Genomic DNA, 72,089 nt, shown 5'->3' with positions numbered 1-72,089 from the left:
TTCAAGTCCTAAGAAGCATGACTTATGAGGAAAGACTGAAAGAGATAGGGCTATTTAATCCAGAGAAGACTTAAGCGGGGTTTGATAACAGTCTTCAAATACCTGATTATATAGAGGATGGAGATGAGCTTTACTTTGTACCTGTAGGGCTGAAGACTAGGAGCAGCGGTCTCATCCTGCAGCAGGGGAAATTCAGGCTGGAGACCAGGAGGAACTTATTGACTATGAGGGTGATCAAGCATTGGAACAGGTTACCTGGAGCAGTTTTTTTTAACTCTACTACATTACTTCAGGCCAAATTTCTCTCTTGTTTATTCTGTTTATGGGGCCAAGAGCACAATGAGGCCAACTGGTTTAAAATAAAACCCATGGAAATAAATAAATAACTATTTTCACAATGTGCATTGCACCCAATATGCATGTTTTTTTAAAAAGGCTTGAAGTATTGATCACAGTAGTTAGGCATAATCAAAAAAGCCTCCAACAGGGTCATAAGCACAGCTCTGCCTGTACAGTTTTTTGTTCTCAGCATTAGGTACATCTCCTGTGAGTTTTGCCGAAGCTGTATTAATTGGATGATTAAAGAAAAAGCCAGATCAATCGGAATTTGAAGAGATGGTGAGTGTTATAATAAAACAAAAAATAAAAATGTTGTATCTACCCGGTTAAAAAAAAAAATCAATAAGGTTTAGAGGAATAGTATAAAAAAAGAAAATAGGAAAAAGCTAATTGCTCCTTCTTTTTGCAGAGTTATTTCCTGAGTCACTGTCCAATCTTTATTCTTTTTCAGCCTGATCAGAATGACCCTCTTCACACACTCAGCTACACGCACCACTCTGCTATTTGCTCCTTCTCTTCCTTCCAGGCTTCTGTGCAAAATTGTCTTCTGTGGCTTAATTACCATCTGTATCTTTGGTTAATGCACTGGACTGAGACCCAGCAACCAACTTACCTCTGCCAGTAACTACTTATATGACCTTGCAGAGTCCAAACTTGGCCACCTTTTGGAAGCACTGTAAGACCTTCTTATTTGAGCAGGCATTTAGCAAACAAAGCTAGGTTGGGTTACTATTTAGTGGGTTTCTGGTTTATGTTTTCTCCTGCTCTATAATCATTTTTCCTGTTTCATAAGGTATTCTGTTCTTCTATTGGAAACCGCCCTGAATCACTGCTGGGAAGGTGGCATATAAATGAATCAAGTACATAGCCAGAATTTACAACTAGGAGAGCCTAAAACTAAATTCTTAAATCCACAGTCCCTAATCTAAGCAGCTGCTCAGATTTGTTCACAAGCCCTGAACATCCACCTCTTCCCACTGGTTTCATTCTGCAAGCCATGTCCCTTTTTTCAGATGTCTACATCTAGACTCTTAGGAGCCAAACTTTAGGCATGCATTTTAAAAGAACTGGCACACTTTTTTCTCAAGGTATGGCATTAGGAGTGCTGAGAGAAGTGTAGCTCCCAGCTTTAACTCAGAATGATTTCTGCAAAGTGTTTTGAGTTGCAACGTTACCCCAGACCAAACAGAAGTTCGCTGTTGGTTTCAGGTGTGATGGTAATCTAGCTGAGGTCTGGAAACCTGCACCCAGGTTCCCATAGCAAGGCTTTCTGCCACTGCTCCCTGTTTTCAGAATGGCAGGGAGGAAAGGCAGAGGAGGGAGCTCATTCTTGGGGCTCCCCAACTGGTGCTGAAAGGTGGGGTGGGTGAATTGGATCCCCCTCCATCTCGGGGCTGAAGGGGGGCTTCAATACACCTATTCCCCACTCCAGGCTGGGCTGAAAAAACCCCAGACTGAACTGCCTCCACTTTCTTTCACCCCTACCTTCGTAAAAACAGCAACAAGCTGGGAGCTCCACAGACACAAGTTATAAAAGATGCTTCATTCTGAAACCTCTTTATCTAATACCTCATGCAACAAGCGCTCAGATTTTCACCTGATCAGCCATTTTTTAAGCTGTTTGCAGCCATGCACTTCTGTTTGGTCATGTCTATAAGCTACTTTTTGTAGCCAGATCAGGCGAAGATTGTCACTTCTGTCTGCTGAACTTCCAGAACTGCAAAACTAACATAAGCTGAAAGTGCTTCCCTTAGAATAATAGTTTTCATCCACCCAACAGAAATGATCTCTATATTATATAGAGATCAGTTGTCATAGAATCACAGAAAGTGAGGGTGGGAAGGGACCTCGGGAGGTCACATCTAATCCAACCCCCTGCTGGAAGCAGGACCAGCCCCAACTACATCACCCCAGACAAGGCTTTGTCTACCCGGAGCTTAAAAACCTCCAAGGAAGGAGCTTCCACCACCTCTCTGGGTAACCTATTCCAGTGTTTTACTCCTTCCCAGGGAGGAAATAATTTGTAATATCTAACCTATACTTCTCTTACTGCAACTTGAGACTGTTGCTCCTTGTTCTCTCATGGTTGTGGAGGGGAGCAAAGTAAAAACAGCCTAGGATGGTCTAGGCAACGGTATCATTGGAAAGGGCAAGCAAAGAGGATTGAAGGGAATACAGAACATTTCTCAATGTGATAGGCATGTGTGAGACTCAATAGAAATAAATAATAGGCTGTTTCTAAATTGTTTGCCAAGAACACATGTATGCTGATGTATGCTCTTTTTAAAAATAAGGCATTCCTGGCAGTCTTGGACCCTTGGATCTTTGTATAAAGTGTTTTCATAACCATTGATTCATTTTAGCACTCCACTGCCTTTAGGCCCCTTAATTCAGTACTTGAGCACTGGCAGCTGGATTATATTATTCTCCCTCAGTTTTCTTCATCCCTATGACTTAGCTTATCCATGGCCCCTTCCAAAAAAGGCTTGAAGAAGTACCACAGGAGAGAAAGCTATACATGTCCCCATTAGGTCTACATTGGACATTTACCACTCTTATTGGTGACTGTGAAGATTCGAGTGACAGCTCCCTCAATAGACTGCTTCAAAGAGTCTCTTCAGCACCCAAAAACATCCCTCTTCAGAAGGACTTAATTGCCCCAAGGAGGAGCTGTAGGAAGCCACGCTGATTCATATACTAGGCCTGAAGCAGCATGAATCAGAGTCATTCTATTGATTTCAAGTCAATGGAGCTACACTGATTTACACCAGCAGAGGAAACGAGAGATCTCAGACAGGAGGCGAAATCTTTGCTCCACTGAAGCCAACGGGAGTTTTGCCGTTGATGTAAGGGCCCAATATTTCAAAGAAGATTGTTTTGGGGTTATTTTTTATGGCAGGACAAAACCATTCTGGAAGGATTTTTCAAAGCCTAATCAATCAAAGCCCTCCAAGGCTGCTACTTCAAAAAGCATGTATTGTTATTAATTATTATTGTAATACGGCAGGCCTAAAAGGTATGAGGAATTACCCAGACAGAATTCCAGACCAGCATGTTACCCAGAACGGCTGACAGTCCCAACAACCCAGACGCAGATAAGGGGGAGGGGGAACAAGAAATATCTCTAAGTATAGCTCTTAAGTAAAATACATTTTGAATAGATAGAGTTGGGTCTGCAAGGAACAGACTTAATTTTGCAGAGAGGGGGAGAAGTCTTGTATGTTTTTTCCTAATAGCCTTGCATTTGAAGGGGAAAAAAAAGACTTATGTTTTCTGGATTTAGAAAAGTTTTTTTTAACAAGGGACTTTAAAGAGGCTCAAATGGAAAAGTAAGTCTTCAGCCAAATGGCCATTTAGTTGGGTTCTGTTGCAGACATCCTATGGGGAATCAGTTAGCAAAGGCTTTGGGTATAAGACATGGTTGTATTAATCAGTTTTGTACCCCATCATAAAGGAAACAGGGAATAGAGAGAGGACAGGCATGGAGCTCTCCCGAGGCAGCTCCATATTGCCTCTATGCGGAGGGGGAACAGGTGGGAACCTGCTTGCCTTGAGCAAACAGCTACCCTAGGGTAAGATGGGAACAACACGTGTTGCTGAAAACAGTGTAGTCTTACCCCTGATTTGTTCTGGGGAAAGTCTACAGTGTGTTGAAATATGTTATCCCCCTCTCAAGTGCGTCATCTCTTTGATCCTTTTCTGGCGGTGTAAATGTTTCATCTATCCCATCCAGGAGCACTACCTGCAGCCAGACACAAAGGGGCAAAACCTTCTCTGGCCAGTGGTTTCCTTCTCTACTCCAGCATAGATGAAGCAGGCAGAGGCAGGGAGACGTTCCCTTCACCACTCTACCTGCAATCTGAGAAACTGAAGAATGAAACATGATTTAGTGCATCTCCCTCCGCCCTTTTTTATGATCTGTCTCTGGGTGCTAAGGTAATTCAGTATCCAGGCCACTCTTCCAATGCACTTGCAGAAGATTTTTTTTTTCCCTCAAGCAGATAAAATTAATTGTGTTTAATGGCTTTCTGATGAGCCTCCCGTCCCACTAAGGGGATGGCCCAGACAGCCTATTTCACTTAAGTTCTTAGGCTGAGGATGAACAATGCTCTGGGAGATGGAAGCTTTTATTAATTAAGCCACCTTTTCCACCTGTCCCCCCCTCTGCATCTATTTCAAGACCAACCTTTTCTTCCCCCGCATCTGACTTATGGCATGCTGTTATTTTGCACTTTGCAGTTCCTCAGCTGGTACTTGAGCCTGTGACCTTAATTATATCCAAGTAGCCACTGCAAGGTTGTAGAAATACCAGTAGGGAGAAAAAATATATATATAGTCATTTAGCTCACAGTACACAAATTTAATATCCCTGCTACTTCCAATTCTTGTGAAAGGCTGCAGGTATCCTTTACAAAGGCTAGTTTGGGCAAGTGATCAAATGACCTCCTATTCCCCCTAAAAGATGGGACTTTTACATGATGGTTGGATCATGGATCTCTGTCTGGCTTATGAGATTTCTAAGGCTTTACTAGCAGCAGTGGGGAAAATACCACATCCCTCTTATTTATGAGCATCTTTGAGCTTACCAAAGAGCTCATTTGTATACATCTGGATAATCTATCTATATAGTTAAAACCACTCCAAAAGCTAGTCTGGAAAATCTAAACTTGGGAGGGGGGTAGGAAAGAATAATATAAAACAGCTGTATAGAAAAACCTTGTAAATATTAGTTGAACACAATGAGACATTTGCTAGGGGCTGGGGAACCAGAAGATTGCAAGCATTTAAGAGAAATGCTTCTTACTTTAAATTCACTTGCACATACCATACTAATATGCCTCACTACGGCAGACTGCTAGGCAGAGGGAAAAAAGCCTCATAAGTTCAATAGCTACCCACTGATTGTAAACGTGAGAAGGAACTCTGTGAACACAGTGCTGAAATATAGGGTAATTTTCTCTTTATTAGAGTCCATGAACTCTGCTACGTTAATGCTTAGGCTCTGTATACAGTGCATATAACAGAATTATACAGTTATTTTCTGCAGTGCTTTCCTTGCCTTTTCAAGTTCCTTGGGAAAAAAAAAAAAAGACAGAAAGAAAGAAAATATTCTCACGTTTTCTTTTCTTTCACCCATCCTACTTTCTTCATCTTCCTTTATTATACAGTTATAAAACCTCCAATGTCTGCTATTTTCTTGTACCATAAAATGCTGTTAAGGGTAGTTTGCCTGATACCAAATAGTGGAAATCACATGTCTCGGTATGGCTCAAATAACAACAAAAAGTATTTTAAAATATAAAGAGAGGATACTTCTAAACACAAAGGAATCTGCTGATTAGTGGTTTGGATGTGTATCTGACAACGAGGACATTAAATGGCCAAATTCAGGCCTGCTATTGCATCACTGAATGGCATTGAAGACGTTACTTTTAAAAACTAACATTCAGATAACTTTATGGGGAGTTGGGGCATTGTCTATGCTGCCACGTTGGCACAAACCTCACTCCTGCTCGGTGTCCAGAGCCATAAGGCTGTGGTCAGAGTCTCACATCCAGTCAGAAGAAAGCAAGCAAGATGCTGAGACACGTGTTACAGTGGATTCCTCTGAAAGACTTGCCCACTCAGCCCTATTTTGGTTATGAGCAAGGGTACAAGAAGGCCCATCCTGCACCGTGTCCCTTTCCCTGGGTGCAATAATGATGCCTAGCCTTTATGTTGCCCAGCTCTTCACAAAGTAATGCTTCCATTTACAGAAGAGGGAACAGAGGGACAAATGGGATAAGGGGCCACACGGGTCACATAGCAAGTCAGTGTCAGAGCCAGGAATAGAAAACAGGCCAGCTAATTCCTAGTACAATGCCCTCTTCACCAGACTGTGGTACCTTCCATAGAAGTCGCAAGCACGCAACAAATACTTTCTACTTAGTATCACAATTAGAGTTATAAATGTGGGGGGTGTGCCTCAAGTAAAGAATCTGAACAAACCTAATCTTTCAATGATCTCTAAACTTAAAAAAAAAGGGTGGGGGGGGGGGTTCAACACTGAAAACTGTTAATTTCCCAGTGGTATTTTCAGTGTTTCCCCCCCCCCCCTACAACTTGTGTCAAAATGGGTTGGGGGGGGGAGGGAGAAGAGGAAAGGAGGTTGTTGGTGGCGGGAAGCCAACCCCCACCCCAAAAAGAAAAGTCTGATTGAAAATGGGGTCTCTTTTGTTTCCTTTTTGTTTGTTTTATATGGAGGCTAAGTTTAGAAAGGCAGGGTGAGAGCACAGTCATGACTAGCTCTCCCTACTCTAATGGTTCTCTATCGCAGCAGCAACATTCGAGGAACAGACTCCTTTCCATCTGCCTTGTCAGAAAGAAAGAAAGGGTGGTCAGAGCCATCCAAGATATACTTCTTGAAAACATACAAGGGTGTTATTAGACAACAGTCTTTCCTAGAAGACATCCTGTTTGGATATATGATCTTTTAGATCCTTCCACTTTGACGTGTTCCAACTCCCATGAGCAAATTGCCTTTGTCCATTTGGAAAAAAAGAGGGGGGGGGGAAAGTAAAACCTGGAATTTATTTGCAAATCTCAAACCATGACTCCCTAGGAAGGGTGGACTTTTGAAAAAACCCATTAGCCTTCTTGTATAGTTGACTCCAGAAACTTCAAAATGAAGACTGCAGAAGACAAAGGGGGTCATCACTGACCACAAGATGAACATGAGCCTGCAATGCGGTGCTGCGGCTAGTAAAGTGACCAAAATGCTGGCTTGCATCCATAGATGCTTCTCAAGCAAATCCCAGGACATCATTCTCTCCTTGTACTCGGCCTTGGTGAGATTGCAGCTGAAGTACTACATCCAGTTTTGGGCTCCACAGTTCAAAAAGGATGTGGAAAAGCTTGAGAGAGTCCAGAGAAGAGCTATGTGCATGATCAGAGGTCAGGGAAACAGACCTTACAACGACAGGCTGAGAGCTATGGGGCTTCTTAGCCTGGAAACGCGCAGGTTCAGGGTAATCTGGTGGCCACCTATAAGTTTATGGGGATGACCACCAGGATCTGGGGAAACATTTGTTCACCAGAGCGCCCCAAGGGATGACGAGGTCCAACAGTTATAAACTGCTGCAAGACCATTTCAGGCTGGACATAAGGAAGGATTTCTTTACTGTCTGAGCCCCTGAGGTCTGGAATAGCCTACCATCAGAGATGATTCAAGCACCTACAATGAACACCTTCAAGAAAAAAAATTGGATGCTTATCTTGCTGGGATCTTATGATCCCAACTGACTTCCTGCCTTCAGGCGGGGGCGGGCGGGGGGGGGGGGGCGGGCCTGGACTCAATGATCTTCCGAGGTCCCTTCCAGCCTTAATGTCTATGAAATCTATGAAAGGACCTAAACATGCTCTCAATCTATGGCAGGACAGGACCGAACCAAGGGGCCCTCTACATTGCATCAGCTGTATAGTTAGACTGATAATTTTTCTTCATATAGATACAACTTATACTGATTTCCTAAATGAAAGCAGCTGTACTAGCAATAGTGCTTTATAGCTGGTATATCTGTATCTACTTTAGGGTGATTGCTAGTATAGAACTGTCATAGAAAATCAAACTCCTCACTGAAAATACTACGTTGGCTCAAGTTTCTATCAGAGATCTGGCCTAAAGCCGTAGAAGACAACGGGGTTATGTTGATTGATGCAAGGGAAGAATCAAGTGTGATGTCTTTTCAAATGCTCCTTGTAGAGATGTAGGGTATTTGCTTTTTTTTTTTAAAGGAAAAAAAAAAGCCTCTTAAAGAATGACTCTCAGGTTGTCATATTTCAATGTAGGAGGGAAAAGACAGAGAAAAATCAGCTAAAGCTGGTCTGTTTGTGGGAAAAAGAAATTGATGGCATGTACGCTGTAATGTGACTGAGCAGTGACTGTGAAGGAAATTAACTGCAAGACTAGAATACACCAGTAGTAAGTCCAGTGGTTACCGTTAGACAAAAGTAATAAGGCCAAGCAAACCCGAAAATACCAGCCCCCTTGAATGCAGGACTGCCCCAAAGATGATGTGTGGTGTCGTGCCCTGTGGTATTGGCTGTCCCATTTGCTACACTTCGAGGCTTAGATAAAGGTTCTTTGGGAGTGGGTCTTATGTTATCAGGGCTTCCTTGCGCATTGCTACTCCTTTCTATTTGCCAAATGTGTCTGCAAAACAGAAACTAGATTCCAAGTCACTGCATCTGGTGTCAATTGAAATAAAGCAAAGACATGCTCATTTTAGCCACATAATTTAAGAAAGAAGACAGTCTGATAACATTTAGAACAAGCCTCATATACACCAGCCAGCCATTATCCTTCAGAAGCAGGTGGCAGATGGCATGAAATCATCTTCGTCAGACCTCCGTAGCTTCGCTACTGCATTTGGGAGGATGGTTCTCATAATGACTACTTGCATATTCATACTGTGTGATGGGCACTTCTCAGCTTTTGTGCACCTCATTTTGGGAGAAAGCGAATATGGCTACATGTGTACTTTATCGTATCGTTCACATTTGGCATCATTAAGGGGAAGACGATTTTTTTTCCCCTCTCTCTCCTGATGTTGGAACGTCACAAAATTGTGGTGCAGTATCTTGAGCCTAGATGCTTGTGTGAATGCTACAATTAATATGTTATATTATAAGGAACTGATGAGTCCACATAATTACTACTGTCCTCTACTATGTGTAATAGACTCACTCATCTCTGTGTCATAGACCCATTACTGTTAAGAATGAGTCTTACTTAGGTTTACTGTTAAGGGCCTGGCTTTTGAGAAGCTAGAGGATGCTCCAGGTCTCTCTCTGTCCTCATCTGAGTGCATCCCAGACAACTATAATGTTCTGAAGAGTCCTGACTTGTGCCATTCATCTGTGCTTTTCATCCAGAAATTTCCAAGGCTAGGGACAGAAATTAAACTAAACCGGTATAAGTGATTGGAATCCAGTTCAAATCTGTAACACAACAGAAGTTCAGCGCACATAAAACACTTTCAAAATGCCTGAAACAGGTTTCAGATAAACCTGGATAGGTGTAGTATCAGATTTAACTGATTCAAGTTAAATCAGTTTATTGGACTTCTGTCCCAATGCCTCCCCCTTCCCCCCCAATTCAAGTTAACTCACAATCTCCCCAGCATCCCAGGATGCTTTGCACTTCCCCTGCAGGATGGGCAGATCAGCCTTGGCCCAAGCAGTTTGCTCCAGATGAGCAAGGAGGCATGCTTTAGTGCCTCCCAGCCTGGGCCACTGCAGGCATATGGCTGCATTTCTGGAATCAAAAGCGAATGCCTGTTCAGTTACTTATTGGTTCACTTGCTTATTGACTTAGACCCAACTGCAAAGATTGAATCAATTCAGCCTCAGACTTTCTGATTATCTGTACTTAGCCCAAGTGCACAGGCAGACAGCAGTACCCCAGATTACACACCAGTACACTAAGGCACGGACAGGTTGCTGCTATGCCAGATCTACCCAGAGAGTTATCGACAGCTCAAGTCCAAATTGTAATCTCTTAAAATATTATTTTAAAAGCCTAGGAATAGTGCTGCCACTTTCATTGCTCTTCCTCTCCTCTGAGTGACAGGGTAGTTGGGGTTTTTTTGTTTTTCTTTTTTTTAATTTTGCTGCATTGAGGTGATGCATATTCATATGACAGCTACCGCTTTCCTCTGGAACAATACATTGCATTCTAAGAGTATTTTGCCCAGCCAGAAGATATTATTAAATACCATAAACAAATACAGATACATGCTGTGACATCTGGATCAAAACAGCCCCACAGTCACATTTTGCAAAGGCACCCTGACTCTGAGGCAGAGCTCAGACATGTAAAATGGTCATTAATGGCATCTTAATTTGCCTCCATTGCCTCTAGGGGGTTCAAATATGTTGCTCTATAGTAAGTTCAACTGGAAGTTTCTCAGCAGATGGGGAGTTCTAGTAACTGAAGATGTGATATCAGACATGTTAATGCTCCAACTAATGCAGGATGATGATTTTTTTTTTTCTGGAATGGTTTATAATTCATTATATGTGTTTAATCTAATCATTATTCATTTACATGCATGGAAGACTGGTATTTTTTGAAACATTCTTCTTTTTTTTTTTTTCTTTTTTGGCCAACGGTGGTTCATATGCATAGAACATTACATTAATTTGGAAGAGGGAGAATAAAGTCATTATTTTTAAAAGGTTTTATGTTGATTGGATTCAGGGGAACGTTATACTTAACCCAGAGCTATAATAAGAAAAGAATGGCAAACTAAAAATCCATTTGGACTAAATATACACAGATGTATATAGGAAGGTATTAGGGATAGACTGTTTGCCCATTGCTTTATGCAGTGATTATGGAATCAGAGACCTTCAAGGGGGATTTGAGTTGAGACAGCAGATGAACTTAGAAGATGTTTTTAACCATACCAGTGGGCACAATTTTTATAGAAAGTATCCTTGCCATCAACACTTCTCATGCAGTTGTTACGGTATGTGGTGGTGATATTGCATACAGACCTGAACATTTTTGGTGTGTGAGCAAGTTTTCACCCTTTGGATGATGTGTTGTGTGTGTGGATCATGCAATATTTTGGAGTAGAAACTGCTTAATGGGGATGGAGCTCTAGGAGCAGCAGGACAGTTTATTCTTGGACTGGTCACTGAATGAGGGTTTCATAGTTTCATAGTAGCTAGGGTCAGGAGGGACGTGAACAGGTCATCTAGCCTGACCCCCTGCCACAGGCAGGAATGAATGCTGGGTTCACAAGACCCCAGACAGGTGATCATCCAACCTCCTCTTGAATTTGCCCAAGGTAGGGGCGAGGACCACCTCCCTGGGAAGTTGGTTCCAGATTTTGGCCACGCTAACTGTAAAATATTGCCTTCTGATCTCCAACCTAAAACTATTCTCCATCAGCTTATGACCATTGTTCCTTGTCACCCCAGGTGGTGCTGGGGAGAAAAGGGCTCTGCCTATTTGCTGTTGATCTCCCCTGATGAGATTGTAGGCAGCCACCAGGTCCCCCTTCAGCCTCCTCTTGCTGAGGCTGAACAGGTTCAGGTCCTTCATTCTCTTAGGGCCTGTCCTGCTGCCCTCTCACCAAGCGGGTGGCCCTCCTCTGCACCCTCTCCAGGCTGGCCACATCCCTTTTGAAGTGCGGTGCCCAGTACTGGACGCAGTACTCCAACTGCGGCCTGACCAAAGTTGCATAGAAGGGGAATATCACTTTTCTGGACTGGCTTGAGATGCACCTTTGGATGCATGACAAGGTCTGGCTGGCCTTGCTGGCTGCGGTCTGGCATTGGTGGCTCATGTTCATCTTGGAGTCAATAGTGACTCCAAGATCTCTTTCCGCCTCTGTGCTTTCAAGAGGGAAACTCCCCAGCCTGTACGTGTGCTGTGGATTCCTTCTGCCAAGGTGCAGCACCCTGCAGTTGTCTACGTTGAACCCCGTACTATTCTCATCTGCCCACTTCTGTAGTCTGTCTAAATCTAGTTGCAGCCTCTCTTTCCCTTCAAGTGTGTCCACCTCGCCCCACATCTTAGTGTCATCAGCAAACTTGGACAGTGTGCTTTCCACCCCTCGTTCAAGTTGCTGATGAAGATGTTAAACGGTGCAGGCCTGAAGACCGAGCCCTGGGGTACCCCACTGCTCACATCTCGCCAGGTTGAGTACAACCCATCCCCCGCTACTCTCTGGGTGCGCCCCATCTGCCGATTTTTTACCCATCCAACTATGCAGGCATCAATGCTGCAGTCACTTAATTTATTGATAAGGATGGGGTAAAGGGAAGTTCACTTTAGGGTGAGGTTGGGGGATTGAAGGATGGGGTAAAGCGAGGTTCTTGGGTTACAGTTACTCCTTGGACACAAGGCACTGATGTCGGGCTGATAGTTCAGGAAGATGACACTGTCTCTCATGCTGTTTGACCATCTCGGTGTGCTGATGCAAACAAAGCAGTTTATCTTCAACACATACCCAGTGTCCACCTCACTGATTTTGTGTCCATCAGGAAGCAAATCTTCACAATCCCTGAAACAGTTATGGCCTAGCAGAGGGGTGACTCTTGTCTCATACCGATGCACTGGTCTCAGAAGAAGATGTAGCAATATTAATTGAACTTCACCACACCTGTAGAATAGGGCAAGTGATGGTACCCTGTGCTGAAGTGCAGGCATGCCTGAGGTACCACTGAACAGGGCATAGGGATACCAACCACGCAACAGTAATGACAACCACGCATTTTGGACAGAACTTGAAAAGACTGCTGCATGAGTCAGAGCTGCAAGAATTTAGGCAGGTAAGATATAATTTACCTGATTTCACACTTCACCAAGAGAAGTGTGCTAATAATATTAGTCCCAGGGAAAATGGGATGGTATTTTTAGTTACCAAAAGTGTTTGAGAGCTTGCTCTTTACCTCTTATTCTTTTAACAGATGTTAGGCAATATTAATTATTGCTTCTCCCAGAATCAGGCAATCAGGCATACACACACACACACACACACACTTTCTCAAACTTGTAGTAGGTAAAATATTATATTTAATATATTATATATTTAATATATATGCATGTCTATATATATGTGCGTGTATATATACACATAACTTTATACACACATACATATACATATATACACATACATATATATACATAGACACATGCATATACATATACACACACACATATATACATACATGTATATACATACATAGACATAGATATGCATATGTATTATACATATATTATATTAAATACAATAGTATTTTAGGTACTACATTTGAGAAAGTATTTTACATTGTATTCTTAGAGAAATTAGAACTATATATTTATATTAGATATTTAGTAATATGTTTCTATTAGAAATTAGAAATACATATATATCTTTCTAATTTTCTATTTCTAATAGATATTATATCTAATACATATTATATTTCTAATATATATAATATGTTTCTAATTCTTAGATAAATTAGAAATACATGACATAATACATTTCTAATTTCTCTAAGAATACAATGTAAAAATACTTTCTCAAATGCTTGCGATAGCTAAAATACTATTATATTTTATAAAGAAATTGATGTGTTCGCTATCTTTCTGTTGGTGGTATATTATGCTCCACTTAATTAAATTATAATGTCAAATCATCTTGATGCTTGGTTCTGTTTTAAGACTTTGGGCAAGTCACTTCCTTACACAAAGGTTCTCTTTCCCCATTTCCATCCTTTAACTGCTTTGTGCATTTATAGTGAGGGTTATTCTAAACCAAGACAGTTACTACATGCTTGTGCTAAGCCTAGACTCCCAGGGCCTGAATCACAGAGATGGACTCTAAGTGTTACTGTTAAACAAATAATAATTAGAAAAATATGCACACGATGGTGGTGATCAGATCCCTTTGGTCAAGTGGTGAAGACCCAAGAATTTTAAGCATTTTGGATAAGCTAATTAATTTCTGGGGGTTCTTCCCAAGTGATCCATTACATCTTTCAAAGGACTGCACCACCACTAGCAACTGCCAGCTTGATTTGTACAAGGGACCTGTTGCCTGGCTGCAATTTTTGCACTCTGCAGAGCTGAAATGGCACAAGGGTTAAAACACTGAATGTAAAGCAATAAAGGTTATGTGATGTGAATTAACAAAAGAATTGGCGAGATGAACTTGAAGTTACGGGAATTAGTTTCACAGGAAGGTTGTTATTGTCCCGTTAGCAGCTCAAATTCACATGCAGACACATCTTAAGTAATGTGTTGAGCTGTCCAAAAGGTAATTTGAATGCTGTCAAGACAAACAAGAATATGCTCACAAATTCAAGAGCACTATATGTGCAATTTGCACAACATCAATTTCTTTGGTTGTTTTTTGGATGGAGCCATCACCATCAATTAAGTTAGTGACTCCTTGATTCAAATTACTTTTTGACACATAGTGAACGGAATGGCTCACGCGAGCATTATTTTCTACAGTGTTCCCCAGGCAGCTATATTGTAAATGTAAACAGGTGGAACTGTGGAACATCACTGCTGCTGAATCACATAACTAACCATGGAGGAAGAATCAGCATAATAAATATAAATATCACTCGGAGATGGGAGACAATGAAAATGGATATTTACACCCTCGCTGTTGTTTGGCATTTGACATAACACACAAAAGTGGCAAAAGGGGTCTCATAAAAATTCCAGGCCAGATCCTCAGCTGGTACAAACTGACATTGCTCTGGTGATTTCAATGGAGCGGTGGTGATTTACACCCCCTGAAGAGTTGTGCAGGATGGTAGTCTGGAGAACAAAGAGCCTAGATACATGATGATACAGAGGATACTAATGATAACATCAACAATATAGTGTATGGATAAAATTCGCCCTTGTGCACAGATTTTCATCAACTCAAAGTCCTGCTTAAGTCCCAAGTAAGATTAAAAGGTCATATTGGCATGAGAATGGATGGATAAAAACTAGCCATAAATCATTGGAATGGAAATGAGAAGGAGACATCTAACCATCATAGGAAAAAGGTGCTGGAATAGACAATAGGCATAACTGGGATAAAAGAACCGAACTGACCCCAGCTGACTTCCTGCCCTTTGGGCAGGGGGCTGGACTCGATGATCTTCCGAGGTCCTTTCCAGCCCTAATGTCTATGAAATCTATGAATGTCTATGAACTGCAATGGACTGATGGGTGGTTGCAAAGAGGATGGAGCTGGGCTGTTCTCAGTGGGGGCAGATAACAGGACAAGGAGCAATGGGCTCAAGTTGCAGCAAGGGAAGTTTAGGTTGGATATTAGGAACAATCTCACTAGAAGGGTGGTAAAGCACTGGAATGGGTTACCTAGAGAGAGGTGGTGGATTCTCCATCCTTGGAGTTTTTTTAAGGCTCAGGTCGACAAAGTCCTGGCTGGAATGATCTAGTTGGGAATTGTCCTGCTTTGATCAAGGGGCTGGACTAGATGACCTCCTGAGATCCTCTCCAACCCCTATTTTCTATGATTCTATGAATTAAATTGGAGGTTGATAAACAAGAGCAGGCATCTTTGCTTGTTACAGCAGGGAATTGAACCCATTTTAGAGGAGGTCCCTTCTGACCCCATGTTCTAAAACAAACTTTGGGTTGTTTACCAAGATGGACCAGGGTGACTTTCTATAATATCTATTTCCTCTTTGTCTGTTGTGGACTCCTCTGGGCAGGAACTATGTTTTTATATTTGCCCAGCCTCAAGCACATAGTCAGTGCTCAAAAAATCATTGGTAAAAGGCATATAATCATAGAATGAGGGCTGGAAGGGACCTCAGGAGGTCACATCTAGTCCAACTCCCTGCTCAAAGCAGGACCATCCTCAACTACATCATCTCAGCCAAGGCTTTGTCTACCCTGGTCTTCAAAACCTCCAAGGATGGAGACTGCACCACCTCTCTGGGTAACCTGTTCCAGTGTTTTACGACCCTCTGAGTGAGAAAATTCTTTCTAATATCTAACCTAAACTTCCCTTGCTGCAACTTGAAACTGTTGCTCCTTGTTCTGCCATCAGCCACCACTATGAACAGTTCATCTCCATCCTCTTTTGAACCCGACTTCAGGTTGTTAAAGGCTGCTATTAAATCCCCTCAGTCTTTTCTTCTCCAAACTAAATAAGTCCAGTTCCCTCAGCCTCTCCTCATAATTCATGTGTCCCAGTCTCCTCACCAGCGTACCCCACTTAGGCAACAGGCAGGGGGGGCAGGTGAGAGCACTGGTGCCCTGCCTGAGAGTACTGGCTGGGGAGCGGGGGCACCAGGAAAAGCAATCCCTGCAGTCCCTCTACAGCCAGTCACACAACCAGCACTTCTGGGTTGGTGTGATTGGCCAACCTCCCCCCCCACCCCGCCCCGGTTGCTGACTGGCCACTGGGGCAGGGGGGGCAACTCCCCCCCCCCCCGAATCAGGATGCACTAGTCACCCATGTTCCTCACCATTTTTCTGGTCCTCCACTGAACTCTCTATAATATATTCACATCCTTTCTGTAGTGGAGGGTCCACAACTGAACACAGGAGTCTAGATGTGTCCTCACCAGTGCTGAAAAAAGGAGAATAATCACTTCCCTTGATCTGCTGACAGTGCTCCTACCAATGCAGCCGAGGATGCTGTTAACCTTCTTGGCAAGGAGGGCACACTGCTGACTCATATTCAGCTTACTGTCCACTGTGACCCCCAGGTCCTTTTCTGTAGAGCCACTGTCCAGCCAGTAAGCCCCAGTGCATGGGATTGTTCCATCCTAAGTACAGGACTTTGCATTTGGCCTGGTTAAACCTCATAAGATTTATGTTGGTCCAATCCTTCAATTTGTCTAGGTCACTCTGAATCCAAGCCCTACTTGTACCCTATATATCATGCCATTTTTCAGGTTGGTGATGAAAACATTGAAGAAAAGTAGCCCCAGGACTGACCCCTGGGGCACTCCACTTGATACTGGCTGCCAACTAGACTTCAAACCATTAATTACTACCCTCTGAGCCTGATGCTGCAGCCAGTTTTCTATCCATCTTACAGTCCAGTCATCCAGCCTGTACTTCCTTAGCTTGCCTGTGAGAATGTTGTAGGAGACTGCCTCAAAAGCCTTGCTAAAATCAAGATACACCACATCCACTGGTCTTCTTGCATCCACAGAGCCAGTCATCTCATTATAGAAGGCAATCAGGTTGGCCAAGCATGACTTGCCCCTGGTGAATCCACGATGACTCTTCCTAATCAGCTGCTTCTCTTTTAAGGGCTTCTAGATGGATTTCTTGAGGATCTGTTCCATGATTTTTTCCAGGGACTGAGGAGAGGCTGACTGGTCTGTAGTTCCCTGGATCCTCCTTTATTCCTTTCTTAAATATGGATACTATGTTTGCCCTTTTCCAGTCATCCTGGACCTCTCCCAGTAGCCCTGAGTTTTCAAAGATTATGGCCAATGCTTCTGCAATCACCTCCCTGAGCACCCTCGGGTGTATCCCATCTGGACCCATGGACTTGTATATGTCCAGCTTTTCTAAATAGGAATTGGGAAGCTTCATTAACTGGAGAAGGTGAGGATATTCATTGCACGAGTGTGGGCTCTCAGATAAAGCTGAAGACTCTTATAGGAGACTCTATTGGTGCAGGTCCATTGGAGTTGATGGCTGGTTTGGTTACGTCAAGTGACTGAAATGCTGAAAGACAATAAGTGTGACATGGACTGTACACAAATGAACAATGATTGATTAAAATAGCATGGATGAGGGAGGACATTATGCCTGAAGAAACATAGGATATAAGTTAGGCAGCTTGACTACCACTGTGGGGACTGCCTGGATGAGAATAAATGGTGGCAGTGGAATATGTAAGTCATGAGTGGTGTATACGCCTTGTGAGCAAGACGAGGAAAAGAGAAAGAGCACCCTTCTTTTTTGCCTTATTGCGGATAAAATGGGCAAATAAAAAGGAAAAAGTTTCATTAAAGAGGAATCTCAATCTTTTCACTAATGACTGAGCAGTGACTGGAGAATCAGCAAGGAACAATGTAGTGTTAGAAACCCATGCATCTCTTTTACAGAATACAGTTAGCAATGAGTGCAATCAGAAGCTATTCTGGACTTAGTCCCTGAAAATGAGCCAATGTATGACACGCACGACAGAAATAGTCAAGCATCCAGGGTCTACTGTACTGATCATAATATATTCAGATATGAAATATTCCTCAGGGTATATGTGAAAATAGAATCTCAGAAGTTAATGCAACTTTTTTTTGTAAAAGCTAGTTTGGAGAGTCTAATATATGGAATAATTTGGAAGAAGTGAAATGATATCAACAGCAGTGCAGAAAATCTACCATTATGAAAAAAGTAGGAAGTTCTGTATCTAATTGGCAGATATAGAGGATGGATACCAACTATATTCATCCCAATAAAAATCTGAGTATCAAAAAAAAAAAAAAAAAAGGATGGCAGAGACAAGGATATGGTTAAGCAAAGATAATAAGGATGAGCAGAAGGCATTTGAAAAGTTCAAAGGATATGTTAAGTGGGAAGACTGGGCAGATTATAACTGTAGATAAAGCAAGTAAGAAATAATTGGAGTGAAAATGAACAATGAACAAGAAGCAGGCCGAGACATCTCAACCCCACAGGGTTTTCAGATATTTACACAATAGACAGCCAGGAAGGGAGACAGTCATTCTAATCATGACAATGAATTAAGTTATTATTTAATTCATCAGTGCTATAATGCACTGCAATTCATCATTCCCCTACCTGATTCCAAACCTACTGGAATTAATGGGAATCTTTCAATGGCCTTAAAATGGACAATTGCATCAAGCCCTATTCAAGTACCTTAGGGCTATGGGTTTTTTAAAGAGGTTTAGTGTCCTTGGGGGATGGGCCCTAGATGCTGCTCAAAAGTATTTAAGTGCCAACTTTCCACCTGGATGTTGGTGCTCCATTCCCAAAAAAACCTCTTTGAAAAGTTTGGCCTTTATTTTTAAACCATTTGTCATCCCTGTCATTGGTTTATGGCATTCAAACATAGTATAGAAACACATAAAAATAATAAAAAACCCACCCACACACCAATAAAAATAAATTCACAGTGGATTCCAGCAAACCAAAAGCATCTGCTTAGAAGAAAAGGATGGGAGACAAGAGTAATAAGTGTGGTATTTAATAACTGCATATTCAATAATTTAAAGGAAAAGTGTTTCTTGCTTTACAAATGGCAAAACCTGGATTGTGACCCATTTCTTGACCAGAGGTAAGTCCCATAGCCTAGGCCCTGCCTCAACAATGGGCAACCAGAATATATAACATCCCAATCACATACTCCAATCTATATGGACACACCTTCACACCACATTAGAAAGAAGAGTCAACTAACCTACGATCAAGTCTTCAGGCAAGGTCTCTAAACAGTGCATGGGCTGTGAATATGAACAGGCATTATGGTGAGGCTCAAGCACAATTTCTCATGTAGATTTAGGATTTGAGCTATTAAAAAGGAGCAGCCATTTGAAATCAGTTCCCTGTTTCACCAGCAGCTAATTTGAAATATGCAGATTGAGCTACATAATCATCCCGCTTTTGTGGCACTTTTCATGCACACGTCTAAAAAAGATGCAAAAATGGTGATCACCATTATCATCCCTTTTATGGATGGGAAAAGTGAGTCATGGAGAAAAGAAGTGAATTGCTAGAGGTCATTCGGTAGGCCAAAAGGCACGGCCTGAGATAGGACCCAGACCTCCTGCATTTCCGTATAAGGTTTTAACCCAGAGGTGCCAAACATATGACCATCCAGCACACATGGCTCCTGGAGAGGTGGGAAATTTAGGGGCTGAGTGAACAGGAACAAGACAATCAGAGTCCTGTTGGGGATGCATTTTTGCAGTAATGGGATGAGTCATGGTTGCATTGAGCCACAAAGCCCCCTGCCACCACTGGCTCTGCCATTGCCCCTGTTCACCCTACCAGAGATGGGTCTCAATCCATCATCCACTCAATGTCATGCCCGGGGGGAGGGGAAAATAAGTTTGACATATTGGTTGTTTTTTTCTTAGCAGCATGGCTCAGCACATAACTTGATCATGATTAAACTCATGAGAAAACACATGTAGATTTGTATATGAGCAAAAATATGTGATGAGCCCAGCTGAAAGCCCATTCCTGATGCAGCGGGCTACTTCCTGGGGCTCAGCACTGTTTCTGTTGAGTTTTCAGCCAGCCATTGAACTTTCAGCCATGCCTATTGACAAGTATCCCAGTTGGCATGAATTGCAGCAGAGAGTTTTGTAGACAGCTGACCGCTAGGCAATCTGACTCATCACCAGTTGTCAAATGTCAGAGCTGGTTGAAATTTTCTGTCAAAACAGTTTTGTGATGGAAAGTTATAGTCTCTACTAAAAGACATGGGTATTGCTTTTGATGAGAAGTACTGGCTTTTCATGGATTGTTTTGGTTTCTCTTGGGAAAGTTGAACACTACCATTAAACAAAAATAAGCTTCTGAAATGCCACCCCGGTGCCTCATGGAACTGCATTTCAGGGGTCTTGTAATGTCTGTACACAGCCTGTACCTGGCACTACATTGCTAGTGGTCACTGAGCTCCCATGCCAGACATCACTTCCCAGGATGCTCCATGGTTACACAATGTCTAGGGATGCACATATCCTCCCAACAAGAAAGGAGATGGTGGGATATTGTGGGAGAAACAGTCAGACCAGGCACCCTGACTTGAAAGGAGAAAAGGAACATGAAGAGCCTGAAATACAACTTCACTGGGGTATCATGGGAATATAGTCCTACACACACACATATACATACATAGTAATACATACATGCAGACATATTAATGGTGTGTGCATTTATATTATTATACATATATATTATACCTTATTATAATATATATCATACTCAGTTATAATGAGGTGTTTTGCATTCTTTTGTATGACATTTTTAGGATTACAACATTCATAGGGTAAAATCTAAATCTGATAACCATTCATTCGACTGCTTCGGGGGTAGCTGCATGGATTGATTTTAGATTGCCATTAAATGATTGAATCGGGAAATTGTTCACAATGTGTTGCACCATCTGAAAAATCGCGCCACAGTTGCAACCCGGACTCTCTTTGATTCTCCATTTATGAAGTAAGTGTGCACATGAAGTGTCAGGATGCGATTCAGGGACCAAATCTTTCTCGGTAGGTCAAATCCTGACTGGGGAATTATAGGGTCTCTGATGATATATTTCTGCACCAAATTGGTATTTGCCCAGGCTTCCTTCTGTTGTTCTTTGGTGCTTTTCTTATCATCATACAGCTTCTTGGTGTATTTCTGGAAGGATTTTCTGGATTTGAGCCTATCCGGTGGTGATGTAGTCATGTCTTTGTTAAATAGGAGTTTTGGGTTACCGATGGCCTTATGGTATTCCCTCAGGCATGCAGCACTGCGGCATAGCTGTAGGTGTTTCGTATAGTACTAATACATGATTATGTATATTAGTAGACATAATATGAGTGTATTTAAGTTTTTTTTAATTTAATTTTCTCCTAATTTTCAAAATTTTCTTGTGGGGGGGTGGGGACAAGGGGATGAAAAAGAAATAGTTTTTGAACACATCACAGGCCACCGCCAGTACATCCGACCTCACCACATGAACCGCTGCTGGACAGGACCCGGAGGGGACCATCTGAACCCCCCTCTGCACCAGATAGACTTCACTTCGAGAGGATTCTTCAGCAATGGACCGCCCTGCTCCACCCAAAGAGGACCCCCATGATGAGACTCTATATGGACTGAGACACTTTCCTTAACCTACTTCCTCCACCATTGCTGACTATTATATGGGTTTCTGCGTATCTATCTTCTTTCTCTCCCAGCGTCCCTCCCCTTCCCCACCCCACCTCCCCCCAACCCCGGGCTTAGTTGGCCAAAATTGTGTTTTCTGTAACTTAATTGCATTCCCCTCCTCACCCCCATCCGTCTAATGTTAGTCCCTCACTTAGGGGATTCGTATTTCCCTACTGGCTTTGTCATCTTTTTGGATTCGCAGTCCTAAACATCTACTAATAAAATTATATCTGGCCTGAATTGACATGATGGTTTCAATATTATCTTGTGTCCTAAATGGTAGTATATATTCAAGTCAAGTAAAGGTCAAAAATCAGCCCTGACCTTACAGCCCATTGCACCATCGTGCTTAAGGCACATTGGTTTCTATAGCCAGCCGCATACAAAGCAATGATGAGTCCAGTAGCTGTTGATTCCTTGTCATGAATGACCAAGTGCCCAATTAGCAGCTGGCCTACTGGGACCAGCCTCACCAAGAGTCCAAAGCAGCATTTACAGTCATTCCTCAAGAGCCATAACAGGGCAGCTTTGCTGATTTGCAGCTACATATATACTGTGATATATAGTACTACATGTGCAGGTTTTTTACATGTATTTAATGAAGAATTTGATCTCTCTCTGAACACCTGACAAGTTCCCTTTGAAGCTAGTGAATTTTATTACCCACTTTATATGTGGGGAAACTGAGATCCAAGAAGAAGCAAGACCACGGTGCTATTTCAACACTACACAGCAAAACAGGCGCAGTGCGAGGAACAGCATCAGTGGTTTAGTTCTCCCATCTCCTTCCTGTCATTATTGCCTCACTTGTCAACTCCAAGACATGGCACTTGCTTATAGTTAATGGCAAAGCAAAAGGGGAGAGAAGAATCTAGACTGCCTTGTTGCAATCATTTTCTTCATTAGCACTGTACCCTGACCCAGCAAGTCGGGGGGGGGGGGGGGGGCAAAGAGAGAGAGAGAAGAAGAAGAAAAAAAACAAACAAAAAAAAAAACCCCAGTAAATATATCTTATTAAATGCTTGGGTCAGGTTATCTGCCTGTCAGCAAACGGGGAAAACATGCATTTGGCACTTTGCTGCTGAGTGTGCTTTCTATTTCATCCCATTGCACACCTCAGCTGTACCCTGCATTTAATAAGCGTTGTATTTGGTGCCCTTTTAAAAATGATTGAATTATGGCTGTTTTTATGGTTCCATAAAAGCCTTTATTAATTTGGGGGAAACTGCTGCATCTTCTCAGCCTGACCAATCCCTACCAAGCAATTAAATTATTCATGCAGCTTCCAATTGGCTTTCTTTATTGTGTCCAGATCATGATGCTTTTAGTGCGGAACAGGGAGAGGAATAGAGGGGAGGAAGTCAATATTGTTCTCATACAAGAAATGCTGATGGTTCCTGGGCTCTACAAGTGTCTTGAGATGATGCCAACCAATAAGTTGCTCTCTTGGGTAGGCACTGCTGTATCTGATACTCCGGCCTTAATTAATCATCTAATAGTAGTGGACTTTTTCTGCCCTGCAGGGTGCAAGCCACTGAATGACACTTAAGTTGGATCAGCTTTGAGGACACCCATAACCAGCGTAAGCCCCATCTGCATGCTCTGCACCAAAGCCGCTTACGTTGGGTTGCCTTTTTCTTAAACACAGCACTGAAAGTTGTCCCAGGATCCCTTGCAGAGCCCTTTTTGGAATCAATCTTCAGCATCTTTGACTTTCTATCTCTTTCTGATCTCTACTTTCCCCTGGTGTAGACAGGAAGTGGGGACCAGCATGGAAGGAAGTCAAGAAGAAGGAATCGTGGGATTATTGCTAGTGGATTTCCAGTTCTTGAGGATTGCACAGCCAGGGAAGTGTTAAAAACCCTTCAGAATGGGACAGACTGGGATAAAAAAAGGTTAACCTCATACTTGGAAGTTTAATAGAGCTTCTCTGGCCAGGGTGGACTACCTTGGGGTTGAGAGCTTAGGAGTTTACTGCATAGATGACTGGCATTGTAGCCCTTAGGCAATCTTAAGGTCCATCCTAAAAGGCCATTTTTTTTCAGAAAAGACCCCTGCCTTGAAGACAAGAGGTGATTCTAAGGTGGAAGCACTAAACACTGAGTTACTTATATAACACTGAAAGCCATATGGATTTCAATACAGGACCGTGTAGAATCCTGCACCACAGAAGTGAAGGGCAAAAGTCCCACTGATTTTGGTGAGAAAAGGATTGGGACTATCTTAAGTATGCAGAATAGTGCAGAGATGGAACCAAAGACTCCCCTTACTTGAGGACTGATTCTTTCCTCTGCAAATACAGGATAAGGTTAATTCCCATAATTTATTAAGAAGGGGAGGCAATCATATCTACTGGAAGGAAATTAAAGCCTGGGGATGAATCAGGGCCAAATGCTTCTATCTATCTCTCTGTCTCTCTGTCTGTCTATGTACCTTAAGTCCTCCTCATCCCTGCAAGTATGTGTTTCATCCAAAGCTCAGTTCAGTCAATAAAAAGACTTTCATGGACTTCATTGCTATCAAAAATCAGTCTGGCCGAACGTGGTGTATACCATTCTGTGGGTGCGTCTACACATGCCCCTGGTTGTACAACTGATACCTGGGGGTCGGACTCGATGATTGGGGGTCTGACTCGATGATCTATTGAGGTCCCTTCCGACCCTAACATCTATGAAAACCACACAGTCCCAGCAGCACATGGGTCATTTCCAACCCAACATAGCTGTAGCGATGAGCTACTGTGCAGTAGCTCATTGCTATGGTGCATTAGTGGCTTTCTCATTGCTATGGCTTTCATAGTGGCCCTACGTCACCATAGTTTGCTGCTACACAGATGTATCATCTTGTGTTGATGTGCCCTGCATGACTTAGTTGTGTTAAACATGACCAGTAAGATTATGTCATTTTAGAAAAAAAATATGCAATGCTGAGGAATTTATGACTGTCAGGTAACAACCCTTAGAAGTAACTGCATCAATGGGAAATGTAAAATGTAAATTTATAATACCCACTCTGACTTGGTGTGCATGGAGAAAGCTAAGTGGTGTTATGCCCAAATATTATACTGTTTTCTGGATCTAAGACTGCCGTTTTCAGCTCACTGAAAATACAAAAGGAAAAGAGGCACAGGAGAGTTCAATGGAGGGTTCCCCTCCCCCATGTTTTTTATTAAAAAAATAAGAATGAACGAATGAGTGAAAGAATTAGAAGGGACTGTTGGTGCCAAGAAACATAAAATATTGACTTGATAGAACTAAAGAGTCTAGATCAAGGGCAGAACCTTAAATTGCTATTTGTCTTCAGCCCCTATAACATTTGACAATTATGTTAATCATTTCAAAGCTAGGCGTGGAGTGTGACATTGAACATGGACCTGTCCTTCAGTACTGCATCGTAAAAAACCCTTCCTTCTTCAAATGTTCTCTCTCGCTATCTGTCATGCTTTGCAATGATGCTTGCTCTGCAACTGGTCCAAATCCATCCGTTGTTTTACTATGCATCTTTTCTCAGCAAAAAAACAATTTCTCCCTGGTTTGTTGTACCAATTTACTGCACCTTCCCTCTGACATTGTCCATTAAAGCTTTATGCTCTAAACCGAAAACATTTGGGACTATTCTAGACTATTGCCAGCATTTGTATCATTATTTATGACATGACCCAGACATCATTATGGACAACAAGGTCCCATTCTATGAGGCATGGTACAAAATGTAGAAGACACAACCTTTGCTAAATGGAATACTCTGGTTTTGCACTAGGATAATTTGATTGGAGTCAATGGCATTGCATCAATGTAAAAGTGAACTGAAGCAACAGTGATTCAGATCCTTATAAATGAACCTGTTCTCTCAATCTGCTACACAAGGAATGCTAGAAGTGGAAGCTGCATCTAAGCCATCATTGGAGGACATTTCATGAGCACCCCTTGCTTAGACAAACAGCAAAGGAACAAAGCGTCGGGGAAGGGCACATTGAAAGAGAGCAAAGGACATAACCCACTTCATATCTACGCATGGCAAATCAATTTAATGTCTTTCATTACTGCTTGAAAAAGGAAACTTACATGTGAACAATAAACTTTAATCTGGTTGACAACAGTTTAAAAAATGCACTGAAAGCAAGTTTCGGCGGCATGACATACTTTATGACACTTATTAAAAAGACATACTTGTAAGTCAATTAACCTGCCCAATGGTACATTTTAACTTGTTTTCTATTAGGAAAGGCAGCAAAAGGGCAAAGATTTTCATTTAGGATGTTCTAAGTTGATTTCTTTTTCCCCTTTCACTGAAGGGCATTGCTAGTGTCATTGTTTCTAACTGGTCCAATATGAAATATATACTATTGGCGGCCAACCAACACCTACTGTCAGTGGGAATGACTGCATATTGTCTAAAACTTTATAGTCACTGCAGTTTGGTATGGTAATTCATTAATTACAGTAATGATGACACCACAAGATGAGGCAGTTAACAAGATACATTTCTCTGGATATTACAGAGAGCACCAATCGTCCACCGTATCTAAGGTCACAATGGCATTTCAATCCAGTTCCACAGACTCAGGACTTTCCCATATTTGGGCTGACATTTTTTCCAGTAGGCTTTGTCTATGTTCTTTAGATTGGATTAATTATTTTTTCAAGTTGACAGGAGAGGATGTGGTTTACTTCTATGGAAAATGACTAAATTTCACATCTTTTTTTAGATATTCCAAGCCAGGACCTCAGTATAAATATGAATATCTCCCTTGCCCTCTGTGGGGCTAGATTTGTTGAGGATGTGACCTCCTTGACTACTGAAATTGTGACTGAAGTAGGAAACCAGGAACATGGCCTGAACCTGGTCTTTCATGAGGACAGTGCCTTTCTGCTGTTTTCAGTTGCAAACCATTTCTGAGCACCCCCAGGAACATTAACCAAGATATGTTTTTAGCAAAATGAATGCCTTGTTCCTGTCCTTGATAGCATGATTGCATATTTCTGTGCCTGCTCCCAGTAACCTCATGGTCTGTTCCCAGGCTGCTGCCAGTTAATTTATTGAAGTAAGAGTGCTTGTGTCTCACTGAAACACACAGTGCTATTACAGGAAAAATATAAGGCGAAAAGCAGGGCAGGGTAACACCTTAAAACAAAGAAACAAAAAAGACTTAGACCTTTCCAGGCCTATGTTTTGTTTTGTTTTCTTGTCCGTCACATCTATGTCATGAGGCTTTGAGCTGTAAGCAAATTTCTGGGTTTTTTTTACAGTAGGTATATACATATTTTGAACTTTTCTCACTTCAAGTGTTTTATAGATCATATAACCACCCTCACACAGCGTGCCAGAATTTCCAAAGCAAATTCTACCACCTAGCCATGTGTGATAGAAAGTCGTGAACCCATGTCCTACTTTGCCCTTCCCTTAGTTTACTAGTATAAATTAGAGTCACTCTTCCAGTGGCAATACCTGGAAATATTCAGCCCTTCCTTTCTATCTCCTGAGTGTCTGAGTGAAGGAGTTTCTTTCCATATTTTTTGGAGGCTCAACACATGGGTCATGAGGACTGATAAGCTCCCGAAAACCTTTGTGCATTTTGGTTATCCTAGGCTCAGTGGTAAGTGAAGACTGGACTACACTGCAGATCTGTCTGGCCTGTAGGGTCTACTAATGAAAAAGTGCCCTCTGAGAGCTAGGTTTTTGGTTGTAGCCGTGATGGTCTAAGGACATAGGTTTTTTTGGATAGATACGATATATTTTACTAGACCAACTAAATAGTTGGAAAAATTATTTGCAAGCTTTTGGGTGCAGTCACCTTTTTTTCAGGTGTAGGAAGTCTCTGCTGTTCTGAGACTGTGAGAGCTAGACACTATAGATTTGAAGACTGAAAGGTACTATCGTAATCCCTTAGTCTGACTCCCACACAGCACAGGCAAGAAAATGTTACTCAGGGGCCGTGTCTACACGAGATGCTTTACTGTGCAGTAGACTAATCTATTGTGCAGTAAAGCATCACCATTTACACATGCAGATGTTTACTGTGCAGTAAATTAGTTTTCTGTGCAGTACATTTACTACCTGCATATAGTTTACAGAGCAGTAAATTTACTGTGCAGTAAAGCCAAATAGCATTAACTGTATGTGTAGATGCACCTGGTAATTCCTGCTTTGAATTCCAGAGCCTCCAGTTGAATGGGAGACTTAGGGTTAAATTGACACTGGATACTTTACACTGTTTACACAATGTTAAATAAATGCAAATCAGTTGGAGATTCCCACTGTATAGGTAACATCTCCACTGGCAGAAGGCTGGCAGAGAGAGGCAAGCTAGCCATCTTTTCTGTCAGCCAGCCTCACCTTCCATATGAAGGAGGGAGAAGGGGGTTAGGTTGAGAGTGGTTTGGGATTGTTGGAGGAGATGACAGTGAAAAAGGGAGCTCTGTTTTACCTGATCTTTAACTAACACAACAGGTTTTCTGCTGGCAGTGCCAATAACGTAAGTTAGAGCAGGGCCCCTTTTGCTCTAACTTATGCCAAGATCAGGCATTTCTAAAGCACGGAGTAGCAAGGAACTGTCAATAGCTTGGACTTGTTTAGTGCAGTGATTAGTCACATCACAGGTTTGACCTCAAAGCGTGTATAAGTGGACACATCTCATGTTTGTGTTCTCCCTAATTCTTTGATGAAGGGGAGCATCTTCTTCTACAAATCAAGACAACAGGCAAGATTTAAACTGATGAGGTGAGATCTTAAAAAAAAAGAAAAAACCTTTCTTGCCCCTTTAAAAATAAAATAAAGCTCTCAGCTTAACAGAACCTGGATAGCTGCACCACTTGACGTTTCCAGGCAAAGCAACAAAAAGAGGGAAACATTAACAATAGAAAATTGCTGAAGGAAGGTCTGAATGAAGAAAACAATCTAAAAAAGAACACCTGCCAAAGAAACAATGAACTTGAGTACAATAGAGAAGACAAATGTCAATCTTTCTGATAGTTCAGATCGCAGTCACGGAGTGTAGAACATTTATACGTTCTAGATATAAAATAATTAGAGTATTGTGGGCTGGTTTGAATGTAACCATGAATCAAAACCTTGCAAACATCTGTGGTAAACTAAGAAAACAGGAGCTGGCAGACTGGATCAGATATGAAATCCATCACTCTGTAAAATGCCAGAATCAGACACTTTGGAGGATGTTCGAAGAACTCTTAAGTAGACAGGAAATAATAATAGCTAGCTCTTAAAGAGCACGTTTTAACTAGCAGACCTCAAAGAAGGTGCATTATTCTTGTTTCAGACTGGGGAACGGAATGGTAAAGCGAGTTGCTTAAGGTTATCAAGTAAGCTAATGACCAATTTAAGAATACAACTAAGATCTAACCAAGGGAAAGGGACTTGGTAGTGAGGGTCTACTACAGGCTGCCACATCAGGAGGAGGAGCTGGACCTGGAATTCTCCAGACGGCTCTCAAAAGCCATACAGTCAAGGGACGGGGTTGTCATGGATGACTTAAACTACCCAGACATCTGCTGGGAGGAGCAGTCAGCTAGATCCAACTGTTCATGTAGATTCGTAACCTGCATACAGGACCTCCACCTAATGCAGGAGGTATACAGTCCCACTAGAGGAAATGTCTTACTGGACTTGGTTCTGGCTGATTTGGTGGGGGATCTACTGACATAAGGTAACCTAGGGGACAGTGACCATCACTTAATTGAATTAACTATTTGGCATACGGTGGGAAAAATAACCAGTAGGGCAGAAGTGCTAGACTTCAAAAAGGCTAACTTCACTGTGCTCAGGAGATTAGTTAGCAAGGCACTGAAGAACAAGAGAATTGGTGAGATAGGAGTCCAGGAAGGGTGGTCGTTCATAAAGGAAGCAATCCTATAGGTGCAGAAGGAGACAATCTCTTTGCATAAGAAAGGGGGCAAATGGGCCAAGAAACCCTCTTGGCTGAACAGGGAAGTCCAGGAAAGCCTAGGGGCAAAAAAAGATACATATAGGCTGTAGAAGCAGGGGTTGCTACTAAAGAGAAGTGTATACTTGGCCCGCACTTTCAGGGAGGCAGTCAGAAAGGCCAGTGCTGAAATGGAAGTTAGGCTGGAAACAAAAATTAAAGACAACAAAAATTCCTTCTGCAGGTATGCAGGGAGCAAAAAGAAGCTGCAGGGTAGCATAGGCCCCCTACAAGACAAACTAGGGCAATTAGTGACAGATAAGGGGACAAAGCTGAGCTTTTCAATCAGGTTTTTATATCTGTATTTCTGAACTCAGATCAGGACAAAGCTCCCAACTGGATCATAGACAGGCATAAAGGGGAAGCCAGCCCACCAACAGTTAGCACCGACTTAGTGAAATGACACTTGGAGGGGCTGGATGTGTTTAAGTCAGTGGGCCCAAATGATCTTCATCCAAGAGCACTGAAGGAATTGGCCAGTGTCATAGCTGAGCCATTGGTATGGCTGTTTGAGCACTCTTGGTGCTCAGGTCAGGTCCCAGGGGACTGGAAAAAGGCCAATGTGGTCCCTATTTTCAGGAAGGGGAGGAAGGAAGATCTGGGGAACGATAGACCAGTTAGTCTCACCTCTATCCTCGGGAAAACCTTTGAAAAAATTATTAGTGATCACATCTGTGGGAGTCCAGCGGGGAAAGCAGTTTTAAAGGGCAACCAGCACGGATTCATAGTAGGTCGATCCTGCCTGACTAACCTGGTTTCTTTTTATGACCAGGTCACAAACTGCTTAGATGCAGGAATCAAGGCAGATGCCATCTACTTGGATTTTAAGAAGGCCTTCAATATGGCATGTCATATTTCATAGATTTCATAGACATTAGGGCTGGAAGGGACCTCGGAAGATCATCGAGTCCAGCCCCCCGCCCAAAGGGCAGGACGTCAGCTGGGGTCATAGGATCCCAGCAAGATAAGCATCCAGTTTGCTCTTGAAGGTGTTCAATGTAGGCGCTTGAACCACCTCCAGTGGCAGGCTGTTCCAGACCTTGGGGGCTCGGACAGTAAAGAAATTCTTCCTTATGTCCAGCCTGAAACGATCTTGTAATAGTTTGTGACCATTCGACCTCGTCATCCCTTGGGGCGCTCTGGTGAACAAACGTTCCCCCAGATACTGGTGGTCACCCCTGTTAAACTTGTAGGTGGCCATCAGATCACCCCTGAGCCTGCGCTTTTCCAGGCTAAAGAGCCCCAGGGCTCTCAGCCTGTCATTGTAGGGTCTGCTTCCCTGACCTCTGATCATGCGCGTGGCTCTTCTCTGGACTCTCTCAAGCTTCTCCACATCCTTTTTGAATTGTGGAGCCCAAAACTGGATGCAGTACTCCAGCTGCGGCTTCACTAAGGCTGAGTGCAGGGGGAGAATGACGTCCCGGGATTTGCTTGAGAAGCATCTATGGATGCAAGCCAGCGTTTTGGTCGCTTTACTAGCTGCAGCATCGCACTGCAGGCTCATGTTCATCTTGTGGTCAATGATGACCCCCAAGTCTCTTTCTTCCATAGTGCTAGCCAACATAGCACTGCCGAGCCTATAAGGATGCTGCGGGTTTTTTTTCCCAAGGTGGAGAACCTTGCATTTATTGGCGTTGAACACCATCAGATTCTTGTCTGCCCACTTGCTGAGCCTGTCCAGGTCAGCCTGGATCATCCACCTGTCTTTTGGTGTGGATGCTTTGCCCCAAAGTTTGGTGTCATCAGCGAACTTGGCCAGTCCGCTTCTGACTCCAGTGTCCACATCATTAATGAAGATGTTGAACAGTATGGGTCCAAGGACAGAGCCCTGGGGGACCCCACTGGTCACAGGACACCACGATGAGTGACTTCCATCAATTACTACCCTCTGGGTCCGATCCCGGAGCCAGTTTTCCAGCCAGTGGATCGGGGAGGACCAAGGTGACAATTGGCCAGTTTCTCCAAGAGATGATCATGGGACACCAGATCGAAGGCTTTTTTGAAGTCAAGATATATGACATCAATCTCATCTCCCTTGTCCAGGTGATAGGTCACCTGGTCATAGAAGGAAATGAGATTGGTCAAGCAAGACCTACCCGCAACAAACCCGTGCTGGCTATCCCTTAAGATGTTGGTGTCGGCCAGTCCATTAAGGATGGCCTCCTTAATAAACTTTTCTAAGATCTTCCCCGGGATAGAAGTCAGGCTGATGGGCCTATAGTTAGCTGGATCCACTTTCCTCCCTTTCTTGAAGATAGGCACCACATTGGCCTTCTTCCAGTCTTCGGGCACTACACCAGAGCGCCAAGAGTTTTCAAAGATCCATGCTAGAGGCTGGGCTATGATGCTCGCCAGCTCCTTGAGTACCCTGGGGTGAAGATTGTCACGGCCGGCTGACTTGAAGGTATCCAGCTTCTCAAGATGTTCCTTCACGAAGTCAGCATTAATGGAGAACAGGGGATCACCCTCACCTGGACTTCCCGGTCCTGTAGCGGGCATGGGCGTCCCATGGGGCTGATGAAAGACTGACGCAAAGTACCTATTTAATAGGTTGGCTTTTTCCTGGGTGTCAGTTGTCAGTTGCCCCATCTGGTTCAGCAGGGGTCCAACGTTGCCCCTGCTTTTCCTCCAGCTCCCCACGTATCTGAAAAAGGACTTTTTATTGTCCTTGATGCTCAAAGGTAGCTGGAGTTCAGTTGCAGCCTTGGCTTTCCTGGTCAGCTCCCTACAGGACCGGACCAGTGCAGAATAATCGTCCTTGGAGGTGACTCCCATCCTCCATCCTTTGTAGGCCTTTCTTTTTAGCCTCAGGAGGTCTGCTAGGTCCCTGGAGAGCCAGGGGGGCTGCTGTGCCCTCTTGCTGCCTTTCCTCCGAGATGGAATAGACTTAGTTTGTGCATTGAGAATCGCTCCCTTGAGGAGCAACCACTCTTCTTGAACTCCCCTCTCCCTGTGGTCACGGTCCTTTAGGGCCTCACTGACAAGCCTCCTGAGCTTGTCAAAGTCGGCTTTCCTGAAGTCAAGGACTTCCATGTTTCTGACTGACTTGCCAGCTTTTTGGCGGATGGTGAAGGTGATCAGCTCGTGGTCGCTGTCACCCAGCTTCCCATCTATCACTAGGTCGCCGACTAGGTCATCCCCAGTAGCCAGTACCAGGTCGAGCAGCGCTTTGCCTCTCATTGGCCCATAGACTTCTTGAGTCAGGTAGAGGTCATCCACGCACGAGAGGAAGCTCTGCGACCGCTCAGATTTTGCTGAGCGATCCTCCCACGAGATGTCTGGGTAATTGAAGTCACCCATGACAACCATGGTCCTGGAGCAAGCTGCCTCAGCCAGTTCCTGGGCAAACTCCTGGTCAAGCTCAGGACTTTGGGTGGGAGGTCTGTAGTAGACTCCCGCCACTGTGTCCCTTGTGCCGTGTTCCCCACTGATTTTAACCCAAAGAGTCTCCAGCCGTCCACCCTGGTCGCCAATATCGGCTTGCAGGGATATTCTCAGAGATAAACTGAGTAACTGTGATGTAGTTGATTATACGGTCAGGTGGGTGGCAAATTGGCTTAGGGGTTTCACCCAGAGAGCGGTGGTGGAGGGTCAGCATTGACCTGGAAAGATGTGGGCAGTGGAGTCCCGCAAGGCTCAGTTCTTGGACTGGCACTGTTCCATGTCTTCATCAGTGACTTGGATGAAATCGTGGGAAGTGCTTTGTCCAAATTCACAGATGGTACCAAATTATGAGGTAAAGATAACACACTAGAGAGTAGGGAATGAATCCAGGTGGATCTGGACAGGTTGGAAAAGTGGGTGGAACAGAATAGGATGCAGTTCAATAAGGAGAAATGCAAGGTGCACCTAGGGAGAAGGAATCACCAGCACACCTATAGGCTGGGGGATGACCTTCTTAGCAGCACAGCAGTGGAAAGGGATCTCAGAGGCACTGTTGACTGCAAGATGAACATGAGTTGTCGATGTGACAAAGTGACCAATAAAGCTAACTACACTTTACCATGCATTAGCAGGTGCATGACAAACAGGGCTCAAGGGGGTGATACCTCCCCTTTATGTGGCACTGGTCAGGCCACAGTTGGAGTACTGCATCCAGTTTTGGATCCTGCATTGCAAGAGAGATGTGGACAACCTCGAGAGGGTTCAGAGGAGAGCACTTGTATGGTTAGGGGCCTGCAGGCAAAACCCTATGAGGAGAGATTGAGGGCCCTGGATCTCTTCAGCCTCCACAACAGAAGGCTGAGGGGGGAACCTGTGGCTGCCTATAAATTCATTGGGGGGGGGGCAGCAAGGAATAGGAGATGCTCTATTTACCAGGGCACCCCATGCAGTAACTAGGAACAACGGCCACAGACTGACAGAGAGCAGATTTAGGTTAGACATCAGGAAGAACTTCTTTATGGTAAGAGTTGTCAAAGTATTGAATGGGCTTCCAAGGTTGGTGGTGATCTCTCCTATCTTGGGGATCTTTAAGAGGAGGCTAGACAGGCACCTGGCTGGGGTGGTGTAACCCCAGTGCTCTTTTTCCTCCCCAGAGTAGGGGTTTAGACTTGATGATCTGCTAAGGTCTCTTCCAACCCAAACACCTATAAATCTATGAACCATCAAGTCCATTAGTCCTTGATTAATCTGTTCCTCAGGGGGTACATCTATACAAGATGTTTACTGCAGAGCTGACTAATTAGCTGAGCAGTAAAACGTCACTGTCTATATGCACGGTGCTATTAGGATGGACTAAACTAATCAACTCCACCATAGGCTAGTACTTCCAGACACAAGTGCTATCCTACGGTGGAGTTATTTACTCCACCACAATGAACATGTAGATGCTGATGGGGCTGGCTAGAGCACAAGGGTGCTTCAGTGCGGGGGCTGCCTGCCAGCTAGGCCCACACTGGAGCACCCTCATGCCCCAGCCAGCCCATCTGCTGCATGTTGCTGTCCCAGGAGCATGTACACACCTGGAACCTAGGAGCAATAAACTCCAGCACGAACTGCACCAGAGTTTATTCAGCCACATTAATTGCACAAGTAGGTGCACCTAGGGAAGTTTAACTTCTAAGAATCAGGAATTGGCCACAACTAGAAATATGAGATTCCTGTTTCTGTCAAATCCTTCTAGTGTTCTTTAGGGAATATTATTCCTAAATACTTGAGGCCAGATCATCAAGCGGTGCAATCTGTCCACAAAAATGAACTGCGCCTGGGTACTTTAGCATTCAGTGACAGTGAGTTCCAGAAACTAATTATGGATTATGTGCAAAACACTCCTTTTTATCCGCTTTGATTTTTCCATCTTTATGATTCAGGACTTTGAGCACATGAGGCTAATGACTAGGCCAGATTCTGACAAGCGTACTGATCTTAAGTAGCAATTTCTTTTACAAATCTATTCACTGTGAGTAAGGGTATTGGAATCTGCTTCAACAACATCACTAAGGCTTGATCCTAGACTTTTCTCAGTTAAAAAACATGGTACTGCAAAACATATTGCTTCAAAATCATTTCTCTAACTTTTGCTCTAAATATTGCACTTAAAATTTCATAAATTGAAGCTCTTAAAAAATACCTATTATGTCCCAATATTGGTCATTATAGATGGATTCTTGAGAACACTTTTGCTCACCAACTATTTGATACTTCTGTTTTTGGTCTTTGCCAAAACTTTTGGAAATGCAGATTTGACTAATCAATAGGCTTTTCAACTAATAAATGTGGGAGGATAAATAGCAGAAACAGTTGTATTTACAAATCACCTTAGCAAGTACTGGATTCTTAGTAAAGATTCCAGACATTCCCATTAGCATTCCTACTACTACCAGCATCACGACTACCATCTACTTGTTTTACAATGCTTCCCCATCTTTGACTCTCAAAGTAATTTTTAAACAAAATCAGTATGAAAAGACACACTACAGATTTGGCATACAGTGGATGAGTGGGAGATAATAGACTGCAAGCATCAAACATTTTGTGAAGACTTAACGTCTTTTGGGTCTGGTACAGGCTGTTTTTTAGCTGAATGCATATACATACATACATACATACATACATACATATACATATACATACATACATACATACATACATATATATATATATATATATGTAGATAGATCTATACACACACACACATATATATACATATATATATATATATGCAAAAACAGTCTGGAAGATCTACAGGAAGGGAGTAGGTCCTTACGTGTTAAGTTACTGAGTTCTTTCAAGTATCAAGAAGCAACTGGGAAAAAAAAAAAAAAAAGGATACAGTCACTGAATTGGTAGCATATGGTAAAGAAAAGAAATGTGGAAGGGAGGAAAAGCCTTTTAAAATGCATACAAAGCAACCTTTAAAAGGGCCTCCAAGCTCAAATGCTCTCAGGAGGGTTCAGGAGGGAAAAGCAGTTTTCAATAACTGTTTTTATCTTCAGTATTTTACTTTATCTCACTTTCTCCAAGGGTAGGAGCTGACCCCAAGAGGGTCATGGAATCTGATTTATTGTACTACATTTAAAGCAACAAAGTCAGGTTTTCAAAGCTGTGCTGTGAGTCTCTGGCAGTGTTACCTGATTCTGCCTACCTGCTGCCCCAAACAAGTGTTTGTTTTGCACGAGGGAAAATCTCGAAGCAGAAGGCTAGGAGCAGAAAAGGGCATTGTAGTCACAAAAGGACATACCTGTACCCCTAGCACAGCATCTGAACTTGCTGGCATGGCAGTGGAATGAATCTGAATGGTTATGTGGCTGTTTAGGATGTGTGGAGCCATCATAAGCAATTGAGCCCAATGGATTGAAGTCAGTGGTCATCTCAACTGGCTCATGGAGCTCCCCACAGGTCTGTAAATTTGGTGTGGGGGGAGCAAGGGTAGTGTTAATTGCCACTCTCTTGCTGCTAAATTTCCATACCCACAGAGGGCCCAGGGGCTGGATGATGTGGCCCTTCGTACTAGATTTCACCAGCTAGCAGTAGAGCTGTTACACTGGGTCAATTGATAGCTGGATCCAGCATATAGGTTGAAGCTGGGACTCTGATTGCACCTGCAAACCTACCCTGTGTTAGATCCTGCACATGGGATCTAGCCCATGGAGTGGCTCTGCACCACCCATCCAGCTCACAGAGCTGAAAGTTTGAACACTATTGGTTTAAACTGTTCCGATAACCAAACGCTCCTCCAGGTGTTCATCTGAATGGACCTCAAAATCCAAATCTTTTAATATTTAATTTTTTTTTTCCTTCCTCAGACCTGAAAAAGAATGCTTTGCATTTGAAAACTTATCTAGCTTTATTCCATTAATACAGTTGGCTCAGTAAAAAAAATATCACCCCCCCCAAAAAAAAAAAATCCTTACCTCTCACAATATTTACATAAATGAGTTAAACATGTATGATGCCACAGATGATTAGACAGATGCAAAGCAATGAATATATTAGATTATAAATGTATGATATATAAACCTTAAAGAAAGGATTAGAAGCCACGGGCAGCTGATGGATAGTGAAGACAACTTAGGCCTCTAACAAAGAATGTCTATGGGTAAGAAGAGAAAGGGAGCCTAAGCAAGGGCTACTAATCATGTGTGTTTTTAGTGGGATAGTTTTAAATATTGGATTCTACGGGAAAAAAATGAGCCCACTGTCCTTTAAGAAGAGAAGCAATTGACTGTCAGGTACTGACATTTGGTCATTCTGCATGCGTGCTGAGCTGAGCTGCCGGTTACATATCATGCTCAAAAGCCTTGCTAATAAAACACAGGTTTAGTTTACCCTAACGTCGGTGGGGCTCTATTACTAGGAGCAGTCTAAACAAATTGATATACGCTGTAGGCATGAAGTTGATGATCTTGCAGGTCTTGATGATCTTCCAGGTCCCATCCGATCCTTCGATTCTATGATTCTAGGCATGTTTGGCCCAATCTTTGCCTGTGGGGGGTCACGAGCTTAGCAGACACCTGTGTAGGGTACTAAAATGCTAAGCAACTGACAATTGAACATGTCTACAGAGGAGATCAAGGCCCAGTTTTGGATAGAGTTAATAATCAGGTAAATCTATGTGGTTTGTTTATTACAGCAGGAGATTACTCAATGTCACTTCTTCTAAAAAAAAAAAACCCAAATAAAATTAAAAAAAAACAAAAACACCCAACCCTAAAGATATCAGTGTGACATTACAGTACTTCTATTCAGTTTTGCTAATAACTTGCTAATTATGTCATAACACACCATGGTAAAGGCATGACAGATAGAACATCTACTTTTGATTAAACAAGTAACAGGATATCAGCCCATCACAAGCCAGGATGAAAGGTTGCTATTTCTACTTTCTAGTCACTTTGACAATTAATAAATCTATTTTGAAAAAAAAAAATTAAAAAGTTACATGTTCCTTCTATCAATCACTATTTATTTGCATGTTCCTAAATAATGAAATGGAGTCATGCAGACTAACACAGCTCTCTGAATGTTGATTAGTGCACAGGTATTCAACCCGGTCTCAATTCAGCAAAGTCTTTCCACAACTGCCTAAGTGTGAGCATGTCAGCAGCAACCATAGCTTCAATAGGATGACTCACATGCCGATGGACTCTGTTGAATTCTTAGATTCATGGATTTTAAAGTCAAAATGGACAAACCTGATCATCTTAAATGGCCTCTTGTATGACACTTGGCAAAGAGCCTCACAAATTAATTTCTGGATCAAGCAGAAATTCTGTCTGTGCTACAGCACAGCTTTCAGAAGGATATTGAATCCCAGAGCAATTACTCCCAATAATGTGGACCCAAGCAAACAGGTGCCATTCCTTGGGGTTGACAAAACCATGGCTAGACAGGCATTTGTTAGTAAGGACATCAAGAGTTGTTAGTAAGAACACTCCTTGGTTGTTTGTTCTGACTGTGAAGTTGTTAATCATCCCCCATGGGGAATGATTTCTAATCACAGGTTCTTCTTATGTCTTTCTCCACAAGGTTAAAGAATCCAATAGTACCTAGAATTTTATCCCCAGAAGGATATTTATACACTGGAATCAAGTTATTTCACATTCTTCTTTAAGTTTCTTACTGCAAAACTTCCAGACTTCACCCAATTTCTCTATTCTTTATCTTCCTTTGTTTTTTTTACCAGTCCTTTTGAGGTATGGACACTGAACTAAACACAGTATTCCATATCACAACTTGAATATGAGACAAGAGTGCTGTTATCTGCTCATCATTCACTGGTATGACTGATAGGATCATAGGAAAGTAGGGACCTCACAAAGTCATCTAGTTTAGACCCATGCTTAAAACAGGATTGTCCCTGACAAAACCATCCCATCCAAGTGCCTGACTTGTTGTCAAAGATTTGAAGGGATGGAGATTCCATAAGTTCTCTAGGTAGCCGTTTCCAATGCATGGCCACCCTCATAGTTAGAAATCTCCTGCTAATCTCCAACCTAAATTTTCCCTGACGAACTTGAGGCCATTCCTCCTAAAACTGTCCTCTGCATCCACAGACAAAAGCCATTCTCAATCCTGTTTGTAATCAGCCTTCAGGGATTTGAAGACTGTTATCAAATCCCTCCTCAGTCTTCTCTTCTCCAGGGTAAATATCGCTAATTCTTTCAGCCTTTCCTCATAATTCATGCTTCCCAGGCCTGTAATCATTTGTGTTGCTTACCACTCGATTCTTTCCAAACTGTCCCTATCCTTCCTGAAGTGTGGGGCTCAAAACTGGATGCAATACTCTAGGCAAGACCTCATCAGTGCCAAATAGAGCAGCAGAATCACTTCCCTTGATTTGCAAATGACACCTCAGTCTGTATTTGTGCACACAATTATTCCATCCCAAGTGTTGGACGTGGCACTTGTCTTTGTTGAATGTCATCTGGTTGGCTGTAGACCCTCTCTCCAGTCTATCCAGATTACTACCCCTGCTCAATAAGCATTAATGCAACTCCATTAAATTTGGTGTCATATGAACATTTGAGAAGCATTCACTCAATCCCAACATCTCAAGCATTAATGAAGATGTTGAACAATGCTGGACCTAGGAAAGCCCCCTGGAAATTCCACTTGATACTTCCTCCCAGCTAAGTATTGAGCCATTGGCAGCTACTCCCTGAGCATTATGATCTAACCCACTTCACAATACTTTCATCTAGTTTATATTTCCTTACCTTGTTAATGAGAGTGTTGTGGGATACAGTGTCAAAATCCTTGCTAAAGTCAAGATATATCATATCCACTACTCTCCCACCATCCACTGAGATAGTCATCTTATCATAGGTAGAAATCAGACTGGCAAGGCATGATTTACTTTTGGTTAATCCATGCTGATTGTTCTTGATCATGTTGTTCTTCAATTGATGCTTCACAATGGATTTCTTGAGGACCTGTTCCATCATCTTTCTAGGTACTGAAGTCAGGCGGACTGATCTATACTTCCTCCCATCTTCCTTCTTCCGTTTCTTAAAGATTGACATTACATTTGCCCTTTTCCTATCATCCAGGACCTGACTTGCCCTGGCCAATTTCTCAAAGAGGATAGTTAATGGCTCTGCAATATAAAATGACCCTGATTATAAAATGACCCCTCAATAAGTAGATCCTATATTGGAAAAGTTATATATTTGATATAATTTTCCAGATATAGAGTAAAATGTTAGGAAGTTTGTCTTGAATTTGTCGACTTACCACTGCTATGGCAGGGAAAATAGATTTGGGGAGTCAGATAACTCCTTTGCCTTCTGCTACCCCCAACTGGTTTCCCCTGCAGCCCCTGCAGCCCCTTCTCCCCCTCCTTATGGTCATATCGTGCTCTCCCTTAGTACATGGAAGGGATGGACATCTTTTTTTTTTTTTAATGACCTTGAAAAAAACATAGCTGTAGCAATTTTCATATAATATATATAAAATTAGTTCACCCGGAAATGGTGCATTTTAGCTTTTTTTAAACTGCTGCCAGTGTTAGCATACATACTCTATAAACCCATGTTTAAGCAGCACTTTAGCACCTTCTTAGAGAAAGTACAAACTATGCATGATATTAATCTAAAGACAAAAGGCTTATGATTTACCATACAGTTCATTGAACTGGGCCCTAGCAGAGTCAGCAGCATTTCAAGCCATGGGGACCCCATAGTTCAGCACTGATAAGTAGTATGTGTGTACTCCAGATACTCCCCATAAAGGATCCATGTGCTAATTAGCCTGTGACTCGGGACCAGACCTGGGTGTTCCTGCCATGAGTCCTGAGATCCTCCAAAAATGTATATGCAGATAAGGCATAGGGTAACCTGGTCCAGCATAACCTTATGGTTGGTAGGTCCATGCTAATCATATGCAATAGGCTGAGAGAGAAGCTGACAGAGAAATTCTAGGTAAACTGTTTGGGGCCCCATTTGATTATATTTGCCAGACATTTAAGGCTGGTGAAAAAACAGGACTCACTGGAAATGGGAAAGAAAGGTACAGCTCAGCTGTGATGGTGCAGAGGAAATAGAAATGTATGCAATGCAGTGGCTCACCATGACTTGAAAAAGAGTTGGCACTGAAGGGGGACTACCTTCGATGGGAACTACCATATGTTTTATTAAGATGTATTGTACTGATCTATCCTGGTGGTAAGTTCCCATCAGCTTCTCAGCCTTTTGGTTAAGATCAAACATTTTTGGCACAAAGAGGAAAGTGTCAGGACAGGCTATGGACCTCCCAATGCCAGCCTGGCATTATAGTATGTCTATGCCTGGTACCAATTCCCAGAGGGGGAAACAAAGGTCGCATTTTATTTTAAAGGTACCCATCAGCACATTTGCCCCACATAGGACTTCTGGTTTATAGCCACACTCAGGGTTGGCTTCATTTAATCAACTTTGAAGTTGGTTTCTATTACTGAACACATGCTGCTTTTAGCAGAAGTTCAAACATAGGCAATGTATTTAATATGATTTCCTTATATGCAAAAGTAAGATGAAGCCCATCACCTCCCCCCCTGGGGGTAGGTGGTGGGGAATGCCTCATTTTTTTTCAAGTAAGCATGGCACCTCATCCAATTCCTCCAGAACCCTAGCATGTATCCCATAATGTGATTTGAAAGCATCAAGTTTCTCTAAGTAATCTCTAACCTGTTTTGCTACTATGGGCTATTTGCCTCCTCCCCTATTTTTGGTGCCACCTGTGTTCCTTATTCTGGTAGCCACCTCTGATTGTGAAGAGTAAAGTAAGAAAGGCATTAAATACTTCAACCTTCTGTCCATCATCTGTAGTGGATTGCCTTCTGAATTCTGTAAAGGATATACCATTTCTTTGATTTTCCTCTTACTCTTACGCACTTCTGGAATCCCTTTTTATTGCCTTTTATGTCCTTTGCTAGTTGCATCTCAAATGTGCCTTGGCTTTCCCAATTTTCTCCCTGCATGCTCATGTAATACCCTTATACTCTTATGTTTCCAGTATCTGTAGAATTCCTTTTTGAGTTTCAACTTTTTGAGGAGATTGCTCTCTAGCCAGACTGGTCTCCTATTGTACTTAATGTTCTTCTATTGCATCTGGATAGCTTGCTTCTCCCTTAAAAGGGCCTCTTTAAATTACAGCCAACTGTTCTCAAGTACTTTTTGCCCTCAGACTTCCCTCCCAGGGCATCCTTGAACAAGCTTGAGAGAGTCCAAAGAAGGGCCACCCATATGATCAGAGTCTTACACGGCAAGCCATAAGAGGAAAGGCTGAGGGATCTGGGATTCTTCAGCCTGGGGAAAAGAAGGGTGAGAGGGCACTTGGTAGCAGCTTACTTCTACACTAGGGGAGTACATCAAGGGCTCAGTGAGCAACTGTTCACCAGGGCACCCGAGGGGAAAACCAGGAGGAATGGCCACAAACTCCTGGAAGATTGATTCAGGCTCAACATTAGGAAAAACTTCTTCACAGTCAGACTATGGAATAAACTCCCTCCAGAGGTGGTGCAATCACCTACCCTGGAAATCTTCAAGAGGAGACTGGACAGTCAACTTGTTGGGGGTCACCTGACCCTCAGTTATCTTTCCTGCTTGGTGCAGGGGGCAGGACCTGATGATCATCCAAGGTCCCTTTCAGCCTTACAATCTATGAATCCTTCCCAGTGTTTCCTGAGTTAGTTAACATCTGTTTTTCTCAAGTCCAGTGCCTTTATTTCACTGCTGTCTTTCCTTTCTACTCTTAGCATCTTGAATTCTATCATTTTATGGTCACTATCTCCCAAGGTATTGTCCACCTTTACGTTATCATCCAATTCCTTCCTATGTGTGAGCAGTAAGCCCAGAAGACCTTTCTCACTAATTGGGCTTCTATCATCTGTGTCAAAAATGTATCACCAACACACTCCAAGAGTTTGCTGGACTGCTTTTTCACTCTATTCTGTTTGCTTGTAAATAGATGCTCTAATAGTTAAAGTCCCACATGAGAACCAGATCCTGCAATCTGGAAGCTTCAATCGGCTGTTTAACAAATACCTTGTCCACCTCTTCCTCCTGTACTGGCCACCATGAAATCCCATCTGATGCTCTGACCTCTGACTTCTACGCTTTCAACAGGTCTATTTCATGTTGCACCTCAGAACACATGTACATTGCCTGTGTATATAGGGCAATGCATCCTCATGTTTCCTCCTTCCTATTCTTCCCACACAGGTTATACCCATCCATGACCATACCCCAGTCATGTGAACTATCTCATCATGTCTCTGAAATCCAAATTACGCCATAAATCCTTGACTACACTAGGATTCCCAGTTTTCCCTGTTTATTCCCCATACTTCTTTCATTAGTATATAAACATGTCAAGTATCTAACTGATATTAAAGTTTACATTATCTTGTCTTGTGCCTAGAGGGTATGAGGCAAATCATGTTAGAAACACTTTTGAGCAACACATATTTAAATCATAGCTACAAAAAATGAAAATTGATAGGATTAGAGAATGGCTCTAGTTTGGCTTCTTGCAAGGTGAACAGTAATGCTATGAGATGCTAAATGGCCTCAGCTTCCAGTGAAAATACAGGAACCCTCAAAATGTTCAAACATTTAACCCTTAGAGCCAGACTCGGCACTTAATAAAGTCAATGGAAAGTCTCAATGATTCTCTTGAGTTATAGACCAGATCCTTAGGCATCAGTTAAGTATTGTTTTAAGCATGTGTGCAAGTCCTCCCACATTGAAATATTCACTTAAGAACATAAAAAACATTAAGCATGTGCCTAAGTCCTATTTGAAGCCAATTCATGCATATCCTTAAGTGCTTTGTTGAAAACAGATGGATGAGTAAATCTGAATCTCAGTGACTTTTATGGAAATGTAGGGGAACTTAGCTTTAGTTTATGTATCTAGTAAATTCTCAGATTACTACATTGAAAGACAAATAAAACAGGCCTCCTCTTCCTTGTTTGTTTGTATTTTAATGTTTGCACAAACAGCACAAAAACTAAATGGTTACCATCGTTGCTGTGCCAGTCTTCATCTTGTACCAGAACTGGCTGTTTCAAGGTAACAGCGAGCACATCTACATGTGCATGAATGCACTTTTACTAATGTGCATTAAATTTAGTACCTCCAACATGAGGGCATTTTTAACGTGCTTAGGCAATGGGGGGTACAGTTTAATTAGAGCAGCTCCAAGAGCCACTCTAATTAAAGTTGCCATAGCGTCTCTTGTATCAGCATCCCCACACTTCAAAATGGCACTAGGGGTGCATTATCTAAAATTCATCTAATGAGCTTTAGTTAAAGTATCCCCACCGCCATTTTGAAGCAGAGGAATGTTGATACACAAGACACAGAGGCTGGCTGGAGTGCAGTAATTACCATGCTCTAGAAGACTCGATTAATCAAGTCTATTCCAGCACACTGTAATTACAGTATGTTGGAGCAGCCTCCTGGCTCACGTATAGGCATGAATTATTAAACAAATATACGTTAGGCCATGCTAATACATGGTAATGCAAGTGCACACTTTTTTAGTGATGCTTAATGCGCATAGCCTATTCTACTGCTCATTAACATGTTTTTTTACACACCCTTTTAATGCACAGTAGAATAGGCTACTGCCCATTAAAGTACACTTGCAGATGCGCCCAGTGTCTAAATGTCAGTATAATGAATAACTTGTTTTTAGCTTTGTATTCAGTCCTTGCCAAAGGTAGGGAAACTGGCAACTGGAGCTTCAACTGGGAGAAAAAAAAAAAAGATAAATTTGTTAATTTTATTTGCATCATTTCTGACTAGATCAATTCATATGCCCTCAGATTATGATTGCCTTTATATAAGTTGGACTCAGAAGTTGACAACTTCCATAAACTCTCCGTCAATGAGAAATACCAGTTACGTATAAAATTTAGTGCTTAATACAGTTTTTATTTTATTGCCAAAGGGTTCTGCAGAGCTCAGATGATTTAAGCAGTCAATGAGATTCAAGGGAAAGTGCATAGTAAAATGAAGAACAATGCCTTGCTCTTCTCTACAGCTTCCAACTTTGCCAAGGAGATGTATTACTTCCCTCTGTCTGTTTTTGTTGCAGGAGACTTAATATCTAAAAGTAATGGGAGAGCAAAAATCCTATATAAACTTTTATAATCTTCTTGAAAGGAATGGAAGGCCAATCCCAAATCCAATCCCATTTTTTTTTTCCTATTTCATTCAAATATGTACTAAAATAAACATCAATAATAAAATATTTCTATATTCATCAGATGTTAAAAGCCAGAATCTGACAATGTCCCTCATATTGAGACAAACCCTTCCATGGGCTCAGTGGCTGTGTCCATGTGAGTGTGGACAAGAAGCAGCAGCCCACCTTGTGCTGGTGTTACTTGTCCCTGGGGAACACCTGTGCCATGCACCCTGTACCGCACAGCAGGTTACCCAGGGTGGGGTAGAGGAGGCTGGGCCTAGCACTGGGCTGGGCCCAGCAGCCTTCGTGGGGGCCTCCTGGGGCTGCATGGTGGAAATCCTGCTGCTCAGAGCCTGGCCGGCAGCCAGAGTGTGGCTCTGGCTGTCCAGGCTCTGGTTTTGTCCACGTGCACTACTCTTTTTGGTTTTTTTTTGTTTTTTGCATGGGTTTTTTTGACCCTGTGATCTCCAAGGGTCAAACCCCACCTCACTTTGCTCCCTTGCAGTGAAGAGAACAGCTGAATGTGCAGTATGTAATACCGCAGATGTGTCTGTGGCACCACCTATGGCATGGCTGTGCTCGTCTGGATACGGCCAGTGATCTCAAACTTTTACCCTGCAATTTTTTATTGTCTTGTTAGGCTGCCAAAATATTAAGACTAACATACCTGGCAATGTCCTGCTGTGCCTCAACCATTTTAGATTCAGGGCACCCGTCAGTAAATGCTAGCTTTTAGCTTTTACTTATTTTTTGACTCTCAAAAATAACAGAGCAGTTCTTCTAAAAAGGACCACAACACGTCAGAAAGTTTTTGACTCTATCAATTTTAGTTTGAAATCTCTGGGTGCATCTCCATGTGCACTTTACTGTGGAGTAGGCTAATTAGTTCTGTAGTAAAGTATCATCATTTACAAAATATTAGAGTGCAGCAATTAATTAACTATGCTGTAAGATAGTACTGCCAGGGACAATACTATCTTATGGTGGCATACTTGACTCCACTGAAACGCATGTGTAGTCACTGATGGGACTAGCTGGGGCATGAGGGTGCTAAAGTGCAGGGGCTGCCTGCAACCTAGCCCCACACTTTAGCACCCTCATGCTAGTCAACCCTTCTGACATGCTTATGATTTACCATATAGTTGCCACCCAACGTTATTGGCTCCTCTTTCCTGAAAATATTCATGGTTGCCTTTATAAGCAGTGATGTGCTATCTTTCCAAAACATAAATCAATGTGCAGCACTGCTCTGCCCCGGATCAAAGTGTATCAGTTCTGGACACATGTGTAAGCACTGTGCCCGGTAGCAGGTGACTGCGGCACAAACTGCACTGGAGCTTATTGCTCTGCTTTAATTGCATGTGTAGATTGCTGGGTTTCTTCTATTAATCACATGAAGGTATTTGCACATCTAAGGGCACATGTGCATGTCACGCAACATCACCGTTGCTACACACTACAGTGACATAGTGACCGTGTGCATCTGCACATGTCCAGTAGCTGCTTTCACCACAGCAGCATGCTCCCCTGTTATAATGCACTGCTATGGTGAAGTAGTGGCTAAAAATAACCGTGCACCATATGTAGGGTGCAGTACGGGTGGTTACTGCCTCATGCTTCCAAAAGTACTAAAGCATGTGATTCATGCGATTCATAAAATAAACCAAATTTCCAGAAGGAAGTACTAAAGCACAATGAAGTAACAACATCACCATAGGGCAACATGTGATGTGCCTGAACAGTGTTAATATTGCACGGCATCTGGCAAGGTCTTTAAAATAATCTCATGGCATCCTGATTGAGAATCACTGCTTTTAACAGACATTATTGGCTTCTCTTTCCTGAAAATATTCATGGTTCCCTTTATTAACATTTAAGTCCTAAATCTGCAAGCAGTGATGTGCTACCTTTACAAAGCATAAGTCAATAGAACTACTTAAATGTGTAAAACAAAGTGCAAAATCGTGATTTGGAGTGTTAGCAGAATTTGCAGGTATTACTGGGTATCACCAGGTATTATCTGACAGGGGTCATGATGTAACCGCTTCTGCTATGGCCCCCAGTGCACCTGCTGGCTGGCATCCTTGCTCCACCCGAGATCAGCAGAGCAGTGGCCAGCAGGACAGAATGATCAAAATAAACTGAAGATGTGAGACACCCACGATACAACCATCCTGCAGCACACAAACATCTGAAGTCACGAAGGAGGTTCCTCACCAGCACCCAACCTCTCGATGCCACACCCAAGGAGACACAAGAACAGATGTGGAACGAGAGGATGAAGAAAAAACCTGACAGAGAACAAATGGACTTTCCAGCAGCCAAATCCATGCAAAGGTGGCGATGTCTTAACCGTCTATGTACTGGAGTTGGACCTTCCAAGGAGCTAATAAAGAAGTGGGGCTATACCATTTGTTCAACCAGCTGTGCTGCAGCACACAGCCTCACACTATACAACACTTGCTGCAATGCCTGCTGCTTGAAGGCACATGGACAATGAAAAAAATCTCACAAAGAACAGCAAACAGGCACAGTCATATGTAAGAAAATGGTCAAATGTAGTGTAGAGACATGAGAAGATGACATCAAAAGTGCAGTCATAAATGTTTGTGCCCATCATATAATAGCTGCTGTATGGATAAGGTAGGAAAACACACGCTCATCCACATAATGCTTACCACCTAAACAAATTGCTCGGCTAATTTACATAAGGAGTTCCCCGTTTTATAGATTTCTGGGCTGGAAGGAACCTCGTACGATCATCAAGTCCAGCCCCCTGCTCAAGGGGCAGGAAGTCAGTTGGGGACAAAGGATCCCAGCAAGATAAGTATCCAAATGCTTCTTGCTGGTATTCTGAGTAGGTGCTTGCATCGCCTCAGCAGGGAGTCTATTCCAGGCCATGGGGGGTCAGACAGTAAAGAAGTTTTTCCTTCTGTCCAGCCTAAAATGGTCTTGCAGGAGCTTGAGACTGTTGGACCTTGTCTTCCCTTGGGGTGCGCTGGTGAGCAGGCATTCCCTAAGATCCTGATGCACACCCCTGATGTACTGATAGGCTGCCACCAAGTCACCCCTGAGCCAGTGCTTCTTGAGGCTGAAGAGTCCCATGGCTCTCAGCCTCTCTTTATAAGGCCTGTTCCCCTGTCCTCTGATCATGTGTGTGGCTCTCCTCTGGAATCTCTCAAGCTTCACCACATCCTTTTTGAATTTTGGAGCCCAGAATTGGATGCAGTACTCCAGCTGTGGCCTCACCAAGGCCGAGTGCAGTGGGAGGATGACATCCTGGGACTTGCTTGAGATACATCGGTAGATGCAAGCTAGAGTTTTGTTTGCTTTGTAGCCTGCGGTATCGAATTGGTGGCTCATGTTCATCTTGTAGTCAATCATGACCCCCAAGTCTCTTTCGGCCATGGTGCTAATGCAGCACTGCCTAGCCTATAAGTGTGATGCAGGGTTGTTGTTTTTTTCTCATTCACATCAGCTGAGTAACACTTTTGAGGAAATGCAGCAGGATATGGCTCCTTTGTGACATGAACACTTTGCATTAGCAAATAATTGAGTTGGAGATATTTTTCCAGGCCTCATGACTGTGTGAGTGTGTGTGTATGTACACACATGGCCATATGCACACAGACACACTTCTGCTAAAAGCTATACAAATACAATGATAAATTCCAGTGCAAACGCTGTGACAATGTAACTATTATTTCTTTTTTAAACTGCATTTCATTTTGCAGAATGTTGTTTTATGAATTATTATGAAAAGGAATCTAAACCTATATGATTCAATAATTGAAATGCATCAGTGAGTAAGTAAATAAAATTAACAATTTCCTCTAGGTCATAAGAAGACCAGATCTGGATGAGTGGGGGAAATTATCTGGATTTATAATTGCTGCTAAATATTAATTTTTGTTCATGACAGTTTATACAAATAAAAAAAAAAATAGAAGGAGAAGGTGAGGGTTTATGTAATTATTTTCTTCATTTGTGTAGCAGGAAGCCAGGTTCATGGACTGCTGGAAAAGTTGTAGGCAGAAACCCTGCAGTGAAGCAGAGACAGTGAAGGAAAATGTTAGAGACAATATTATCTTCCTAACAAAGTCCATAGTCCAGTATTAATGGAAGGTGAGGGCCTTTTTCTACCTTACGCTGTGAGCCACATACCAGTTGATTGGCTTAGTGCTAGCTTGGAGCTTGGAGCAGTTTCTGGAGCTAGCCTAGAAACCTTCCTGACTGTCCCCCACCTGCACAGATGTGACTTGCCACTAGATGCCTCGCGGGCAAGGGCAAGACTAGTGAGTTGCCACTAGAGGTCTGGTGAGCCAGGACAAGCATCTATTCCTGTTCTACACATTCCAGTGTGACAATCCTGGGATCCTGGAGGACTTCAGTTTGAGAGACAGATCTATGCAGTGTGGCCATGCCTTAATGGAACAGGAGCTCAGGAGCATGGATCAGAGATAATCCTGTTCTGGAGTGACATAACTTTGAGCCATATAACAAGTACTTAAGTTCACATTAAGGCGTTAAGGTGAGGACAATCCAGGGTTAAGAGTTCCAGGGGCCTTGAAAAATTACCATGTAAGAAGGAAGGTCCTCTGTGATGTTTTATCTTGTTACCTTCCATTAAAATGTACTAATCAGAAAGATCAAAAGGTTTCAAAAAGGGGTAAATTGGCCTAGTAGCCTGTGACATTAAACCGGTGGCCTTTAGTGTCTCTAAAAGGGTGTATGTAGATGAAACAAGGGCCCTAAACTGAAGCGGTAGGTTTAAAAAAAAAAAAAAAGCAATGCTTCAATTTAGGGCTAATTAAACCCCTGTGTCATACATACATCCATACCTGCCTCTCCGGTGGGGAGGGGAGGATGAATTGCCAGTGGGTGGAGCAGTCCCTGGGCTGCGGATGGGGGCTGGTGCTTCCTTCCACAGCAGCTGTGCCCCCCCCTACCCCCTGGGGGCACCTCCTCACAGGCACCCAGCTCAGATGGTCCCTGAGGGCACTGCAGCTGTGGAGGGAAGCACTGGGCCCCCACACAGCACAGGCAGGCAGGCAGGCTCTGGGGAGGGGCAGGGGAAGAAGATCAGGCTCACCACCTTTCTTGGATGGAGCCTGCTTTCCTGGGCTGCTGCCAGGCTGCCTGCAGGGCTTCCTGCAGAGCTGTGGAGCTGCATGGAGCCCGATGCTTCACTCTGCAGTTGTAGGGACAGCAAAGTAAAACTCCTCGAAGGAGTTTTAATTTGCTGTGCCCCCAAGTCATTTAAGGTGCAATACACTGCCAAATTTCCTATAGTGGCTAGAATTAATGTGCAATGCACTGCTGAGGTGTACAAACACCGACACCATTAAAGTGGTGCAAAAGCATTTAGCCCGCTTTAAAGTGTTGTGTACACACGCCTCTCCTTATGTCTACACACGGCCTAACACAATATGCATTGACCTTCTTTAATGTGTTCTCCTACTGAACATTCCTCTGTGTTTGCCCGCTGAAAACCTTCCCAGGATTACCCCCAAACATTTGCGGAGAGCTGACAAACAGGCATTCTGGGTAGAACAATCTCTCATCCAATCTGAAGCCCCAAAATCCCATGAAGTGAGCTGCAGGAGGCCCACTGTTTTCTATATTGGGAGAATGTTGCTTGTGTGGGATTCACTCCCTTGGAATCCAAAGGAAGGTGATTATATTGTGATGATATTTCCTGGGGGATATTTTCTTTCCCCAGGAAAATTCTGGCTGCTAGTTCAACATTTGGCCTAAGAACAAAAATGAGCCGAGTTAACAGAGTCGTAGTGGATGGGTCGGTATTGACCTGGAAAGGTGTGTGCAGTGGGGTCCTGCAGGGCTCGGTCCTTGGACCGATACTCTTCAATGTCTTCATCAATGACTTGGACGAGGGAGTGAAGTGTACTCTGTCCAAGTTTGCAGATGACACAAAACTGTGGGGAGAAGTGGACACGCCGGAGGTCAGGGATCAACTGCAAGCAGACCTGGACAGGTTGGACATATGGGCGGAAAACAACAGAATGCAGTTCAACAAGGAGAAATGCAAAGTGTTGCACCTAGGGAGGAAAAATGACCAGCATACCTACTGCCTAGGAAATGACCTGCTTGGAGGCAGAGAAGCAGAAAGGGATCTTGGAGTCCTAGTGGACTCCAAGATGAACATGAGTCGGCAGTGTGACGAAGTCATCAGAAAAGCTAATGGCACTTTATCGTGCATCAGCAGATGCATGACAAACAGAACCAAGGAGGTGATACTTCCCCTGTATTGGGCGCTGGTCAGACCGCAGTTGGAGTACTGTGTGCAATTCTGGGCGCCGCACTTCAAGAGGAATGTGGATAACCTGGAGAGGGTCCAGAGAAGGGCCACAAGTATGGTTAAGGGCTTGCAGGCCAAGCCCTATGAGGAGAGACTGGGGCACCTGGACCTTTTCAGCCTCCGCAAGAGAAGTTTGAGAGGTGACCTTGTGGCTGCCTATAAGTTCATCATGGGGGCACAGAAGGGAATTGGTGAGGCTTTACTCATCAAGGCGCCCCCAGGGGTTACAAGAAATAATGGCCACAAGCTAGCAGAGAGCAGATTTAGACTAGACATTAGGAAGAACTTCTTCACAGTTAGAGTGGCCAAGGTCTGGAATGGGCTCCCAAGGGAGGTGGTGCTCTCCCCTACCCTGGGGGTCTTCAAGAGGAGGTTAAATAGGCATCTAGCTGGGGTCATCTAAACCCAGCACTCTTTCCTGCCTATGCAGGGGGTCGGACTCGATGATCTATTGAGGTCCCTTCTGACCCTAACATCTATGAATCTATGAATCTGTGAAAACAGGCTATGTCTGATCTCCAAATCCCACACAATATTGTTTTTCCCTTTTTACAGGCTCATCCCTTTTATATACTACTTTGTACCTGCAGATCTCAAAGGACCTCATTGCGATTACCACCATTTTAGGCAGGGAAACGGAGGCATGGGCTGCTGAGGTAATCTGCTCAACAAGTTGGTGACTGAGTTTAGACACAACCCAGGTGTCCTAAGTCCTTGTCTAGTACCATGGGGCATTTATAGATGCATCCTGGGAGTGGGGACTTTAATTAGAGTGGCTCTGAGTGCTGCTTTAATTAAAGCATCTGGAGCGTCACGTGTATCAGCATCCCCATGTTGAAAAATGGCAGTGGGGGCACTTTAATAAAAACTCAAATGAGATTTTATTAAAGCACCCCTGCCATCGTTTTTCAGTGTGGGGATGCTGACACATGTGAAGCTGGCGTCTGCTGGAACATGGTAATTACCACACTCCAGTAAACTCGATTAATCAGGTCTGCTCCAACACATTGTAATTAGAGTGTGGTGAAGCAGCCTCTCTGCACATGTATAGGTGCTCCCAGGCACACTGCCTGTTCTGAAATATTGGACCTGAGGAATGGGACTTTACTGAAGACAGAGAAACCGTTGGCTGAAAGAATAAACATAAGAAGATTTGAGTTTTATCAGTTGACTATTAGAGCACCCGATTGAGGCCTCACAACCATTAGCGCCAAAGGCCCTCTCCTCCTCCTCACTCTCCAATAATTAACCCTCATTTCTTCACTTCCTCATCTTCTTTGTATTGATCATATAAGGGGTGCAAACAGCAAAAGGAAGGCTTAATAACAAACATTAAAATGAATAAATAATTACAGCCACAAATCTTCCTCAACCAACTGATTATTTGTTCAGTGACAATATTACAAGAAATTGGCTTTACATAATTTAAAAGGACACTAGCAAGTAGAGATTTTTAATAGCCATTTTTTTTTGTATGTTTGAAATACATTTCTAGAGACCACAAGGACTCCTTAATCAGCCTCTGGTGCTTTTGAACCATTTATAGGATTCAAAGGTGCCTACTGGAAACTGGTTCTAACTGGTCTTGCTGGAAAGGGTAACAGTGCACTGCTCTCAAAGTGCATGCATGCCCCCGTGCACCAGCTCCAAAACTGGCCCTTCAAATGAGTTGCATCTACTGAGAAGCTGTTGTTCTGAGAAGCTAAAGAGAAGATGAGAGATGATAAGGGGGAAAAGGCATACGGAGAAGCCAAAAGGGAGAGTGATTGGGGAGAAAGGGTGATCTCCATAATTCCCCAGCACAGCATAGAGGGGAGAACACTGGGCAGGGCTGCAAGGGGCTATGGCTAGAGGGCTGCTAAATCCAAGGGAAAGTCTGTAGACCAATCAGCCAGGGAAATTAATTGATAAGTTGGGGGAGGAAGGCTGGGAGGCTGGGCTTAGAGTTAAAATGTTAAATGATGGGTGCTTCTACATGTGCAATTAATGTGGCTGAATAAACTCCGGTGCAGTTTGTGCCAGCGCTTATTGCTCCCTAGTGCTGTGTTTGCATGCATGCCTGGGACCGTGAGATGTTGAGCTGCGTCAGAGCAGCCCTGGCTGGCAGGTGGGACCAGGGGACAGACTGCCAGCCCATGGCTGCTCCCCTCATTTCAATGTGCAGCAGAAGGGCTGGCTGGGACACCAAGGTGCTTCAGTGCAGGGTAACCTGGCAGGCAGCCCCAGCCAGCTGGGGCAGCATCTACCTGTGAGCTTCTGTGGAGTTTTTTTACTCCGCAGCAGGATAGTACTTGTATTTACTAGTACTAATATTACTTGTATTTACTATTACTAGATTGTATTTACAAGTGCTATCCTGCTGCAGTGTAAATTAGTTTACTCCAGCCAAACAGGGACATACATGTAGACGTGCAACATTTACTGCACACCTAATTAGTGTACTGTGCAGTAAATGTCTCACGTAGACATGCCCTGTGTTAATAAATGGACCGAAAAGGGGAAGGGATTGAGATATAATGTTTATGGTGGTTTAAGTGATGGGAAAGAAGGATCTCTGTTAGGCTTCACTCCTGCTGTAGAAAGGAGATTGCTGCTGGAAGGGAAGGCCTGGTGTCTTTTCCTGTGTATGTGTACATGGTTTCAACAAAAACAAGGGAGTATTATTAGGAATCCCACATGGCTTTAGGTCCAGTCAGCAGCAGCAAGTTGCCTTACTGAAGCTGGCCCTGAGAAGAAGTTGCTGTATGCAGCTCCCTGCTGCCACCTTCCTCCTGCTACCTGTGCACCTAGGGTTGTTCATCCTGAGAGAGTATCTAGATGCAAATATATGAATTCAAATACAGGTGCCTCAATGTTGTCCCCTTAAGCCATACCTGCACACCAAAGGCGAAGGTTGACCTTCATCCATGCTGAGGCCCTATGAAGCCCACTGAAGTCAAAAGGAAGTTGGGCACCTTTGAAAATGGAGACACTTTATTTTAGGTTGGTAAATACAGAGCCTAGCATCACACACCCAGGTTTGAAAATGAGGGCTATTGTGCCATTTAGGCAGCTCTCTATGTTAAAGGGATTGGTGAAAGCATAGAAGTCTCTCAGGGATTGACATCCTGAGTGCCATTGTGTCAACCAAGTCCCCGAGTATTTGCGCATTATTGCTATTACTTTCCTTGTTGCCTCAGTCCTGGGCCTACTCTCCCTCCGATATGCATGGTTAGCTATTTCACAGCTGTCATGGGTTTGTATGACAGGAGCACCTATTTGCAACTTCTCTCACCTGCTGAAATGGAAAGAATTAAGTCCACAAGCTTGTTGAGAGCCAAGATTCCCAAAGTGAGAGGTCAAGTATGCTTTATTCATTAAAGTACCTCGCTTGCAGAAAGTGCCATAACTGGATGCCCACATGTCGAACGAGTAATGACCCGAAAACTGCACAATTTACGGTATGACACGCTGGCGGAAAGTTTTCTAACACCTCCCAGATGTGCACTTTCCAGAAACCCACTGTACATAAACATAAAGGTCTGCAATCTGTCAGTTAATATTAATGCGGTCATTTGCTGGTAAGTTGAAATAACATGATGCACATGGGACTTGATATACTGACCTTTTTGGTGGTAGTGATTCATTAAATGGTCACTCATTTAGACAGCAGTACCTATTTGCACAGCTATTACCATTTTAGAATTTAACTAGGTATTCATTGCTTTCAAATAGAAATTTGCACCAAGGTGAGCCAAAGACCAGATTTTTCATTATTCAATAAAAGAACAGATTAGAAATTAGGAAGGAGTGGGACGTGCTGCCTGAAATAACTCAGGCCACATCATTCTAAATGGTGGAGCCATTTTCTGTGTGCTTTGACATGTGGGATACTTGCCTTCACCAGCAAAATGGCATATTAAATAGTCTATGCATGTGATTTAAGGATCTATCACTTCCAAGTGTGGCTAGGGTTGTACAAAGTGCCCCAGTGGGCATTTATTTCAATAGGATTCTGACTCTGTGACCTGCTTTATCAAAACTTGCTACCTGGGCTAAATTTACATAAATCACGCTTATTCCTTGAGTTCCTGGGGTGGGGTTTAGCCACAAAAACTGGCAAGTTCTTTTCAGGGATTTGCAACCCAAGTCCTCCAAGCATATGTGTTAAACTCTGTGAAAACTCAGTGTTTTGTAAATTCTGCACAGACCCATACTTAAGACTGACCAAAGAACTTATTCAAAGCTCCTAACTCCCTAGACAGGAAACGGTGTCAACTCCCAGGACATTATTATTACCCTATTACAGCAGCTGGATTGGATACGGCTGGATCCTGTTTTGCTAGACAGCGTGGAAACACAGAAACAAAGGCAGACTCTGCCCCCAAATGTCACAATGTAAGTATAAGAATGCATGAATAAAAAAATAAGTCAATAGGTGAACACAGCTAGTCTGGGAAGCAGAAGAAAACAATGGGACATAGAAGCAAAATAGTTTAGGAGGGGCAGGCACTTTCTGGGCCATGAGGTTCAGCAGCCTGTATTAGCAGGCAACAACCGTTACCAAAAATTCCTAAAAATGATCCACTCCAGCCTCTCGAGTACAACAGAGCCAAAAAAAAGCCCCAACCAACTTCATGAAACAAAAGCCAAATGATCTTACAATGTGAAAGCAGTGAAAAGCAGAGACACAGGTGTCTTGCCAATGAGTTTAGTTAATATGCTCAGAAGATCCTAAGAGGTGGGCCATGCCCCTCTCTTGACAATGGTACCCTGCATGATAGATCATGATCTCTTCCTAAGAGTTGCCTAGATGTCAGGATAGATATGCACCTTTATAAGATATACATATGAAGCACGAGCTTTCATGAACCCAAGCCATAGTTAACTGAAAGAAATGTAATAATGGCCATGCTCTATTGTTAGCTGAGAGATATTTGGTGGCATCCATAACAACTTTACTACGTAGTAGGCACATCCACATGTTCCTTAATGCACAGTAGTTACTGCACATTTAATTTAGTACTTGCTTAATAAAGTACTAACTAAATGCTCAGCAACTAGAGTAACCATGCAGTAACACCGGTTACGGCACGGGTTTTTAGTGATATTTGTTCAGCAGTAGCCTAATACTACTGCACCATATCACATTAGCATGGTTTTTGCCCGACAAGCTACTGCTCAGTGTTATTAGGCTACTGTGCATGAAGCGTCTTGTGTAGATTCAGCCAGTATCATTTTGAGCTTGTACTTTTAACTAAACAATCACAACACTCATCCATCAGCTAAGAGTGTTAAAAAATCATAATGCTGAAGATCTGGCATCATCAACCTCTTTTCTGAGACAGCTGTCATCAAAGAGATAGTTAATGGGACCTGGATGCCTAATACTATTATGTGCCTTTGAAATGCTTGGTCTAAAGCACTGGATCACTCCGGGGAGTCAACACAAGATGGTGAAGAGGGTTAAGTGTGATACAGAAGGCTGTGAACACTCTTCTGTATGTCAGCTTTACTTTTCAGCTAACATTTCTTTTCATGGGTAGGGCTAGGTAGCTGAGGGTAAAGCACAGCAGTGAAACAACGCTGGCGTCTCAAAAATGCAGTGCTGATGATAGGTAAAAAACATTCATTTTAGTGTCCTAGTTAATTATTTTGGAGGCTGATGAAAGGACTTGGCGTTCCAGGAAGATTTCAGTATTTTGTTTCCTGCCAGACTAATACAATATGGTCTAGACCAACTTTCCCCATGACAACAGTATGTATCATCATTGATCTGAAGGGAATATCACTGGTACAGCTGTGTTTAAAAAAAATAAATAAATAAAGCAATAATTTTTACTGGAATTTTCTGATTTATCCAAATCTGGACTTCCAGAGGAACAACGATAATTTTACTGATATTTGTGCTGCAGTGCACATCCCTGCCCATGCATTTTGCAATGGGACACATTGTCCTGCTGTTCCATGTGCTGCAGCAGGGGCTAGCTGGGGTACATAGTGGATCAGCATGGGGCTCTACAGTGCATGGAGATGGGGGACCTTCAAAGGCTGGGCCTTCAAAGGCAAGCTCAGTTCCCAGACTACTGCACCAGGCAGCACAGTTTAGGGAGGAGGTGAGCAACCAACTGTGCAAAGGAACAGGTTAAGGAACATTTAGAAAAGTTGGACATGGTCCATGGGACTGGATAGGATGCACCTGAGGATGCTGAGGGAGATGACTGATGAGATTGCAGAGCCACTGGCCATCATTTTTGAAAACTCAGGGCTGCTGGGAAAGGCTGAGGATGACTGGAAAAGGACAAATATAGTGCCAATCTTTAAGAAAGGGAATGAGGAGGATCCAAGGAACTATAGACTGGTCAGCCTCACTTCAGTCCCTGGAAAGATCATGAAGCAGGTCCTCAAGTAATTCATTTCTAAACATTTGGAGCAGAAGAAGGTGATTAGGAACAGTCAGGATGGATTCACCAGGAGTAAGTCATGCCTGACCAACCTGATTGCGTTCTGTCACAAGATGACTGGCTCTGCAGATGCGAAAAGACCAGTGGATGTGCTATACCTTTACTTTATCAAGGCTTTTGATATGGTCTCCCACAATGTTCTTTCAAACAAGCTAAGGATGCACAGGTTGCATGAATGGACTGTAAGGCAGATAGAAAACTGGCTGGATCACTGGGCTCAGTGAGTAGTAATCAATGCCTCAATGTCTAGCTGGCAGCCGGTATCATGTGGAGTGCCTAAGGGACAGTCCTGGTGCCAGTTTTGTTCAATGTCTTTATCAACAATCTGGAAGATGGAGTGAAATGCACCATCAACTTTGCAGAGGACACCAAGCTGGGAGGAGTAACAGATACACTGGAGGATAGGGCTAGGATTTAGATAGGGCTAGACAAATTGGAGGATTACACCACAAGAAATCTCATGAGGCTCAACAAGGACAAGTGCAAAGTACTGTTCCCATGTCCTGGTACAGACTAGGGACTGACTAGGCCAGCAGTGGCTGGTATCTGGGGGTGACAGTGGACAATAAGCTTTATATGAGCCAGCAGTGTGCCCTTGCTGCAAGGAACGCTAATGGCATCCTGGGCTGCATTTGTAGAAATGTTGCCAGAAGATTGAGGGAAGTGATTATTTCCCTCTATTCAGCACTGGATAGGCCACATCTGGAGTCCGGAGCTGGACTGTTAGAGGTTGGGGCTGGACTGTTCTCAGTGGGGACAGATGACAGGACAAGGAGCAACGGCTTCAAGTTGCAGTAAGGGAAGTTGGGGTTGGATATTAGGAAGAATTTTCTTACTAGAAGGGTCGTAATGCATGGGAACAGGTTACCCAGAGAGGTTGTAGACTCTCCAGTTTTAGAGGTTTTTAAGACCCATGTAGAGAGATCCTTGACTGACATGATCTAGTTGGGACTGGTCTTGCTTTGAGCAGGGGGTTGGACTACATGACCCTTCCAACCCTAATTTTTTTTTGATTCTATGATTCTATTGCTTGAGCTTCCAGGATCTCAACTCTGGGATCCCTATCTCTTGTGTTGAGTCTACACAAGGGAAGGTAATACTGTTTCATGGCAAATTTCAATAGTTGAAGTTTGGAACATAACATTTTGTATGTGAAACAGAATTATGGTTCTCCGCCCAAATCTAACCACTGGCGATAACAGGGTATAATGGGTTTGGGGTTAATGTTTAGCTCAACCAGTCAATTTAAGTCTCTCACACCATACTTTTATTCCCAGGCACCCTTGCCACACTGAAATCAATGTAAACCAGTCCTCAAACACACCCCTAAAACAATCCATACAGGGCAACTCACAGTCCTGAGGTCTCTCCCCACCCCGAGAATGTATTTCTAGCTTTTTACTGCTCCCTCAGTGATGCAATGCCGTCTTCCTTCTTTCTCTTATGTTGTTGGCTTAGAAACAGTATTTAAAGGTCTGTTTTTGGGGAATTGGCTTATAGGTATAGATATATGCATTATAAGGGGTCAAGATGGGCAGCAGATGTTAAATGGATTTCTAAAGAGCTTGGGAGACACACACACAACTTCTCATGGCCCTGAAAGCAGACAGGCTGTCTAGCACAACAAGGCCAACAGATGCACACAGCCTATGAATTGAGGGGAGCGTGCCCTAACACGACATCACAGCCTCCAAGGCAGACAGGATGTCTAACACAACAAGGACACAAAGTCTAGGAAACAGCCTGGGAACCAAGGAAGTATGTACCGTACTGTCCCATAGCACAAGATAAGTGACACTAGCTACAAGGCCCCAGAGCATCAGGGGGGCTGAGTCCTGGTTTTGGGGGAACAGACAAAATTAGGAGAAGGCCAAAAAGGCTATGTGGATGTGTGACCATAGAGAGACTACCAACCAGAGATAGCCATGGATGAAGAGTCATCAAGGGGGAAGCAGAATACAAAAGCAGAGACTTGAGAGTAACAAAGGGTTCCTCCCTGTCCCTCCTCCTTCTTCTTCCAGAGAGGGGTCCCCATCCCCATTCCCTAGGAAGGGTCCCCAAGGCCACCACGGACAGAGGGCATACCAGCATCCCATCTCATGCACCTCATTGGGGGAGGGCTGTGGGCCTCGGCATCCAGACTGCTGACACCTAAGAGAGAAAGCCTCAGAGTGAAGCCTGCATCCTGACCAGAGGTACCTTGATTCTGATGGCAGCCCTAGGATTCATAGATATAGAGTTGTTTGATTGTTTATATTGTTGCTTTTTTTGTTATCACTCTGTATCAATAAATTCACCTATTATCAACTGGTCGGTCTGAGGGTTGTGCCCACCCAGAACAACGGTGTAAGGGCTTGGTTTCTAAAATCCAGTATCAACAATGTGAGTTCCCTCTCCTGGTCTTGTGGCGCTACTGCCTCCAGCTTTGCAGCTCTGGGTTTTTTTGCCAGGCTCTGGGAAAGTCTTTGTCTCAGTTCTGTCACCAGTAGCCAAACACCCTCTTCACTCTCTTCATTTCCACCACCTGGCTCCTCTCCCTAGGAGCCTCTAACTTCCTGTAGCCACCTGATCATCCTTTGAAGCTGGTCCAGTTCTCCTAGGCAGCTTGCAATCACTCCTGACTGCCTGCAGTTGGCTATCATCCCAGAGAGCTTACAGACTCCTCCAGTATAAGATGTGCAGTCTGCTGCAAACCATTGCCAATCAGCCTGCAACCGGGGGAAATCAATTCCTGTGTTCATTCAGGCCTTAGTCCCTCTTCTACGTCTGCCAACACGGGGGCATATTGGGACCAATTGTTTTTATCTATCTAAGGAGGAGAGTGGGCTAAATCCCACAGCACTCACCCACTAGTCATCCAGTCCTCACTCCCACAGAACTCCCATGGATTTAAATATAATTTAGAAATGACATAGTAGGCAGCTCACAGGACAGCATCTACCCCCTACGCCCCCTGAATTCTATGGAAGTTCAATTAGACTCTTGGTCAAACTGAGCATTTCTTCTGTGAATAGGCAGTAGTGTTATGGTCTCTTTTTTCACACTCCTCAGATGTGACTTTTCTTTTAATTTTCCTCTAGGGGAAGAGCATAGTTCACTTACCAGGGCCCACTCTGCCTTTGGACTCTCTTTGTTGTTATAGGTCCCAGTAGGTAGATGCCTGGGGTTGGTGTTTTGTTTTTCCCCTTAGTGGAAGTTAAGAGAGACTCTTTAATGTTACTGAGATATAAAACACAGCATGCTGGGAGCTGGCAGAAGCCATACGTATCCTCACCACCAGATCGGCATCACATTTCCAGATGCACTGCCTCCGAAGGTGATTGCGGGAATGAACTGCTGCCTTAGCACTCAAGTATCTCAAACTCAGTATGACCATTACTAAGTCACGCCCTCACCCCCATACCTAAATTTCTTCTCTGGGATGAAATTTACTTACTTCTTACTTCTTGAGACCATTAAGAGGAAGAAAAATATGCATTAATGACTCTCACATCCCATGATGATTAAGGGCATATAAGTACATAGATCAACAAATGAATATCTGAGCCACTTTAAGCGAATATCTTCATTATAGTCTTTTTAGAGTTGAATTGTAAGGGGTGACACAAAAGTCTCCTGACTAGACATGTGAATAGTGTTCCAGCCTAAATAAAAAAAGAAGCCTTTAAGTTACTAATCAGGAATTGAAAAATGATGAGGAAAATTCTTACATAACATTATTTGAAATCCCTTCATTCCCCCCCCCTCCCTTGCTCTGCCTTTCTTGTCTGAGAGTTTAGTAACATTATTTCATGTGTACTTTACACTATGTTCAGTATTAATAGCATAATTAGCAGTGGAAAATATTTAGTTGTCGCTTTGTATTTATTTATGTCCTTGGGATCATGTAAAGTTCTGCTACATTAAAATTTAATTTGAAAGAAAAAGAGTTTTATTCATTTTTCAGTGTAATGACCATTTCTGCCTGGCTTATATGAATGATAAAATATTGTTTGAACACACTTTTCCATTTGTTTTCCGGGCATTTATGTAAACTCCTAAAGAAAACACTGCAATGCTTTGTTGGCTGACTATTTGACAAAGAATTGTAGACACATATTTTATTCTCGGCATCCTGTCAGTGACTGTTCAGAGCTCCATCCATTATTTAGCAGTTAATTTGTTAATCGATTGATCGATTAGTTTGGGGATATTTTACTCTGGGATTAACACACGTGCCTGCACAAAAATCTTGTCTTTATGGTAAATTCAGGGAAATTGCATCAGAATATAAAATGCTCTTGTGTTTACAGATCTCGATTGAGTCTGACATAGGTTGGCAAACAATAGAAAAGAATCCTCTGACTGTGACAGGAACATTGTGGGTCCAATCCTGCAGTCATTTCAATAGCCTTGATTTCTCCTTCCATGTTCAAAGCAATGGGAAAAACTCCGTGGGGAGGAAACCTGTGAGTTTCCATTAAATCATTCCTTTAAAAGGGGTGATAACCTAGTCTAGGAACAAGCAAGAGTTTCTGTCTTTGTTATACAGTCTTTATTACTACCACAACTGACCGTAGCACAATCTGCAATGTATTTCCCCTCAAAGTGCCCCTGAGATAGATTCCCAATTATTACCATTTAAAGGATGGGGAACTGAGGCAGGGATAAGCTAGTTAGTTTGTCGTAGATCATGCAGGCTGGCTGCATTCAAGTAGGAAAGTTGGGTCTCTCATATCCTAGGTTATTGTCCCAGTCCCAGCACCACTTCCTCTTAAGACATGAATGAGACTTCAGATGCTTAAAATCCATGGGCAGACAAGGTCCTTTGAGGAAATCCAATATCTTTTATTAGACCAACTCAAATGGTCCTTAGCGAGATTTTTTTCCAACTATTTTGGTTGGTTTAATAAAAGATACCAGAGTTACCCAAAGAACTGTGTCTGCCTATGTCCTTAGACAAACATGGCTACAACCTACACCCTTAAAATCGACCAGGACTGTTAAGGTGAACTACTTTGACACTGCACTTCTGTATTGCACCTGGTATCTACTTTGGATAAATGGACCTATATAAGCTTAGGGAAGGTGTGAGGTTTCTCCACCAGTGGTAGCGAGTCGTCCTTGCAGGACATTCAGCACCAGAGCTGAACATCAGGGAACCCTTCACCTCCCCCAAACCCACTGCTCAAGAGCGCTCTTGGTTTTAGGTCTCTTGGCCACCACGCCAGGACAGCAATCTTCTTCTGAACTCTGTATCAACTGTGTCCTACCCAACGCAGAGAACCAGAGAGCAGCAGGTATGTTTGCTCAGGTCTCTCAGCAATGTTTCGGCTGAGGAAGCAACCAATAGCATCACAAATAGTCCCCACCTGGACTGCCAGATGGGTCCACAAATTAGCTCCATATGGAAAACAGCAGCAGGTACATTCCACCTGAGACTCAATGGTAGAGCAGGTGTTTACCACCTGGCCTATGTAATGACTTCTGCAAAGAGGAATATCCACATGGGACTTTTTGCATGGATTCAGTGGGACATTTACATGTTTCCAATGGGACGTTTTCAATCCCGACCATGGATAATAAATGCAAGATAGTATTTTTCTTGTATTTCTTACAGAGTTTGTAACATTTAGTATATATTCTTTTTATGAAGAAATAGTGTGCTTTGTGAGTGAGGGCAGGGGATACCTTGTTGAGAGAAGTGGGGAAGAAAAAGAAAAAAAAAAAGTTGGGCTGGGATAAAATCTAGGCTGAAATCCTGTGTTCGTGAGCCAAGTTCTGCCATCAGATGTGCTTGCAGGGTTCCAACTGTCTTAGATGGGATCTGCATGTAGGCATCCGAGAGCAGCGCTTAGTCCCTTGTGTTTGGATTTTTTAGAGGAGCAGGTTGCACATTGAGAATACTGGGCCATGGCCCAACGTCGGGAGGAAATCCAGAGCCGAAAGAAGCTGCCACAATGCTAACTGCACCGACTGAATTAAAACTGAACACTCCTCAACATCAGACGCTCAAGTGATTTTCACTTCATTTTGACCACGTGCCAGGTGTACCAGGAGTTTTTACCTTTTGGTTTGGAAGGCCATTTTCCCCTGATGATTTGACAGTGGTAGAACAACCCATGTGCACACACACACAATCAAGTGAAAGAAGGAGAAGGGGAGGGGGAAGAACCAACAACTTGTTTATCAGATTCAAGTTGAACCATCTGTTGTTAATGATTAGATCTTCAGCTTCCAATTTTCATTTGAATGTTATTGCTCATTTCTAGCTGGGTACCAAAATGCTCTTACCACTGAATGCAGGATTCTAAATAAGAGACTATTTGGATTGGAAATCTGTTGGAGAAGGAAATTATGTTCTCCATTATACAACAAAATACCTTTTATAACACTGACACTTTCCACTGGCTGCCTTGTTGCATATTTAGAGAAGGATGCTCTAGGACTGAGGGTGGAAACAAATTTTGAGGGGGTGGCAGAAGGCACACGCCGGCTCAGTGGGTGGGTTTTGGTGTGTCAGGAGAGTCCAGATTCTGATCTTAATTACAGTTGTGAAAAAGCAATGCTAACTCAGTGAGTATCAATGCAGCTACCCCCCATTTACAGCCCAGTAGACAAGAACAGAATTTTGGACCTAGAAATTTAAGGTGTTATAATTTATACCAAAGTGTTAGAAATTAGGAGTTATACTCTAAATTTGCACCTTCTCATGTTATCTTGATAGTTGTTTTTCTCCAGATATGCTTTTTTATAAAGAAGCCTTGAAACTTAGTGTTTATACATGTGCTCTGGAGGGGCACTTTAATTAGAACAGCTCTGGGAGCCGTTCTAATTAAAGTGCCCGGAGAGTTTTGTGTATCCGTGTCCCCACACTGAAAAATGGTGGTTGGGGTGCTTTAACTAAAGCTCATTGAAGAAGCTTTAGTTAAAGCACCCCACTGCCATTTTTCATCGTGGGGATGCTAATACATGAGATGCTGGAGTCTGCTGGGATTCAGTAATTACCATGCTTCAGCACACTCAATTAATTGAGTCTGCTCTGATGTGCTGTAATTACAGTGCATTGGAACAACCTCACTGCATGTGTATAGGCACCCTAATTCCACAAATTTAAACCCCCATTTGACTCTTTCATTTTGGTTACAAAATATCCCATTGGTGACAGGTAGCTACTACCTATTCACACTTCACCATTGGATTTGTCAGAGAGAGCAGGAACTCCTTGTCTTGAGAATGACTTGCTGTTTTCTTTTGGGGCATCTCCCTGTGCCTCAGTTTCTCTATCTATAAATGTTATGAATAGAAATCATCACTTACATCATAAACTAAACCTATTTCTCCAAATAAACTATCATTCAAGATGTAAGATCTGTGACTCACATTGGGCCCTGTTATTGTAGTATTTGAATTCTTTATGAGCTCTGTCTTCCCAATATCTCTGTAACATAAAGACATACTGATATTCCTATTTACAGCAAAGCACACAGGAAGCCTGCATTAGAGAACTAGAACTTAGACCTCCTAAGTCCTGTGTACCTAGACCATCCTGTTTTGTTTTTAATCTGAAGCATCTCCTTCATCTTATCCTCTCGTATACTGTGCCAATGAGAATGGTATAAAATCCAGGAGTACAATTTGTGAGAAGCACCTTAGTGCCTTGTATACATTTTTCCTAAGTCACATAGGTACTTAGTTACATCCCAACAGGCCCCTAAGTCACATCAGCACTTAGGAAAATGGGACTTATGAGACTAAGTCACTTAGGGGCTCTAAAAAATGTCAACTCCTACACAAGGAGCTGGTGTGGCTGATTTTTCCTCTTGTTTTATTTACCTTACATTCCTGTTTCCCTGATAGGATCTTTTTTACCCTTATACTTGTGGCTTGTGACAGAATCTCAATGCACTATTTTTCACAGCTTGCATTCCCTACATGGAATTTGTTCTATCGATTGCAGGTAATTAAATTTTATCTGTTGGTTTTCATCATTAATGTGGTTCATATGGCAGCCTGACCCACAGTCCCTAAGGTAAATAGCAGTGTTGTTTTATTTACAGTGTGCTTGGTTTTCGAACCTAACAAATAGAGGGAGATGCTCCAGGAGAAGTAGCTGGGGATGGGCTGTCTCCTCTGACCATGAGCACATGTGGGATACCGAATCCCTTGTCCTATAATGCCAATTAAGGGAAGGAGTTTGAATGCTATCCCACTTGGCAACCTGAAGATCTCAGGCTTCCAGGAGGTGGAGGCTTCTTTCTGGTTGACAACACCATCTTGATCTTTGCTATGGCATCTCTCCATGACTTTGCAGCTGCTTTCTGGGGGAAAGAGTCAGTTTTAGGGACATCAAAAGGATGGGTCCATATGGAAATTTGAACTGTTATGGACCTTTCTGACCACTTGGGGTATAGAATACATTGACTAAATAGTCCAGCCACGACAGAGATGAAGACCTATACACCTTAGATCCCTTTCCACCTCCGTGCCACCCAGCAGGTCATTCCCTAGGCTGTAGGTGTGCTGGACATTTTTCCTCCCTAGGTGCAGCACTTTGCATTTCTCCTTGTTGAACTGCATCCTGTTGTTTTCTGCCCACTTGTCCAGCCTATCCAGGTCCGCCTGCAGCTGTTCCCTGCCCTCCGGCGTGTCCACTTCTCCCCATAGCTTTGTGTCATCTGCAAACTTGGACAGAGTACATTTCACTCCCACGTCCAAGTCGCTGATGAAGACATTAAAGAGTATCGGTCCAAGGACCGAACCCTGCGGGACCCCACTGCCCACACCCTTCCAGGTCGAGACCGACCCATCTACCACGACTCTTTGGGTGCGACCCTCTAGCCAATTCGCCACCCACCGGACTGTGCAGTCATCCACATCACAGCCTCTTAATTTGTTCACCAAGTTGAACATGAGCCGGCAGTGTGACGAAGCCATCAGAAAAGCCAATGGCACTTTATCGTGCATCAGCAGATGCATGACAAATAGGCCCAGGGAGATGATACTTCCCCTCTATAGGGCGTTGGTCAGACCGCAGTTGGAGTACTGCGTGCAATTCTGGGCGCCACACTTCAAGAAGGATGCGGATAACCTGGAGAGGGTACAGCGAAGGGCAACTCGTATGGTCAAGGGCCTGCAGACCAAGCCCTACGAGGAGAGACTAGAGAAACTGGACCTTTTCAGCCTCCGCAAGAGAAGGTTGAGAGGTGACCTTGTGGCTGCCTTTAAGTTCATCACGGGGGCACAGAAGGGAATTGGTGAGGATTTATTCACCAAGGCGCCCCCGGGGGTTACAAGAAACAAAGGCCACAAGCTAGCAGAGAGCAGATTTAGACTGGACCTTAGGAAGAACTTCTTCACAGTTCGAGTGGCCAAGGTCTGGAACGGGCTCCCAAGGGAGGTGGTGCTCTCCCCTACCCTGGGGGTCTTCAAGAGGAGGTTAGACGAGTATCTAGCTGGGGTCATTTAGACCCAGCACTCTTTCCTGCTTATGCAGGGGGTCGGACTTGATGATCTATTGAGGTCCCTTCCGACCCTAACATCTATGAATCTATGAACCTGCTACCGCCTCTGACCTACCGAGAGGGCTGTTTTAGCTCAGGCAATAGATGCATGTGCTTCTCATCATGGAGGGTCAAATTTTACTGATATCCAGTCTAGGAGATATCATACTCACAATGCCAAATATCAAGGTGGGCTACCTGTGTTCCTGTCTCACCTCTGCAGTATGACTTTAACGTTTAGAGAAATGCTTGCAAGGTAGTCCAGGAGGAGTTTGGTAAGAGTTAAAGCCAGATGCCCAAGACCACAGCTTCTAATTCAGAGCTTTTAGCTCTGAAGGCAGGATGACTGAAAATATGTGTAATAGCTACCATCTTGGCCATCATGCCAGAGCTTCAGAGAAGGACATCCTGCAAGATAAAAGCATGAGTTCATAGAATCATTGAAAAGAAAGATGGGAGGGGACCTCAGGAGGTCACATCTAGTCCAACCCCTTCTCAAAGCAGGATCAGCCCCAACTACATCATCCCAGCTATGGCTCCGTCAACCTCCAAGAATGGAGATTCCCCCACCTCCCTGGGTAACCTGTTCCAGTGCTTCACCAACCTCCTAGTGAGAACCTGTTTCCTAATATCCAACTTAAACCTCCCTTGCTGCAACTTGAACAATTGCGACAACATGGGATAAAAAGGCAAGGCTGTATAAGCTGGGGCTGTCACACCATCAGAGTCTCTGAGGATTGGGCACAGAGGAGACACACACACACACACACACACACACACACACACACAGACACTCACTGCAGGATTAGATTCCTGTTGTGTTTTTCTCCAGCAGTTTTGAAGCTTGGCAGTGGCTTCAGTGACTCCGGAGCTGGGCAAACTTTTCTGGCTGAGTCTTATCTTTCTATGAAAACAATTTAAGAATTCCTGTGGATGTCACTGAATTCTTCCAAGAAATAAAAAGATAGATGATAGATACAGAGGCAAATAAATAAATATACCTTAAAAAGTTCCCTCTTCCTTTCAAAAGTCTCATTTCAACCTGTTCAAAAAAAAAAGCCTTTCAGGTTTGTTTGTTTTTGTTTTTTTTTCTTTTGAAATAGCATTTAATTTAGAAATGCAGCTCTTAAAAAAAAATCAAGTTTTTTTTTAAAAGTTGTAAACATTAAATAAAACGTTTTGTTTGGTGTCAAACAAGCAAAGTATTTCATTTGACCCAAAAGTGAATATGTGTTGAGACAAAAAACCTCTTCAATTTAACCTTCAACTTTTTTTTTTTTTTGTCCTTCTTAACTATAGCCTCTCTAGCGAGGGGATGCAGTCATGTGGCAGTGGTGACTCAGTTTCCCCAAGAGTATCAGTCTAACGGGAGGGTACACACCAGTTCGATTTATTTACACACACAAGCTTTCAAACAGCAAGTTGTAACCAAGCATGGACACCTGATAACAAAATTAGCCCCCTCAACAGTACAACTTAAAAACCCAACTCCATGGGTAAGGACAAAAATTACACATAAACCAGTATATGGGATCAGAAACTGTTTTAAAACTGTAACACAACAGAAGTTCAGTGTACATAAACTGCTTTCAAAATGACTGAAACCAGTTTTAGATAAACCTGGATGGATGTAGTATCAGACTTCACTGATTTAGGTTAAATTGGTTTATTGAACTTCTGTCTCGGATTCCCTCCTGATTTAGGTTAACTCACAGTCCCCCAGCATCCCAAGATGCTTTGCATCTCTCCCACAAGAAACCCCTGTTCTTTGTAGGGTGGTCTGGCTAGCTTTGGCCCAAGCTGTCTGCTCCAGCCAAGCAGAGAGGTGCGTTCTAGTGCCCTCTGTCTTCTGACCTTGGCCACTGCAGGCTTGGGGCTGCATTTCCAGAATCAGAAGTGAACGTCTGTTCACTTCCTTATCAGTTCAACTTATAAAGCTCAAATTAAGCTGCAAAGACTGAATTGATTCAGTCTCAGGCTTTTTGACTCTCTGTACTTAGCCCAACAGTCTCACAAGGATCCTTAACCGTGTGCACAGCCCACACTGTCCCAGATAGCACAAGGGCTTTCACTGCTCTAAAGTCCCACCGACTGCCTTAACTTCTGAAGCCTTTTAAGTGCATCTCACTCAGGGCCTGTTGCTGCTCTGTTGCAGCAATCAGAGTCTCTTTCTGCTGGGGTCTCTTCAGTGGGGAAGTCAGTTCTTCTCCTGACTGAAGTTAGATGAGCTTCTCCCCAATCTCCCTGGGTCCTCTTTCAATGGTGCATGGAGCTTATCAGGGAGCAAGACCTCTCCCCTGCTCCTTCCACGTGTCTCCAGGCAAAACGGCTCCTATCTTCCAGCCTCTCTTCTTCACTTCCCCTCCTACTAGCCCTCAAAGCAAATCTGAGAGTTATAATTCAACCTAACTCTCTGGGTTTGGCTTTCCTGGGCTTGGAATGGCCCCTACCTCTCTTGGCTTAACCCTTTGCAACCCAGAGACACAGGTTACATAACTATTTGATTCACTGAAAATGAAAAAAAAAAGAAGTTCAGGGCAAACTAGATGCATTTTTAAAGTATTTTTCAGAACTGCAACTGAAGCAAAATGTCATGTATTCACACAGCTCAGTATGGCTCAATAAGACTGATGTTTATGAGTTTATTCTTGTGCTTATAGTTCAACACGTGCTTAATTGCTTTCCCGAATTGAAGCCAGCTTTCAGCACTTTTGGATGGTGGATGCTTTAAAGGTCTTGGTCCTGCAATGCAATGCCAAGATGTAGCCCTACCTCACCTGAAGCTAAGGTGAACCTTTTCATTGCCCTGGAAGCAGGAAGAGCAGTTTCTAGGATGTAAATATACATGAGATGAAGGTTGGATCACATAGCAAAATGTAGACGAATCATCCATTTAAGGTTTGATGTCTGAATTTTATTTATAGCCATGAAACCTAAAAGTTCTCCTATTTATTCCCCCAGAAAGAAAAAAAAAAAAAAATTCTTGTAAAATAACTCACTACAGTTCAATCGAATTCACACTTCAAGAGAAGAAATTGCCTACAGAAGTGGAATATGAAGGTTCTCGGACTGTAGGTGGGTTTAATTACCTGCTTATCTAAATGTTACTGCACCTATGGACAGTAGATGTATTTTGACTTCATTCTATCTCCCGTATCAAATTAACTTTGGCAAAAGCCAATTAACTACTGTAAATTATTCTACTTCAATTAAACATTAGACCTAAACAGAAGCAGTGAAGGACTTTAATACATTAATTTGTAATCCACAGACTTATGAGGAGACAAAAAGAAGAGCTGAATTCCTTTGTAAGAAATGAGAAATTATCTGGAAGGAATGCAATAAAAAATAAAAAGCGGGCTAAGTGTCATTATCATTTTAACTTAATTTGTCAACACAGCAATATATCTCGCTATATTATTTAGTTGACAAATCAATTACGGCTATGATGAAACTTGATATGATTTTAGTTTTATGTAATTAGTTGTATAATATGTTTTTTTTATTTGCAACTGCACATTAATGCATCCAAATATAAATGATGGAATAAGGTTAACTACCAGCTCTCAAAACATACATCTTTTAAAGCAAAAGAGGAAGAATTTTACTGTGCAAAATTCTCTAAGTAATGCAAACTGCAGTATAGGTTGTTAAGCTGGCTAGAGGCCATTTTCTTAAATAATAATAATAACAATAATAATTCCTGTCTTTGTCACAAGCTATTTGAATTTCACAGGAATTTCTCAAATAATAAATGTGGAGTCTTTTTCCCATATATATATATATTTTTTTTTTTTCCCCTTCAAATCTCTTTTCTCCCATGGGTAACACATTTTATTCTCTACAAGGGAATGTAACTGCAACACAAAGATTGTGAGTCATCTAAAAAAGTGTTATCCGGTTCGCTGGTGCTAAATACATTTGATGCATTATGCATAGAAGGAGGGGAATGGCAATTTAAGAGAAATTTACACTATACCATTTTATGTATTTATTTCTTTTTTTGTGAAATTTGCTACTCACTAGACATATTACTATCTCAGCAACTGCTGCGTCAAATGGCAATTATAGTAACTCTGAGCTATAGATCACCTTCTTAAACAGACACAAAATATTTGTTGTTCTATGCAGTGTTTTCATAGTATGCTTTAGCAATTATACCATCCAATTCCCTAAGTTGCTTTGATTCAGGAAAGCACTTATACACATCCTTAAAATTAAATTAAAATTAAGCATGTGCTTATGTGCTTGAACCCTACTACAACCTGCCTGAGTAGAGATAATTTCCTGGATTTGGCTCCTTGGTAGGAATGTATTGTATTAAATCAGCACCACTTTACACAGCTACACACTATAATTGCTTAGAACTTTATATGAGGTCCCAGATAAAACTCAGATCTCCATGTACTTATAGCATAAGCCCGTTACCTTAACTAAAGGAGAACACTTGCTAGAGTTCTGCCATGTAGAAAGTCAAGGATACATAAATAAGTAGTTTTTATGCCATCCAGTGGAGGGCAGTGATGCATATACACACTGGCCAATTCCTTGTCAAACTTACTGAGGATTAAGGATA

This window comes from Alligator mississippiensis, chromosome 3, assembly GCF_030867095.1.
Source record: "Alligator mississippiensis isolate rAllMis1 chromosome 3, rAllMis1, whole genome shotgun sequence".
NCBI classification, from domain to species: Eukaryota; Metazoa; Chordata; order Crocodylia; family Alligatoridae; genus Alligator; species Alligator mississippiensis.
Note: the sequence above shows the minus strand (reverse complement) of the source record.